Source organism: Ochotona princeps, chromosome X (genome assembly GCF_030435755.1).
Source record: "Ochotona princeps isolate mOchPri1 chromosome X, mOchPri1.hap1, whole genome shotgun sequence".
Lineage (NCBI taxonomy): Eukaryota > Metazoa > Chordata > Mammalia > Lagomorpha > Ochotonidae > Ochotona > Ochotona princeps.
This window is the reverse complement of record NC_080865.1, coordinates 98598181-98670269: the sequence shown is the minus strand read 5'-3', so window position 1 is coordinate 98670269 and position 72089 is coordinate 98598181. Positions and strand designations below refer to the sequence as shown.

General features: G+C 37.1%; 1 non-coding gene across 1 annotated transcript; it reads right to left on the bottom strand.

Moving 5' to 3' along the window:
- Positions 1–45567: 45567 nt before the first annotated feature.
- Positions 45568–45670, bottom strand: LOC118760532 (U6 spliceosomal RNA). Its single transcript, XR_004996839.2, has one exon. It is a non-coding gene; the product is annotated as a U6 spliceosomal RNA (small nuclear RNA).
- Positions 45671–72089: the final 26419 nt, after the last annotated feature.

The window sequence follows — 72089 nt, the reverse complement described above, 5'->3', positions numbered from 1 at the left end:
ATTAAAAAGATCTAGCTGGTTTGGGAAAATAATAAAATTAGAGCTGCAAATTAAGTTTGAGAACTAAATCAATCTTTTGATTTCTGGATTCAAGTTAAAGGGCATGAGGAAAAGCTTTATAATCTTCTCCCCATGGTTGGCTGTTTCTAGTGAGGCATGCTGACTGAAGCATAATGCCACTCTTCCTTTATGAAAATGTCAAATTCTATTCAGCTGGAAATTTTCTTAAGTGCCTGAGAAGGTTTATACTGAACATACCTGACTAACTCTTGGGTTTATACCAATTAAATGACATTTTGGCAGGTTGAATCACACATCCTCTGAAAGAGTAGAAACACAGTTCTCCCTTTATATTTTTTTATATTGTCCCTGGATGACATAGAATAAAAAACATTCCTACCAGCCAAAAGACTACTTGATATTAAGAGCTGGATTAAAATAATATGTTATGGGCAAATGCAGTCAGCACTGAATAAATTAATAAAAATTATAATGCCATAGCATAATGTCTGCCAAAAATGAGAGGTTAAGAACTCAGTCATGCTTGTAGAAGATACAATCCATGGGGATGGCCAACAGTACAGCAGGTGGTTTTTACTTTCTTGCTTTATTTCTAATGAGAACAACAACAAAACTGTTATAAAGAAGAACAAGTAATAACCTTTCTCTGAAATTCAAAACAAATTTCAGGAAATGAATCTCTTCTATTCCAGGTCTGTCTCTTAATCAGATACTGGCACATGAAATAAGAACCAGCATATCGAATATAACCCAAATAAGGAAGGGTGTGAAGAGTTGGTTTCCATCAGTTTTTCAGAAGAGCAATCAAACCTGATAATTTACCTCTTAGAATTTAATCTAAGACCTGATGCTAACTTCAAATCTCTACTAGTTTTATTTAAGATAGTATATACATTGAAATTTGCTGTGGGCCAGAAAACATGTCACACAAATTTAGTTTCACTGAAAGTATAAATAGATTTTTGAGTCTGTGTGCTTATATTTGTATTCTTAGCAATTCATGTATATATCTGTGTGTGTTTCTTGGTTTTGATAGTGTCTTTTTAATTTACTTTAACTTAATTACAGCTTTGACAGTATTTCCAACAATAAATAGAACAAAGGTATTTGTGCTTAAGCCAAAGCAGAACAGAAAAAAATCTGTTTTTTAAAACGCTTCTCAGTATTACTTAATAATGTCTGGTACCTAGAGTAAATTCCTCATAAAACCCTATTCACCACTTAGGACAGATTAAGAAACTTCATTCCTTTTTGTTACCTGACTCTGAGTATTAAATTTAATTCCTTGTACTTACACTTTTGTTTCTGAAAACTTTATTGAGTTATAATTCACAAACCCTAAAGTTCAAACATTTTAGGCCATAAAATTCATTGAGTTTCAGTATATGCATGGAGTAAGGCAACTACCATTAGGTAATTCCAGAATATTTTCATAACTCCAAAATAAATCCCTATTTTATTCTCCACTAGTCTATAATTACTAATTCATTTTCTATTTCAAATCATTTGCCTATTCTAAATCCTGAATAGCATTTAAATTTTGCAATGTGAAGTTCTTTGCATTTGTCTGGCTTATTTCAATGTATTTAAGATATTCTATTCATCTGTACTGTATGGGCTCATACTTGGCATATTTGTGTGGCTAAATAATGTCTCATTAAAGCACAGTCAGCATGTGGCATAGAATGTTAGGCCACTGCCTGCAATCCTTGGCTCAATTTTAGAAGATAATTCATATCCCAGCCACTTCACTTTCAATCCGGCTTCCTGCTGATGGTCTGGGAAAGGCAGCAGAGCGCAGCCCAAGTGTTCGGACACTTTAAACCCATACAGAGATTCAGTTGAAGCTCCTGTCTCCTGGATCACTAGGGGTGTAAACAAGCAAATGGAGGATCCTTGTCTTTCCCTTTCTTTGTAATTCTGACTTTCAAACAACAACAACAAAAATGTTTAAAAGAATATACCATTGTGCAAAATATGTAATGTATTTTAGAAAAGGTTGATGAAAAGTAGGATGCTTTCCTTTTTTGTCTATCATGAATAATAATTCTATGAACATTCACATATATTATTTTCTGTGGACATATACTCAGTTTTTCGAGTATTTACGTAGAAGATTTCTGGGTCATATAGTAACTCCATGGTTAACTTTCTGAGAAAATAACAAGATTCTCAGGGTTCTTCTGTCCAGCAGAGCCCAAGACCACCAAAGTATGAAGTAACAGTGCTCTTCTGCAGCAGAAACACTGGAGATAAACTCGTGGTGAAGAATGATCATTCGTTTGAGAAAAGTCACAAGCTTATAGAGGAGAAGGGAGCAGGCAGAAGGGCGGCCCCAACAGTACAACAACATTGTGACTGGCTAACAGATATGTCTATCTCCCTGGACCTCCCAATGAAGTTAAAGGTCAGAAAGCACAGAAATTGTATCTCAGGGCAGATTCGTTATCTGCTGAAAAGCAGGATGAATGTAACATTTGACCTAGAGTTGCTTACAATTCTTACATTTTTATGACTTTTTGCTACTATTTTCTTCAGCATATCTTTTTTTTTTTTTTAAGTTTTCTCTTATCTCTTTAAAAGGCAGAGTTATAGATAGGGGAAGAGATAGATCTTCCATCCATTGATTGACTCCTCAACTAGCCACAATGGTTGTGACGAGGAGCCTGGAACTCCTTTCAGGCTTCCCACATGGTAAAAGAGCCCAAGGACTTCAAGCATCCTCTGGTGCTTTCCTAGCACAATTAGCAAAGAACTGGATAGGAGGCAGAGCAGCTGGCACTAAAACCAGCACTCATATTGTGATAATGGTGTTTTGGGTGGCAGCTTAATCCATTATATCTCAAATGCTGACTCCCCCCAATATATTCAATAGATGATTGGATAAAAACACTAGTGTGTTAAACTCTGTGGAATACACAGCCATTGAAAAGTAACCCTATTGTGACCTCTACTTTCTGCTGACTCAGAACTTCCAAGCCTGACAGAGGTGAGAGAGCCTTTTGGGGCCACTCCCAGACATGCAACCATGTATTGGAATACAGAAATCCTGACATTTGTTTATCAATTCCCCAGAACATGCTAAAAGATTTTAATTTTCTAATTTTTCTTGACACGTGTCTTTGATTTTCTTGCTTTTTCCAACTAGTATAGCCACTTTAGACATCTGCAATTTGAAGCAATTCTTACTGATTATTTTCAAAAACCTATGAATATTACTGTTTCATTTGAGAAAACTGAAACAAATACTATCTTAAAAATTCAAAAATGGCTATTTTGAAATAACCAACAGGTCAAATTATGATGCTTTTATATATAAATGATTTTGGAGGCACTCTAGCATGATTCCTTCTTTTCCAAAAAAGGTATGCTTCTGATTTTCATAACCCCTAAATCCATGAGGCTGTTGGTTGTTTTAGTACCAGAGATAGGGATAAGAGTATTCAAATAGGAAAAGTAAAATTACCATAAGGTACCATAATATCATCATCATTCAATGGTTTCTCTTAAATACATGATCCTCAGAATATTAAAATATTATGTTTAACTTTCAGAGATCTGAAAATTAGTCATTGTTTTTAGCATATTTCCATTATTCTTCCTGCATTTAAGAGTCAGTTTTCAGAAGTTCTTATTTCACTAGAAATGATTCCTTTGCATATAATCTGAACTTCAAATGTTTCCTCATTCTGCTATTGAGATTTTATATAAATTACAGAATCAGTATCATTATTTTTGTGTTTATTCTAATATAATTTTATTATATTCCATGGAGGAAGAAGACAATCTTTGAAAAGCAAAGAATATTCAAAGAAAGTATTCAAAAACTGTGACCTTCAAAATTGACATACATATCAAATATAATCGTAAGGACAAAGCATCATGACCACCATAAGAATGTCTCCAGTTACTTTCAACATTTTGTATTTATGTCATTGTGGTATCCAACATCATCGATTCCTCCTTCCATCCCATGGTGTTACCTGGGATAGTTGATTTATTTCCGACAAATAAAGTGCAGAAGAAGCAATAGGATGTCATTTCTGAAATTCGGTTGCAAAATTACTGCAATTTATACCTTGAATCTAGTCTTTCACTTTGTCTTGCATCACTTACCATAGTGGAAGCTATCTGCCATGCCATGGGGCAATTCTTTGAGGAGTCCACATGCAATTGACCAAGGCCCTTGAAAAACTATTTAAGTGAGTTTGAAAGTGGATCTTCTCGGGCCCAGCGGCATGGCCTAGTGGCTTAAGTCCTCGCCTTGAAAGCCCTGGGATCCCATATGGGCACCAGTTCTAGTCCCGGCTGCTCCACTTCCCATCCAGCTCCCTGCTTGTGGCCTAGGAAGCAGACAAGGATGGCCCAAAGCTTTGGGACCCTGCACCCGTGTGGGAGACCCGGAAGAGGTTCCTGGTTCCCGGCTTCGGATCGGCACGCACCGGCCGTTGCGGCTCACTTGGGGAGTGAATCATCGGACGGAAGATCTTCCTCTCTGTCTCTCCTTCTCTCTGTATATCTGACTTTGTAATAAACTGAATAAATCTTTAAAAAAAAAAAAAGAAAGTGGATCTTCTCTCCTTCATCAAAAAGCTGGATAGGATCATATTCTAGTACACAGCTTATTTACAACCTCATGAGACTTTATGCCAGAAGCCAAGGGTGTACAACCACTTCCAGATTCCCAATTAGAGGAATATAGGACATACAATTATTCTATTTTAAGCCACTGCATTTTGAATTCATTTAATACATAGAAACAGATAACACCAATGACCTTTGCAATTCACTCTGATTTTCTATAAAAGCAAGTAAATTATTATTCTTAAAAACATTGAATTGAAACTCAGGTAACAATCAAATTTTTTTAAAGATTTATTTTATTGGAAAGGCAGATGTACAGAGAGGAGGAGAGACAGAGAGGAAGATCTTCTGTCCAATGATTCACTCCCCAAGTGACTGCAACGGCCAGTACTGTGCCCATCCAAAGCCAGGAGCCAGAAACATCTTTCTGAGTCTCCCACACGGGTACAGGAACCCAAGACTTTGGGCCATCCTCAACTGCTTTCCCAGGCCACAAGCAGGGAGCTGGATGGGAAGTGGGGCTGCCAGGATTAGAACTGGAGCCCATATGGGATCCTGGCGCGTTCAAGGCGAGGACCTTAACCATTATGCTATCGTGCCGGGCCCCAACAATTAAATCTTTAAAACTCAGTTTCTGGGGTAAGCCTTCAGCACATTGGTTAAGATGATATTTAGGGCACTCATCTATACTGGAGGAACACAGGTTATTCAAATCCCAGCTCTGCTTTCCATAGCAGCGTCCTGCTAATGTACTTACTCCCTGTGAGGCAGTAGATGATGTGTTCAGCACTTGGTTCCTTGGGAGACCCAGATTGAGCTGGGGCTCCTGGCTTCAGGTTGTCCTAACTTTGACTGTTGTTGGCATTTGGGAAGTTAATCAGCAGTTACGAGAACTTACTCTCTTTTTCTCTAGTAAAGAAACCAAATGAGACAAATGAAAAATCAATAAGCAATACATTGCAGCAATTAAGAGCAATAAAGTAAAAGAAGCAACAGTCTTTGTATCCACAGCTCTATCTTAGTGTTCTTTTGGATACAATTTCCATACATTCTGTGAAATAAAATTAAGAAAGGTGTAGCTTTCATGATCAGAGTAGTATTCTACATTAAGAGATTTAAACACCTAATCTTTCTCCATGCATGATTTGAAATCATGGTTAAAAGTAACAATCTCCAAAACACAAAGAACGAGTTCACTAAGAATCAAATCATTCAGCGTTTTGATCTTGAGCTTCCTAGCACCCAGAACTAGGAGAAATAAATGTTGCTTAATCTGCCTGTCTTTTATTTTGTTATAGCAGTTGAAACTGATTAAGGTAGAAACCTTCAGCAAATGGGGATTCATTCTTTATTATAATTCTGAATTTACTTAATCTGTAGCTGTCTCCTGGAATAATCAGTGATTTGTTTCTACATAGGAGAACACAAACTTAATCATATGAAAAAAAAATCTAGGTAAAGGTTCCTTACTGCAAAACTGTCCGCAGACGTTGGGGATATAAAAGCCAAGAAGTGTCAAATGAAAAATAAAATGATAGGCCTGGTGCTCTAGTCTAGTGGCTAAATTCTCACCTTACATGCATCAGGATCTCAGGTGGGTGCCAGTTTTTGTCCCAGATGCTCCACTTCCCATCCAACTCCCTGCTCGTGGCCCAGGAGAGCAGCAGAAGACAGCCCAAAGCCTTGGGACCCTAGACCCACATGGGTCTAGAAGAGGCTCCTGCCCCCTGGCTTTGGATCGGCTCAGCTCCAGCTGCTGGGGCCAGTTGGGGAGTGAACCAGAGAATGGAAGATATTTCTCTCTGTTCTCTCTGTAAATCTGACTTTCCAACAAGTAATAAGTCTTCAAAATACACAAAATGACTACATCCATAACAGAAAAATTTATTTTTGTAAAATTATGCATTTACTGACTCAAAGAGTCAATATCTTTCTGCTGAATAACTTTAAGATTGGAACTATTTTACGTACTACATTTGACCAGCATAGATGTGTTGATACTGGCAAAGGAGATCTATTCTGCACTATATTTCTAAGAAACTCATAAGTATCTTCTTCATTTTCCTGTGAAAATACATTAATAATAACAATTTATAATATTATTTTACTCATAATAATGAACAGATATTAATGCTATATTTAAAAAATAGATATAGAGAATATTCTCAGGTTTATATTTCTATAGTAATAATTTCAGACACTGGAATTCATTGGTTTGTCCTACAAATGCATGTATTATTAATATTGGCTAAAATGAGACATGAAATGATTTTCTCTAATTTACTCTCTAGGATGCTAGAATTAATGGTAAAGGCAAAATATCATTTCAAGCAAAATGTGTTGCACTCTCCAGAGACTATCCATTGGGATACTCATTTTATCACCACTTTTCTAATCATGATTGCTTTTTTTACTTAGTTAAGAATAAACCAGCAAAAATATATATAGTGACCTGTCTAAAGACAAAATGCTGCTTTCTGTTTCCATATTTAATCATCTTGATACTCATTAAAACAAAAAGCACTGACACTCACTAGTGTCAGTAGTTTCCTCTGGAATAATTTTCAGTAGAATCTTCCAAGTATTTCTTCATCAACTTGTAACAACAGAACAAATAGCAGGAAAAGACTGCGCTGCAAAGATCCAAGTAAAGAAGGATGCCAACAGTCTCTTTGCCAGGTGTCTCTCGCATCCATCCTTTCCTTCAACTTCTATAGCTTTATTCACATTTTTCTTTGTTTCTTTCTAGGTCTAACTTTATTTTTAAAGACCTGATTAATAAACCCTGAAGTTCTAGAGACAGTGTTTTATCCACATGGGATGTTTTTCCCATGTAAACCGCTACCTCCTGCTTTCACTTTGGCTCTGGGATCTGGAAGCTGCCAGGAATGAGCAGTTACGTTGTCCGCCAAGAGCTGGGATCTGACATCACGCTTCCCACAGCACTCACTCACTGGAACCTAACTGCTTCCCAAATGGAGTTGTGAAGTCCACAACCACCTGTGTCTCAACCACCTTATCTGTGCCACCAAACAGCAATCAATCCAACGCTACCCTTACTCAGACCTGCCTGTTGTGACTTTCAAGTATTTAGTGGGCAGCAGTGGGTTCTGTCCCATGTGCGTTTCCTCCCAGAATATCGCCCAAATTGAGGCATGTTGGAATAGTCGTGAGCATAGATGTTACTTGATGGAGTAAGCAGAGTGAATGTCTTTGCCTATGATATCGGCATCCTATTGGCATCGCAGTTCATATATCACCTGCTCCACTTCCAATCCAGACACCTGCTAATGGCCTGGGAAAAGCAGCAGACGATGGCCCAAGTGTTTTGGCTCCTGTTGCCCAAGTGAGAAGCCCAAGTGAAGCTCCTGGCTCCTGGCTTTGGCGTGCCATCCTAACCATTTGGACAATTGTCAAGTAAACCAGCAAATAAAAGAACTCTCCCTGTGTGTCTTTCCCATTCTATCTTAAAAAATAAAGAAATGAAAGCAACAACCTTCAAAAAAAAAAAAAAACCCTGAAGTTCTGTATATTGGCAAGATTATGATATTTTCATTATTTCTTTATATTCTAAGTGCATATCATTTCCAGGCAGTAATATTTCTGACTTTAGATATTCTATAAATATAATATGTAAAATCAATGTGGCACCATTATAAATTTGTCCCAAAATATCTGGCTAAATTAACACTATGATTTATGTTATGAAAATTATGAAATGTTGCATAGAAATATTATGCAAAGAATTGTCATTTCTTTTGTAGTCCTCCAGAGAACTATCACAGAGGTTGGAAAATGTTAACAAAGCTTAGGATTATACTTTCTGATATGCAGAAAATTATTACAGTTAGATGCCCTTTAAAAGAATGTGTTGTCCCAGCAGCAGCACTAGTCTAAAATGATGAGAAGGGAAATTTATTACAATACCTGACAAATTTTTATCTTACTTCCATAATCTAGTCTATACAGAGGGTATAAATCAAATAGAAACGGCTCTCAGAGGTGCACAGATCCAATTTCATTTTATAGATCAGTTTTCCTTTTTCACAGGCTGCAAAAAATGGGGAAGTATGTGCTCTCTGTTGGGGACAAAGAGGTCTTATAATATTTTTATTGGCTGTCAAATTCTTATCTCTGTCTGAGACATCCCCATGTTCTAGTAGTTTCCACCGGTTCCACCAAACTACCATCTTTCATTGAAAGGAGTAAACAAATGTGATGACACTACCAGTTCTCAACCTTTCTGGAGAAAAAGAGACAAATGTCACAATCATGAAGGAAGTAGTGTTAATGTGCAAGAGATATTCAGCGTTTCACCACAGCTCTGTGTCAGTTCCCTTACAAGCCATTGACAATTGCATGTTATCATTCTCTGGATGGCAAAAAGAATTCTGAGAAGAAAAAATGTCCATAGAAGATAGTTTTATTAGCCACATATATGTATAAATGTATTTCCCCAACTTAGAGCTATGAAAATATGCATGGTTGAACACAGCGTCAAAACACTCTTTGCTGTTGAGCTATGCTGCTTGATGACAATCCGTAACGTATATTTCCAGTAAGTAATTGAAGTAAAACAGGATCCCTGGGCAGACTCTATTTTTTTGTAGCAATGACAAAGCCAAGTGGGATATTAGAAAGAACTGTTACATGTTCAAATCTAAGTTAGTTGTTAATGTCTACAGCATGGTTAGCAAATCCACCAAATGTCACCTAATTGACATCAAAACATGTACTATAATGTATATATAATGTGTATTTGATGTATAGAAAATGAATTCAAGAATTGAAAAGTAGCAAATCCAAGTAAACATTCCAAGAAAAAAATGGTTATATATTTTTCCAATGAAAGCCAACTAAAGAATGCATTTCTAAAATTTAAAAAGATTTAGTTCTTTATTTACTTGAAAAGTAAAGTGGCAGAGGGAGTGAAGGGATACACAGAGAAATACAGATGTTCCCTCTGCCGGCTTACTCCCTAAATGGTCCCAACTGCCAGGGATGGACTAAGCCAAAGTCAGGATCCAGGAACTTCATCTGGTCTACTATATATGAACTTAAGTACTAGTACCATCATCTGCTGCTTTCTCGGGTGCATTAGCTGAGAGATGGATTGCAAGTGGAGTAACTGGGATTCAATGTGATAGATGATGCTAATACAGCAAATGGTAGCTTAATTAGCAATATCACAAGTCTAGTCCTAATTGCATTGGTTTAATTACCAATTTCAGTGCTTATATGAGTGAATCTTGATTCAGTATATATATTTTAGTATTCTGGGGAGTTTCCAAAAATACTGAAGCTTACGTCTTACCTGAGGCAAGATAAAATCTAACCTGTGTAGAATAAAATTAAGGCTTCTTAAAAAGTTTTATTTATTTTCATTGGAAATGCAGGTTTACAGAGAGACGGCTGAGACAGGAAAAAAAAAAAATTTTGATCCATTGGTTTTCTCACCAAATAGCTGCAAAGACCAGTGTTGAACTGATCCAAAGCCAGGAGCCTTGAGCTTCTTCCTAGTCCCAACGTCTTGAGCCATCCTTCGCTGTTTCCCAGGTCATAAGCTGGAAGTTGGATAGGAAGTGGAACAGCCAGAATATAAACCAGCACCCCATATGGGATGCTGTCATTTGAACAAGAAGGATTAGCCAGTTGAGCCAATTTGATGTCCCTAACCCATGCTTATTTTTGAAAGACTGCCTATTATTATGGTGGACAACTTTAAGGCAATAAAATAATGAAGATGATATACTTACAAATACAATTTTTAAACGTTTTAGCTGACCTTTCATGTATTAATTACTGTGTCGTTTTTTTAAAAAGTGGTGGCGACGTTAACGACAATGATTTTTCATCAGGGTAAAATAAAATATTTCAGAGAGCTTAATGAGTGCAAGATAATCAATTTGTTTATGTCCTTTCTAGAGTTTGGAGGTATGTAAAAAAGATTTCAATAACTACTTTTTATAAAAATTATAACATAGAGAATTAAACAAAGACAAACAAAGCATCTTTTCTGATCTTAGGTCAAGTGGGGTAAGAAAAACACCAGAAGCACTGTGGGCTCTATAGAACCTCCCGTCTCAAAATATTTTATTTATTTATTTGTATGGTCAACACACAAAGAAACAGAGACAAACAGATATCTCTTAAGTACTGCTTCACTGCTCAGATGCTGGAGCGATACGAGGCTAAACCAAGAGACAGTAATGCATTCTGGGTCTACAGGATATGAAGTCACAAGGCAGTTTGACATCCAAGAGGCAATACACCTGCATATGCAATTATGTTTTCAGGATGAAATAATGTTTTTGGTTTTGATGCTGATATTTCCATCTCTCCCTTCCATTTTTCTGTAACAAAGAATCGACTCTTGCAGGAGAGACCCATGTAAACTGCAACTTCCATTTTTAACACATGTTATATAGAGTTCTGCTTAAGCGATCTTATCAGGTGGCTTCAGAATGTTTGTGGAAATAGAATTTAAATGTAAGTACTCTTATTAACCCAGTAGTGGAGAATGACACAACTTTGAAGAGACTTGAATGAGATGTCTTATCTTTGCACATGAGTTTTGTTTTTTTTTTTTTTTATGCTAGGGAAGAGATGCGAATATCAGCATTAAAAATTGGTAGCGTTTTTACTTTGTATCATGCAAGCTTAATGACTGTATAGTTTCCCGTGGTGGCAAAAGAGCCATGTGGCTTTTGGGGCTTCACTTGGAGTATACTTCCCTGTGTTAAAGTGCTCCCACGCACTGACCAATCTCAGATAAACATCCTCATTATTCTCTTATCTGCCACTTTATGCTGTATGGATTGGTGTTGCATGCTGGATGAAGCTACCATCTTTGATGCCGGCATCCCACATAAGCACCATTTCTGTTTTCTGGTTACACTACTTCTGATCTAACCCCTTGCTAATTGCCTAGAATATCACCAAAGATGGCCCCTTTGTTTGGGCACCTGTCACCCATGTGAGGAACTGGGAAGAAACTCCTGACTTTGGCCTGGTCCAGCACTGGCCATTGCTGCTATTTGGGGTTGGAGGAGTTTGGGGAGTGAACTGGAGATTGAAAGATTCTCTTTCCCTTACTCTCTCTCTCTCTGTCTCTCTCTTCTCTCTTTCTTGGTCTCCCGTGCTCTGGCTCTTGTTCTCTTGCTCTTTCAAAATGAGTAAGTAAACAAACAAGGGAGTCCTGCCAAAGACAACACATTTGGAAGAGCTAGCTGTGCTGTGTTATAAATGAAACTGTTGTATCTTCCTCTCCAGTTAAATGATAATGATGCTTTACTGATTTCTGTGTCAAGGAAAGCTTTTGTGAAGCTCTTATGTACATGAAGTGAGGGACAACTATACACAGCATCAATAAACCAAATGATTGATGGTAGAACACACACAGTTGGCTGCATTTATAGGAAGTAATTCAGATAATTGTGATAATTAAATGTGCTATCTAAAATGTACACTAATTTTATAATAATCAAGCCAGACACTGAAGACTGAAAGACTGAAATCACTCCCAATTATCTTTTTTTTTGTAAGAACAACAGCAATGAAATTATGATATAGAATGCCATTTCATGTCCCAGCCTGATAACCTAGTAGTTAAATCCTCATTTTGCATGCATTGAGATCCCATATGGATGCTGGTTTGTATCCTGTCTGCTTCACTTCCCATCTGGCTCCCTGCTTATGGCCAGGGAAAGCAGTAGAGAATAGCCCAAAACCTTGGGACCTGGAAGAAGACCCCAGTTCCTGGCTTCAGACTGGCTCAGCTCTGGAGGTTTTGTCTACTTGGAGAGTGAACCAGCAGATGGGAAATCTTTCGCTGTCTCTCCTCTGTTTAAATCTGCCTTTCCGAAACAAACATACAGATAATAAATAAATAAATAGACTGAAAATCATTTCGTAGTAATGATACCTCAGCTACTGACTACCTACCTAGCAGTAACAACTGTGCTAACAACTCCATGCCACGAACAGGCTCTATATTGATCTGTGAAGGAAACAAGCTCCTGTTAGGGATGAATTTTGTATATAAACCCTTTTTGTAGAACAGGTACAGACTAAAATAACATGTTTGCATTGCTATTAAAACACAACTTCACTTACATAACCACATAAGATACCAATACAAACAAATGCCATCTTCAAAGCAAGATGGCGACAGTATTTCAAGTAATTTGTTGAGTAGAAATAAAAGTATGCTGAAATTTAAAATGAATGAATGAGAGCACATGGGCTTTCAAAACCTCTGCTTTTCTCCTTTGCTAAATGTATCTTTGTATCTTTTCTGTATAAAGTACAAGGGTTAGAGCAGGTGACATATAAGGCAAGGTATATTCTTAAGACAAAGCAATTTAATAAATGGAGTTTGGTCTGAGAAAGTAGTAGGAACTGTAAATATAGGATTGCAGATCCCCCTCTCATATGCAGGCTTCATTTCTTTTGGGTATATTCCTAGGAATAGGATACCTGGGTCACGAAGCAGCACAATCTACAAGAGTAAAGCCATGGAAACAATCCAGATGCACAGCCAAGGAAGAGTGGTTAAAGAAAGTGTAGTACATCTGTTCCATAGAATATTACTCAGCTATTAAGAAGAATGAAATTATCCCATTTGCAACTAGATGGTCCCAACTAGAGACCATTATGCTCAGTGAAACAGTCAAGTCCAAAAGAACAAATACCATATGTTCTCTCTAATATAAGGAAATCATCATGCAAAGTATAACTTCAATAACTCATTTGATACTGTTTTATTTTTTGGCTGCATTCCATGTGTTTTGATACTTCTGATTTCAGTTTCATTTCTTCCAAATATTTTCTTTTCTCATCGCTGGCTCATGGCTTACATGGTGGTATCATTTTGCCCAAGAGACTTATGTGCTTTCTTTTTGTCACCCATACATTGGTTACTCAGTGGTGCGTGTTTTGTTTTTTGCTTGTTTGTTTGTTTTTATGATGCTATAATTTTGCTGTCATTGTTGTTCTGATTCATACAAGTTGTTGACCTTATTTTGTGGCTTCTTGTTTATGGGAATGTATAGTGATGGAGTTATAGAGACTACCATATCCAGATGTGGGGATACAATGCAATATGCATCCCTACTTCCAAATCAAAGTTGGACTGCTAGTGGAACTATTGGAAATGTGTAGACAATGGGATGCTGGACTGTCTGACATCGTCTGTACCAGCAGTGTCGAGGCACACTGAGAGACTAATGGGATTATGATTCCTTACGAAGGACTATGCTATTGTATCAGCATGGAGAAAATCTTTTGGGGGGGTGGGAGTTAGGGGGGAGTAATCCCAGTCTCTATGAAATTGTACCATAAAATTCAAAACTTCAAAATAAAAATTTAACAAATAATAATAATAAAAGTGCAAAAAATAGTAGGAACTGATTTTTGGTCATTCTGGCTATATGAATACTTGAATCTAAAATATATAACTGTTTGGCCATATGAATTTTCACAGAAATACTTTTTTCCTGATACTCAAAGAGGTTCTTATTTCTCAATTCTGAATGTTTATGATCTAAATATCTGGAAAAACCAAAGCAAATATTCATGTCAATTACATGTACAAATCTCATTATAATTGATTCTATAGTTGTACATACAGTTATTCAAGAAAAACTGTCTCATCAAACACACAACATACAAATATAACCCATGTAAAATTCATCTGAATTCACACACATGCACACACACACATATACCATATAAATTCATCTAAATTCTTAAATCATTTTCCAAATTCACACCGTGAAATAAAGCCACCTTAAAATGAGGTCCTTATGACATAAAATTGAAAAAAGCAGCAGCCTTGGGAATGATGGCTTGAGTTCCAGTTTCAGTTCTGCTGGTCTACAGCTTTGTGACCTAGAGCAAATTATTTGGTATCTAATGACTTCAGTTTTCTCCTCAAGACTAATTGCAAGTTTATGGCAAGAAGTTCATGGTCTAGTTTTGCCTTGATGTTACATGACATATGATGGTGTGACATAACTACACAGTAAGGAAAAAAAAAATCTGGTAGCCCAGCACGATCAATGTTATAAAACTCTGCCAACTTTGTCTCAATTCACTCATTTCAAAACATAATTTTTACTATATACTCGAAGTATATCAAATAAACACCATAAGTCAAAATTCAAAAATGATAGTATTTTGTAAACAGACATATTTGTCATATCTGCAGACTACATGCTTTCTAAAATCTCCAAACCCAGCCAATAAATGGAGAAGTTGTTTAATAGGTACCATTACATATTTGGATATAATCAGTGTATCAGACACAATAAAAGCACAACAAAACAACTTATATTTAAGGCTAATATCATTGAAGCAGTCATGAATTGAGGCAATATATGGAAACAAGTTTCATAGGTGTTCAGCCAGCCAACAGGATACAACAGGAAAATGTAAATCTGTTTTTATCACTTAGGAAAAAAAATCAGTGTTCACGAACAAGCCTTTTTGTTTGCAGATAATCATGCAGATTCAGCTCAAGACAAGTCATATGCAATGTGAATTTTACAAGTGGAAATCTACTGATCCTTATTTTCAACAGAAATACTCAAAATCAATGTAGAATATCAGACTTTTCATATACAGCTTTGTCAAAGCAGAAGTGAACTGATTTCTACTTGTACTTAAATATAGACATTTTAATGTAGAAATTTCTGTGTGAAAATCTATGTTTTAGCATTTTAAGAAAGGCATAGCTGTCTTCTTTTCCTTACGCGTGAAGAATTGGCTCTCTGACACTAGTAGGGGAATGTCTCTTTCCATGTGGGCTACCAAGAGTCTTCCTTCACTGTTACAAGGGCTCACCGTATATTTTTTTCAGCAAATTATTGAATGAAGAAATCACTGCCCATAAACTATCTTGATTACTAATCAAAATCTACAATTCTTATGATTGATAGAGTACCAAGGTTTTAATCATACTGTTAAAGCTTCAGAAATAACTTAATGTTCATTGAAAACAATGATATGAACTTGATCATTCTTTTTAGCCCTTGTTTATACTCATGCAGAACTGTGATCTTTCTATTTTTCACTTATTGAATATTAGGGTTAGTGGTGCATTAAGCCTGTGACTATAGAGTGTGAACTGAAATTGCATTTTGCAAAAGTTAAAGAAAAAAGGGAGGAAGATTGTAAGGAAGGTGTTTGAGGGAGGGAAAGAGGCAGCCAAGAAAATTTCATCATTTTCTTCTAATTGTACCTTTGAAATATATGAAACTTGTTCTTCTTATATTAATTTTTAAAGGTTTATTGACTAATTCTCTGAAAAATAGAGAAGAAATGGGTACCAGTGTTTGGCCTGAAATTAACCTACTAGCAAAAACTGAAATTGAGAGATATTGATGCATTTACTCTGACAATATAATGGGATTAGGCAGCCCAAGACTCTGAGATCCTAAGTCAAGATCAGCACCGTTTCTAGGATCCAAGTACGTACCAGATGTTCCACTTTCATTCAAACTTTCTGCTAATCTACCTGGGAAGGCAATGGAAGGTGTCCGTTATCTTGGACAATGCTTGAGGATGCCACACATTTGGGAAACCCAGGATGAAGTTCTTGAGTTCTGCTTTTGGCCTGATGCAGACGGCTTCTGCATTCATTTTGGAATTGAGGTGTGCTCCCTTATGCTAGCTCTAGTTCACTCTCTATAAAAGTCTCCATTGGGCCTAGCTCAGAAGCCTAACAGCTAAAATTCTTGGCTTGCACGTGCCGGGATCCCATATGGGTTCTGATCCTAATCCCAGCAGCCCTGTTTCCATTCCAGCTCCCTGCTTGTGGCCTGGGAAAGTAGTTGAGGACGGCCCAAAGCATTGGGACCCTGTGTCCGCATGGGAGACCCAGAAGAGTTTTCTGGCTCATGACTTCAGATCAGTTCAGCTCCAGACATTGTGGCCACTTGTGGAGTAAATCAACGGACCAAAGATCTTCCTCTCTGTCTCTCCTCCTGACTGTGTATCTGGCTTTGCAATGAAGCTAAATCTTTTCTTTTAAGATCTCCATTATACAATTCCTCTAGATGAATATATGCATGCACATTTTAAGGTCTCCATTATACAGTTCCGCTAGATGAATATAGGCATACACATGCTTACCTATGTATCTATTGATCTTATATTTTGCATAAAGGTTGCCTTATTTCAGAAAGAACATATGAAGTCTGTCCTTTTGGGATTGATTTATTTCACTGAGCATAATGGTTTCCAAATGGGATTTGGTTGTAAATGGTAGAGTTTTTTTTTTTTTTTTTCAATGGCTGAGTAGTATTCTACTGATTTATTTTAATAGTCACAAATACAGATAGAAAGTGCCGAAGCCAGAAGCCAGGAGCTTCAACTGCGTCTTCCAGATGGGTGACAGGAAATGACCCAGACAGATGGGTGACAGGAAGTGACCCAAGTGTCTGGTCATTCCCTCCAGCTTTTCCTACACTGTTAACAAGAAGCTGGACCCGACATGCAGCAGCCATAACACAAACCACAACCCAGATGGGGTATCGGCACTGCCAAACCACAACTGGAGCTCCCTGCAGTTATTTTCTATAAGCCAGAAACAGAATAAACGATGAATTCTTAGGACACTTCAGTCAGTCAAGGAAGCTATTGATTAACTATAGTGGTAGTCACCTGCTAACCAATGGATCCTATATCAAGCATTTTCATGACTCCCAGTTTAATACGTGAAGAGCTTATTCAGATCCATTTTTTTCTTCTCCTTTGCAGCATCAGAATATTCATCTGAGTATCCCAGGTAATCACAAGTACTTCTGCTGCCAGCAGTAAGGAAAGTAATTGAAGATAACACACCTTCATTCATGAACTGGCAAACACTGCTAAAGTTTATTCAAGCATATTTAGAAGTGGACATTTTTCAAGAAACAGCCATTAGGTTCAAACCTAGGAAAAGAATTGTGCTGGGGAAAAACACATACCTGCTGTAGCAGACAAGTTTCCTGAAATAGATTTTATGTTAATAAGATCATATAGTGTTTGTATTTGGGGAGATTCTGTGTCGTTGATTCACCTTCAGATGAGGCCAAGTATAAAGGCTTCCATAGTACTCAGATCCAACTGCATGGTTTGGTTTATTTTGTGAGGTTTTTGCACATGAAATTTTTACATTCCTTATGGCAAGATGTGATTTCATTTATGTCTATGATATGTAATGTTCCTAATGAATATTTTACAACTTGATGCAACAAACAGACACACAAGTAGGAAACAGATCTAATTCCAATAAGGTATTTTGACAAATCTGAAATCCAACAAAGATAATTTTGGTATTTTTGGCATGTGAGAACAAATGTCACAGTTCATATTTGAGTTTTGTGTGCGGATATGTGATAAGCATTATAGTTCTGCAACATAAAATAATTGCTTAGGAAAATTTTGTAATCCAGTTTTACAAGATACCAATATATTCCTTTCAGAAATGAAGCAGTGTGCATGAGAAACCAAAAGAGAAACAGACAGTTTCATGCATCTTGTGCTTGCTTTCAGCATAGTTTAATGTTATCTTTCGAAGAAATAACAGCAATAGTTTTTTAGATGTAGTGAATAATGCCCTTAGAAATTAGAATGCCTTCCCACAAGTATATATCACATAATCTATTCTGTAGGAATTTTTCACAGCAGCTAAATTAAAAATTCTCATTATTACCATTATTACAATGCTTCCTTTGATTAGAGTGATTCAGGTTTTATTTTGTTTTGTTTTTTAGAAAATGCCTTCCTGGTAACTCTAATCCAAATCTTATGCAGATAATTACGTATTCTGATTCATTCACAATTCCTTCTGTAACATTACTCCCACAAAAAGGACAAAAATCTTATACTCGCTTAGCTGTGGTTCTACTAAACTGAAAATAAAGCATCTTTAACTTGGAAATATCTCAATTTTAAATGATAGTACAAGAATTATTACCTCCCTAGCTGGATTGTGTCTAAAATAAGGTCTCCTAGGCAACTGATTTAAGCCTAATAATGTCCAACTCATAAAAACAGGTACCAATTATTGATCTATATTTTTAACCAGAGTAAAAGCCAAATGGAAATGGTAATAACAGCAGCTATGATTACTTAATGTCGAGAAAATTATAGATCTATAGTTAAATGTGATACTAAATCAGCTGCTTTGAGACGTGACCACTTTTAATTTACTTAATCTAGATTGATTTTGTTAAACACAATGAAAGCTTGTCCAAACAGATTTTTCTGTTTACCTCAAATTTAAAGTTTCAGTTTTAAATGACTTTTTGTATTCAGCTTTTATTTTATATTTTACATTTTAATTTTGTAATTGTATAAGATTTTTCTGAAAGCCAAGTGCATTAAAATATATTCTTAGTAATCTAAGTTAAAGGGAAGTTAATTCTTCGCATAAAAGATAACTTAATTTTTGGCAGCTCAAACATATTTATCACTCATTGACTACTAACTACTTAGAGTGCAGAATTTGAGAAAAAAAAGCCCGAAAAATCTCTTCAATAGATGATCATGTATTGAAGTTGAACAACGTTGTGCAAAACACTCTGCTTCATCAAGCATTAAGAGCTTTCTGAAAGCTTCGCCCCCTCCCCCCATGAGAATCAACCTGATTCAATTAGAAGTTAGTCAGTTGGGCCAGGCACAATGACTCAGTAGCTAAATTCTCCCCTTGTAGGTACTGGGATCCCATATGGGTGCAGATTCTATCCTGGCTTTTGCACTTCCCAGCCAGCTCCCTCCCTGCTTGTGGCCAGGGAAAGAAGCAGAGGATAAAGTAAAGCCTTGGGACACTGCACCAACGTGGGAGATCCAGAGGAATTTCCTGCCTCCTGGCTTCGGATCAGTGCCACTCCAGCTGTTGAGGCCACTTTGGGAATGGATCAGTGGACAGAAGATCTTTATCTCTGTCCTTTTCTCTGTAAATCTTCCTTTCCAATAAAAATAAAACTAAATTAAAGAAAAAGAAACTAGTGTGTCAATGTTGGCCTCATCTAAAGTACGTCACAGGAATATGAATTACTCCAAAAACTATGTCAATTTCAACTTTGAGTCTGTGTTACATGAATTCTACTTAGATTTGGAAGATTTTTAACAATCCTAGGACTGACCCTAAATGAGTATGTTTTTAGTCTTTGGTGCATAAAAAGATCAAATTCTGTAACAACCTTGCTGATTGTTTTTATCTATTTTTGCTCCATTCTTAAAATATGGTTTCTACAAACAAGTTAAAGGAAATAATTTGGAGATATATTTTATGAGAATGGCTGAGAGCACAGGCTTTGTAGAGATTCTGAGTTCAAAGTATGATTTTGATTCAGACATTTTTAAAACTGTGAGACTGTAATCCTGAGTCTTTCACTGTTGTGTCAGGTGGATGCTTTAATATCAAAACAATACAGAAGTATTGTACAGTCTCAAGCAGATGGTATTTTGTAATTCTTATTTACTTTTATAGTGTTTATTTTCACCTCCACGCTAACTTAAGAGATATGTGAACTTGAATTACAATTACAGATGAAACTTCTGAAACTCAAAATTTTAAGTAGTCTACATATAAAATCAATAAATGCTACTGGTACTTCAAAATTTTGACCTAAAACTAGTACTTTATGACATAACCATAAATCTGAAGGACTACCTTCCATCTTTAGTAACACCTGTTTTATGAATGTCAGTTGAACATTTATACCTTCCAAGCCTACCAAGAATCATTCATGTTTTACTCTAATCATTTCCAAAATATAGTTGTTTCCTTTCCATTTACCCTGTCTCATTCATTGCAATTAGATTTATTCAGACCTAGTTTGTGATCACGCAAGAAAGAAAAATCTGTCTACAGAATTTAGGCAAATGATAGAATTTTTCTTCTTGAACGCTGAATAATACTTTATTACACACACACACACACACAACATTTTCTTTTACTCATTTGTTGGTGGACGACATGGATTGATCTGGAAGACATAATAATAACTTTAATAAGTCACTCAATTAGGAACAAATGCTATTTGGTTCCTCTTTTATGCATCCAAAGTGGTAAAAAGTATGACAATAAGCTACCAAAAAATTTTTACTAGGATATGAGAGGAGAGGGATATGTGCAGTTGCTTCTTAATGGTATAAATGGTATCAAGTTACATAATGATTAATTGCAGAGATTTGAATATAGTGAGCAACAGGCATTGCTTACTTAAAAGATTAAGATGATAAATACCATGCTAAGTGCTTTTAACATACGTACACACACACGGGAACAGACATGAAGAATTTTTTGAAAAATATTTATTTATTTTTATTGCAATGAGAATTACAGAGAGGAAGAAATACAGAGAGGAAGAGCTTCTGTCTGATGATTCACTCCTCAAGTGATCTCAGTGGCCAGAGCAGAACTGATCCAAAGCTAGGAGCCAGGAGATTCTTCCGGGTCTTCCATGCAGGTACAAGGTCCCAAGGCTTTGGGCCATCCTCAACTGCTTTCCCAGGTCACAAAGGGAACTGGATGGGAGATAGGGCCACCTGGATTAGAACCGGCACCCATATGGGATCCCAGCATGTGCACGGTGAGGACTTTACCCACTAGGCTACCATGTCGGACCCAAGTCTGAGTTCTTAGGCTATAACTCCACCGTGGTCTCCATAACCCTAGCTTACCAGTCTCCACCTCCTGTGATACCATGCTGAGGCTGCATCTTTGTCTGTACAACCTTTCTCCCACTTCCAGTTGGAGTAGGTCCCAGGATTAGGGAAACACCAGGTGTCCTATGTTGTTGGTGGTGCTCATCTTGTTGGAAACTGTTGGCCGTTAGGTCTGAGGGCCACAAAGACCTGTTTTGACCCATAGGACATCAAAGTCGATATTATTTTGCCTGTGGGACCAGTGCAATGCACTGAGCTCAGTGACTTCACTCCCAGCTCAGTGCATGCTCAGCTCACTGTTGTCCCTGCAGTCTTAAAGCCTTTGCCATATCATATAAAATAGTGCCTGATGTGCCACTACTAGAGTTCTTGATCTGCTGGCCATCAGGTCTGAGGGCTACTAGAACCTATCTTGGGTGGAACCTGTAGGATGCCACATTGTTGCAGTTCACTGAGCCAGAAATGAATTCTCTCAGCTAAGAGGATATGCAGTCCAGTCTCGTAGCACTAGTCTCCCTACACAAAACGGTACACAATTCTGCTCTAGGGGGCAGACTGGGCTGTGAAATCCAGCCTGTTCCTGCAATGCAGTCTGTTCCCTCTGCTCCTGGTCAAATCAAACAGACCATCAGGATGGGCAGTTCTTTGTCTGGATTTAACTCCTGAGCTCCCAGTGAACGTCCCTTCCCACCTTGTTGCTGATAGAGTTCCAGCTGCTGGTCCAGTTCAGATCTCTGCTTGCTGAATGCTGCTGGGGTGTGGGTCGCTACAGTACCACACCTTTGCATCTGCTGCTTTCCCGTGTCTGTCAATGTGCAGGTACCCCTCTGCTGTCATTCTGTCCTCTCCTATTTCCTGGAATGTGCCCTCTCTGCTTCACACTGGCTAATGTTTCTCCTAATGTTTAAATGTGCCCTTACCCTATTCTGCCATCTTGATTCTTCTAATAAAAAATAAGTTAAAAGCGAAACTATGGATTTTAATTAAATGATAGCATATTCATTATAAGATAAAACTCAGATATATTTGTAATCTAATATAATATGATCAAGAAGTTCTGATGTTTTGTATAATTTGATAATATATGTGTGAAACTGCTATAACTGTTGCTTTGATTCTGAGCAGGACCTAATGAAGTATAACTATGAACTTCATTGTATAGTTATTAATTTTCAGTACAAAAACATGTCTGAACATGTGTTGTAATTATAAAAGCAAGGAATACAAGTATACTGATGAAATGGTCCTTAAAAACATACTTTTAGATTGAATCTTTCACTTAATAGATGCGAAATACACAATTTTCAAAGATATTTTTCAATTTTATTTTTGAAGTTTTCTTGAACTTGTATTTTTTCCAATATGTGTTTTATAAGATATTTCAATGAAGTGAGATTACAGACAACATTTATTTTCTTTTACCTGATTTGCACTTTTTTCATTATACCAATTATTTTGTATGCAGCCAATTTTACTAGCTTTCCACTAAGATAACAGATAGGATGTATTCCACAATATTATGTGTATTTCTATGGAAGAAAAAGTGTTGCAGAAATAACATTTATTTTAATACTATGTAGAGTATTGTTGAAAATTTGAGTTCTTCTGATCATTGGCTATTTGTGGTGTTTAGTTTCTCCATCTGTAAAATCAGAATATCTGGTGGAACTGTTGTGACGGTTGTATTAAGTAGTGTATTGAAGCACATTACACAGTGCCTCACAAACTGAAAAGTAGTGAACTATTTTAGATATTACTATCAACGATGTCTAACGTCCAATTATACATAATCTATAGGGAATTGAATACAGTGTTGTGAAAGTACAGCATCTCACCAAACACAAATGGCAATATGGCACAGGATTCTCCATCATAATTGCTGATGATATAAATCATGTCTTAAACAATGTTTCTAAAAAATCATTCCCACAGTCAAATAAGTCATCTCCCAACAATTGTTTTTTTAGGGAAGAATTCTCAGAGTATGTGATGTGTGCAATTGAAGTTTGGCATGCGCTTGTACAAATATACATGCTTATATTTAATATTAGTTGGCTTTTTTTGGTTTTACAATAAAAAGTAGTGTTCAATACATTTTTATTTGAAAACAGTAGCTGCAATTTATAATATTGAATCACTTTGTGAAGTCAAACAGCACTGGGCTGTGTTTCGGGAAATAGGTGTTAAAAAGGTCACAGTTTACAGCTAATATTTACCCCTCTGTAATTTTGAATAATAAGTCACTATGAAACTTACCAAAAGTACAAAGCTACATTTTTTATTCTGTTTACCATACTGAATAGCAAAGAACTTGAAGATTAATTGAAATCCATTCTAAAATAAACCTACATTATATACGGTATAATTATAACAGTGCACAACATTTTTTATTTTGGCCGATATCCGGGGAATGCATTGTGTCAATGAATATACATATGTACATTAAACAAAACATGACAGTTTCTCCTGATGCAAGCCTCAATATAATGAGTCCTTAAAGCTACAAAATAATAAAAACTAGAAACAGATTTTACCTTACCTTGAATTATATTCAAAAAGTAATGAAAAGAAGGCATGCCTTTCAAAGAACTGACATTGTAGCCAAACAAGTCAAGCTGCTGCTTGTAGATGGTCGAACAGATTGGAGTGCCTATCCCCTGGCTTCCCATGGCATAAATTTGACTATGGAAATTTGAGAAGTCCATAGTGGATGAAAGATATGTTTTTGTTTCTCTCTTTCTCTCCTTTTTTTTATTCTCTATCTTATTCTGCCTTGAAATAAATTTAAAAAATTAATGAATTGATAAACAAATAAATATATTTATCAAAAAATTAGAAGTTGTGTTTCACCTCCATAGTAATGGAAATAATATTGAATTCTGCTTTAGAAGATCTCAGTTAAATCTTAACCATGAAAAATAAAATCTTAACCACATCCATATTGCTCCATTCTATGGCTTACAATTCTACATCTTCAAACTTTTGATTAGAATATCTTTTCGATCTTTACTGACAATGAATATTCATTACATCTCTTAAAGCCCTTGTAAAACAGTTGGTGTTCCCATGTTCTAAATCCACCAAGGACCTAAATGCACCCAGAAATCAGCAAACTCTTAGAGGAAAACATAGGAAACACTCTACTAGACATAAGAATTGATAATGACTTAGAAAAGTCAATAACAACAACAACAACAAAAACAGACAAAGCCAAAATAAACAAATGGAACTACATTAAAATAAGAAAGTTCTGTATAGCAAGGAAATGATCAACAAAGTGAAGAAGTAACCAACAGTATGGGAGAAAATCTATGCACACTACAAAACAGATTGAGATTGAGACTAATATCCAGGATTTATAAAGAACTTCAGATACTCACCAAGCAAAAAAGCAAAGGAAATGAGCAGGCATTTTTTCAAAAGAATAAATTCAAATATCTAATAAACAAAGTGCTCACGGTCCCTAGCTACTAGGAAAATACTAATAAAAATCACATTGCAGTTCCACCTAACTCCAGTGAGACTGGCCTATAGCCGGACATCTGCTAACATCACCTGCTGACACGGATGTGGGGAGAGAGGTACACTACTCCAGTACTGGAAGGAGTGTAGGCTAGTGCAGTCACTATAAAAGGCAGTATGGAGATTGCTCAGACAACTGAAATTTAATCTATCGTCTGATTCAACCATCGTTCCTGGGAATATATCCAAAGCAAGTGAAAACTGCATGTAAGAACCTAACTTGTAAGCCTGTAATTTTAGCAGCAAAATCCACAACTGTGGATGACATAGAGGAGACAACTCAGATGTCTGTGGAAAGAAGACTGTATAAGGATACTGTGGTAAATCTACCCTATGAACTCGTACTCAGCCATTAAAAAGAATGAAATTCTACCATTTGCAACAAATCGTCTCAACTAGAGTGAAGATATATTGGCAGTAGGTTTCTTTACTCTAAAATAAAAGGAAGATCCTTTAATGAAACAACTGAATATTACTTGACAATATAATGCTTTATTTTCTGCCATTGCCTATACCTACACTACCATGATACACCCTAAACAGCAGATTGTTGAACTTGTGACTACTGCTGAAGGACTATACTATAGTAATAATATTGAGGAAAACAGCAGTACAGAGGGAGAATGGGGAGGGATGAAAAAGTGGTGGGAGGAATCCCTATACCTACAAAACAATATCATGGATAATAATAATAATAATAATAATTAAATAGTTGCTAGTCACATATTCTGTTTTCCAATGATTACAAGGTAAAAATACACCATCTTCATTCTACTTTTAGATCAATACTTCCCTATATGCATGTAAAATATCCTATGAACTAACATGTTAACCATTCCATTATTCCAGGGACCAGGAAGCTATAGTTGATGGGTCAAAATTATTCTGCTTTATTTTTGAAATAGTATTATCACAATACAATGATGTCAAATCACTTACATAGTACATATAACTTATATATGTGTTAGAAGAACTAATATATTTACTTTCTGTCCCTTTACAGAAGTTTGTTGATGTTGAAGTATTTGGCACATTATCGCAAATCGGCTCTGTGATCATCTTAAATGGCATTAGAGTGAATAATTTTTTCCTCATTGCCTTAATCTTGATTACTTCTTCACCAAAGTCCCTATTAAAATACTTTTCGACTCATCCACTCCCAGTATCAACACCTGAAATTGGCTCATTCTCTGATTTTTAACTCACAGGTTTCATTCCATGTTCATAACCACAGTTGCTGCTTATCAAGAGAAACACTCCAGACATGAATTTCTGGAATATTAACACAAAATTAACACCATTCTACACGTGAGAAAACACACAGATTCCCAAAGAGATAAAAAGAGAAATACAGAATCACAATTTCAGGAAATGGTCAGGTTTTATAGATTAAAGAAGAAATGGATCACACTTTCAGAGAAATTTGAGGTAGAAAGATGGAAAACAGAACGAAATATTTCATAATGTTTGAAAATTTCATTGCCAAATCCACTCACGATAAAAAAAAAAAAAAAGTGCTCCAAAAAAGTTGAACTCTGTAAGGATGGAACTGAAGTAGGAAATGTGTAACAACACTGGAAGGCATTTTTTCCAAATGCAAGGATTGTCCCTAATGTCTTTCTTTACAAAAAAAAAAAAAATGTTCAGTAACTCATTAAAATGCACAAATCTACCTTGTAGAGAATATGTTTATAAAAACAACAAAATTCTAGTTTACAATAGTTCTGCTTTTGAAATTATATATTTAAATAAATATATTTTATATTAAAATATGAAATGAAATCTCAGATATGAATATCAAGCTGTAGGGGGTATATTTATATTGGCAACCTAGTTATCAGAAATCAAAGAAAAACAGCAATGATAAAATAGATCAGGATTGGTTGGAGTGAAATACCCTTTGTGACTTCTGTCTTAGCCTCTCTTAACCTGAGCTCTTTCCCCAGAGATTGCCAACAATAAGAGTGTGACATTCTGAATTATTTGCACTCAGATGACTAAGTTTACTCAATTTTCTTAGAAAAGGATTTGTTGATTTGTTTGCAAGTCAGTTACTGTGAGGGATAGACAGAGAGGGAGAGAGAGAGAGAGAGATCTTCCATACACAGGAGCACTCCCCAGATGGCCACCAGAGCTTTGACTGGACAGGCAGAAACCAGAAAACTGGATCTTCTTCCTGATATCCCATGAGCGTCTGTTCTTTTCCCAGGCCATTAGCAGAACGTTGGATGGGAAGTGGATCAGCTGGAGCATGAGCTAGAACCCATATGAGACAATCAGCAGCCTTATCCACTATGCCACGTTGCCTGCTCCTCACTTAACTTCCATATTTCAAAGCATGAGTTAGAATTTTGAAAGTGGAACAGAAGCTGTACGAGCAGCATCCATTATTTCAACAAGCTTTTTAATTTTTTTTTTACCAGCATTCCTTAAGTGTTTTCTATATACCTGTTGCAATGTGCTGGCAGAGAAGGAAATAACAGCCTTTGTGCAAATTACAAATTCTAAGTAGGACTATATAAAACTTTGGGAAAGTGTCAAGTAATCCTAAGTTTTGCTTTCACTTCTATAGCTGCTATAAGAATGATTTACTGTTTAATGTAAACTGAAATGTATTAAAATAAAAGCAAAGGGAATCATAAGAGCATCAGAACATCAAATATCCACCTGCGTGTGGGTAAACATTACCTTTACAGGCCCAGGTTCTTCAACAGTAAAAGGAAAAACAGATATAAAAAGTGTTGCCAAAGGATTAGCCTTACCCAAACTGAAAGTAAAATGTCACAAATTCATATAAAATAATTATTCTGAGCTAATGGTACAATTGAGAATAGTCAGATTATAACTCTGTTAAGAAATGCATCACAGAGAAATTGCTTTTGTGTAGGGAAGAGACCTCTTGCTTTCAATGTAGGATTGAGTAAAGGACAACTGTAAGGGGGTGGGGCCAGGACAGATCTGAAGAACATGTTGCTAACAAGGAAAAGAAAAAAATTCTCAACTCTGAAAGAATTAATCATAATGCATAATTACTCTATGTGTATGTTGTGGAAGAGCATGCTGTCTGCACTAAGTTGAGACAATCAATAACCATTAGTGAATCCTCTAAGAGTTTATCAAGGAATCAGTGTCCGGCGGCATGGCCTAGCGGCTAAAATTCTTGCCTTGAAAGCTCCAGGATCCCATATGGGCGCCGGTTCTAATCCCGGCAGCTCCACTTCCAATCCAGCTCCCTGCTTGTGGCCTGGGAAAGCAGCCGAGGACGGCCCAAAGCTTTGGGACCCTGCACCCGTTTGGGAGGTTCCAGGTTCCGGGCTTCTGATCTGCACAGCACCGGCTGTTGCGCTCACTTGGGGAGTGAAACATCAGACGGAAGATCTTCCTCTCCATCTCTTCTCCTCTCTGTATATCTGACTTTGTAATAAAAATAAATAAATCTTAAAAAAAAAAAGAGTTTATCAAGGGATCAAAGAACAACAGGTTCTTCGGAGATTCAAACGCTATTCTATGACTGACTGATACTTTGCACCTGGAAGTTTCCAAAAAGGAAGCATAAGATTGCCAACTTCATATAGCAACAACTGAGGTCTAAGGCTGAATTCAGTTAATTATGTTTCACTGCTTTTCTTCTTACTAGACTTTCCTTTTTAAGCTTTTATAGAAATATCAATTACATTCACTAGAACACATGAACCCTGAGTAGATATCTTAATGATTTTTCACAAAAACAAATATGATCAAGTAACCCAAAAGCATATTAAAACACAGCATATTGCGGTCTCCCCAGAAGCTTCTTCATTGCCCTTCCAAAGCATCTAATAAGTAACATAATTTAGATGTATAAGGAGTGCCTATGAACTATTTCGGAATTTTGTAAGTACGTTAAGAAGAAGGATCATGGCACCGAAGATATATTGCAGGAACAGATTCAGTTAGCAGCAAGCTTCTTTTTGTTGTTTATCAGGAAGTGCTGAAACACAAGCTATAGGCACTTTTTTTTTTAAGTTAGGTGGAACCAGATATTTATATTGCAGATTCTAAAAAGTGAAGTTCTTCCTTTCTAACACTAGTCAGCATCTTTGAGAGGACTGTGAGAAGCTCAGATGTAATTTTCTATATCTCCTTGTTAGAAGCCAGAAGAAAAAATTCTCCAATACAAAATTATTTTGATATTGCACTACAGACTCAAATTTTCTAAAACTGTCATGAAAATGCCACTACAAGCTGCCTAGTCTAAAGTTCAACATCTTGTCTTTCATTATGCTCTTTCTCTCACTGGGGATGTGAAACGCCTGTCTGCTTTAACCATACATTGCACCCTATAGTTTCATACTGGTGTGCATCATTCTTACACTTATTTATTTTCATTTTTGTAATTAGATCATCTCACCCATGAGTGTAATGAAATTGAAGGCAGACACAAAATGTTATAAATTATGTGCTTCTGCTACTTTGACATCAAGTTTAGAGGTACTGCTTCTCTATTCTCTTCATTCATTGCCACCATAAGTGCACATTTAGTTTGTGTCTCACTAACAAGTATTATTGTTGTCAAACTCACAGTATTTCAATGTGACAAATGCATTTCACACTTTTTTTTCCCGTAAGCCAATCTCCATCTAGTTTACACTCTGCATCCACAATAAATCATGCAAAATAGAAGGGCTTTCATATAAATATCGGTAGGGAAATGTTTCCCTTCCAGACCCAAATAGACATTGTTGTCCCTAGTTTGAACCTTAGAAACTTGTTCTATCGATGACAAAGAATACGGTCTATGAACAAGTAGATGAGAAGACAATTTAATGAGTTTATTTGAAAAAGTGAAGATACAGAAATACTACAATGGGCATCCCAGTGTAAAGGACTGATTACCCAGTCTGCATTCAGACAGGGGTCTTGACAGACGTTGAGTGTGGGTTTCCCATTTCTTCTCCCCTTCTCCTTCTTCTAGGAAAGTCTGGGTGGAGGATTTTTGGATGCGGAGTAAATGACTCCTTCAGCCCAGTGATCCTGACCTTGTAGGAGCAGCTGCACTGCTCCGTCAGTTCAGGAAATTCCTGTTGGTAAGGGGCAGGCAAGGACACATTGCACTAGGGGAGACAAACAGATCGGTCCTGCTTTCAGGATCTGTTTTCTAGTTTCATTGCATATAAATTTATTTTCTTCTCATTCTATTTGGTATCTTTTACATGCATAGGCTAATATTTATGTAGCTGCCTCAATACTTTGACTTTACACACCAAAACTAGGCTTGAGGAAGAATTTCATTCTTATGGAAAACCAGCTGTTTATCTTATTTTAGTGTCAAAAATTCTTCTAATTTTTAGAATAACTAAGAGTAGAAAGCAATGATATAATTTGAAACTCCATACAATGTATGTGACACAACTAAGAGATGTAAGAATATTTTTTTCGAGTTCTCAGGATGTCCCAGATTTTCGAGAGTTTTGTCAAACAGCAAGCTATGTAACTTCTTTTTTTCTTAAGATTTATTTATTTTTATTGGAAAGTCAGATATACAGAAAGGAGGAGGAGAGACAGAGAGGAAGATCTTCCCTCCGATGATGATGATGATTCGCTCCCCAGGCGCCTCAATGGCTGGAGCTGAGCCAATCAGAACCCAGGAGCTTCTTCCGGGTTTCCCACTTGGGTGCAGGGTGCCAAAGCTTTGGGTGGTCCTGGACTGCTTTCCCAGGCCACAGGTAGGGAACTGGATGGGAAGCTGGGCTGCCAGGATTTTAATTTACGCCCATATGGGATCCCGGGCATGTTCAAGGCAAGGACTTTAACCACTATTGTATCGCGCCCGGCCCAAGCTGTGTAACTTCCAAGATTAAACTGTTAATGATTTTTTAGTTGTTTCAACACATTTAAAGTGAGTATTTCAACACCCATTAAAATTACAAGAGATATAGCTATTATTATCGCCCTATTTCCATTCTTCCTAAATGTGGGCGGCATCACCATGTGTCTCAGTCATTTTCTCTATCGCTTTCTCTGCCTCATTAATGTAAAGCCAGTTCAGACTTGTTTACAATTAGAAGATCAATGATCTTACCTCTAAATGTCTTTTACTTTCTCTTTGCTTTAAATTCCAACACTTGAATTTTTGTCATTTTTAATAACAAACACACATAGGATATGTACCTCAGGTGTAGATTTTAATTAACGTTCAGTGCTGGGAGGCAGATGGGTCATAGTTTGTCAATGGTATTTCAGATGCATAGGTCATAGGCATGCCTTTCATAAGTCCATTTCTTAAGCTGACCAGTCAGTGAAAGAGTGATTGATTTACTGACTTCACACAGTATGACAGACATTAAGACCAAATAACCACAGCTGTAGAGAATTTTCTGACCAAGCAGCTGACACTGAAATGTAAAAACATAATTTTTAAATAGATTATAACCAGGTACAGCACAAGCATGAGTTCGGAAGGTGAAAGTCAGCCAAATCATTGAGAGCTTAGAAAAGCATCCCAGGGCAAGGGATGACAACTATTTTAAAATCTAGGAGCGTATCTGCCCCAAAATTCGTGTAAATAAATTCAAGGCCCAAAACAAGAGAAGAAAGAGTGTTTTTGAATCTGTCATGGATTTGCTTTTAGATATCACAGAACAAAGACCTTCAAGTTAAGGAGGAAATGTCCTTAAAGAGTTATGAAAGGTGTTTAATCTTCTAATTAGCATTTCAAAGCATAAAGACAGAATGACACAGATAAGATCTGTGCAAAGGGGGCTTTAAGTACTGCTTAGCTAAGTCTTCCTGTGTTTTTTCACTGCTCAGAGATCCAAAGTCACACTCAACCCCCTTCCTTGTTTCTTCTCAATAGTTTATATTTTACTCATTTGTAATTTTTGTCTGATGTTTTTATCCTTTGTGTAGTCTGCAACAATTTATGTGTATTTTTTAGAAATGTATTGGACTTTTCTGATTGTAAAGCTTTTACTAAAAAAAAAATGAGAGTTTAAATATCATCTTTCCCAAAGACAAAAATTTCCTAAGCAGAAAGTCACCTGTCATGAATGGAGCCACAGCCCCACCATGATCATTGTGGCTAAATGTTGAGATTTCTATTGTAATTAGTTGAAACTGACTTGGTTTGCTTGGTGAGTAGGAATCAAAAGTTATATTTATATATCATTGTGCCCAGATTTTGAGATCCCCAGAAATCACCAGGAGTCTGAAGTCAATGCAAGTGCACGAGGATAGTTTATTCAAGCTTGGCATGTTGGAGCTTAGGTTCTTGGTTGAGAGCAGGCAGCCAGCAGATGGACTGGTCAGCCAGCCGGCCAGGACCAACACCCTTTACTGGAGTGTGGCCCAGAACAGCACATTCATAGGGTTTTTATAGGGACAGTCCACAATAGCTTGGAAAGGGGCAATTCACAGTAGCCTGCAACGTGATAGGAAATACCACACATTCCCTGCCTATCTTGGCTGGACAACCCATGCCTCCAGCAACCCACTTAATTACTTGGAGCCAGCTGTGAGATAACCAGGGTTAGGCAGACCCTGATTTGTAAGAATTGGGGCCCATTGGTGCTAAAGGTCTCATAGGCCATTTGGCCTGCAAGCTCACACAATTTCTTAGTAGCAGTGAGCCATGAGCAAATGGTTGGGATTTTGATACTAAGATTCTTCAAGTTATATACACGTGTTACACAATAGTTAGCTTACTCTGTGATCTATAAACCGTAAACACTTGGCTTACATAACACTATTCACCTAGCTCTCTTTCAAATGGCTTCCTCCATAGGATGCGCTCACGTTTCCCAGAAGCTGGAACTGGAGATGCCACGTAGCCACTCCTGTGACTGAATAAAAGAGGACGATAACTAGAAGTGGTCTTTTTCTTCCTTACTTGGAGTCCAGGACTAAAAAAGGTATCGAAGAGGCCCTCTTTCAACCTACTCTTCCTCAATCTTTTATCTTATTGTGGCCCACTCTACTCCAAAACTATGACCATGTATGTATGTATGGTTTGTATATGTGTGTGTGTGTGTTTCTGTGTGTGTATTCTAATGTTCATTCTCTCCAAAATACCTCATAGCATATTTTTTTTTCTTGTGACAGCATGAGATATATAGTGCTAATATGTGAGATGACAATAGTTGAATGACTTAGGCCTTGTGTAGTAATATTAGATTACATGAAAGGGTCACTGAAACACGAGCACTGTGACACTGTGACAGCTGATTTGATAATCAACATTACTAAGGAACTAATGCTTGGTAAGCATTTGCAATGGGCATGTGACAGATCAATGGAACATGCATGTTTCAGTTAGGATGATGTGGTGCAATAAAACATTTTATCAGGCTTTCCAGAATGGCAAACAATTTAAAATTTATGAATATTGCACTTCTAGAAACTTCCATGCAGTATTTTCAGGTTACAATTGATTATAAGAAACAGAAATGTAGAAATACAAAGAGACAGATTTTATGTAGTAATACCAAAAGAACCAAAGCTGAAACTTTGAATAGTTTTCATTTTTTAAAATGACAAAATGGACTATTATAATCTTACACCTAGTAAAAAGCTTGATGGTGAACACAGAAAAATCAAAAGGTGTTGAGTAAGTGATACATCACAGGATTAGGAGATCCTAATATTACTTGCTGTTCTTATATACTTTGCATGCTGTTTACAATACTAATGTTTTAATTTTATAAAAATGAAAAAATGAAACGAAAGAATGAATATAAGGAAATAAAAATAAATAAATAAAATAAGGAAGAGGAGAAGAGAAGAAGAGAAGAGAGGAGGGTAGGAGAGAATAGGGGATGGGAGGGGAGGGGAGGAGGGGAGAGGAGAAGAGAGGAGGGCATTGTGGCACACATAAATTGCCACTTGTACTGTTCACATACCAACTCTACATAGTTCCAGCTGCTCAGGTTCTATGTAGCCACCTGCTAATACATCCTGGGTGGAAGCAGATAATGGCTCAAGTGCAAGCCGTGTGGGAGACCTGGAGGAAGTTTCTGGCTGCTGACTTCAGCTTGGACAACCTTTGAATATTGTGGATATTTGAGGGAGAATCCAGTGAATGTAAGATACATCTCTCAGAAAGTAGATGGGAATTATTTCTTGTTTAAGTTAAGAAAAAGAGAAAAGAGTAAGGACATAAGAAAGCAACAAGTTCGTCATTTTTTTCTTTCTCTGGTCTCACATAGCATAGCTCCTGTTACTGTTATTTGCAGGGAGATATTTTGATCCGAGGAGTTTGCACTTCAGAAATCACAAATCAAAACTATAGTTTTGATTTGTGATTTCTGAAGTGCAATCCACCATGGTGGGAGGGTTTGGGGAGGGGTGGGGAGAATCCAAGTACCTATGAAACTGTGTCACATAACACAATGTAATTAATGAATTAAAAATAATAAATTAATTAAAAATAAAAAAATAGAAAAAAAACTATAGGCAGATTTCAACCTATTTCCAGCTCTGAGGAAATAATATACTTCAATGCAAGCTGCCAGTTTTTTGGTTTTTTTTTTAATATAGAAGCATAGAGTCGTGAGTAAAATAAAGCAACAAATATCACTGGAAATGCTCTCAGCCATAAAAGCAATGAAAATACTAGTGAAAAAAGAGAAGAATCAACATTTTCAGCTCCTTTATACGTTAACCAAGAACTTACAAAACTACAGGGATGATTTATGAAGGAAATGTGTCCAAATCTAAGTAAGAAGTGTGAGCTTAATGAAATTCTAATATGACCCATTCCCATCCTCTCCTTTTGAACAGTATCAGAGTAACCACGAAAATCCACAACTTGAAAGCATCATGAAAGTCAGCAATATGGATACTGAATGTATGCACACTGAACATGAATATTGCTGAGGGTTGGAAGGCCAGGTTTGGAAACTCTTTAGCAATCCATTCCCAGAAATGTATTATTATTGGAAACCGGTGGCATTTCCCTTGGGTAGTTTGCACCGAGGTTTATTTTGCTTGATTAGACTCATTTAATACATGGAAAATAGTCTTTTCCCTAAAGCCTCTAAGACCATTCATTGCAGGTGACTATCAGGCATTCATTGGATAAGAATTGGGGCAGAAATTAGGCTATCCTTGAAAGTTAAAACGAAAAATAGCTTGGAAACAATACATGTAAAATTTAATAGGTTATAACATACGAGGGGAAATTAAGATGCTAGTTGAAAACTGGGATTAAAAGATAAGTGTGTTGGGATGTTCCAAAATGTTTTTGAAATTCTTGCTGCTATACAAGCAGAGAGGTATATGTAAATGAAATTTGAGAAGAACCAAAACTATCACCTCTGGAACCAAGAAGCCCCTGATCTATGCTGATCCTATGCACCTGCCTCTCATTGAACTAATCCTTTCTCAGAATGTACCTCAATGCAGGCAGGCATTTCGAGACTCAATGAGGGCAAGAATTCAAGCTGAAAGCAGAGTTCGAAACTGCCTAAATGGTGAAGAGTAACTAATTAAGCACGCAGAGCAGCTCAGCAAACACTGGGAGAATTATTGATTGTAGGATTTAAGAAAGTCTGTTTTTATTCAGTAGATGATCATGAGGTAACTGAGCAGTGGGCCCAAGGCACACCTGAAAAACAGTAGATACACAAAACGAGTGCCGCAATATCAGTAAGGAAAGAAACAACAGTAAAATATATATATATATGTATATATATATAATGCAGAGTGTAGATTCTAATTGTCAAGTTTTTCATGTTATTCTAAATATGAAATTTTTAGCAAACATTTCAGACATGAAGAGAAACTTGAAGTATGACACCTATTTAATGAGAGAATCCACATTTACTGAGAAAAAATCAAATATTAGAATGTATACACACCAATTATAAATAAATGCTTTTAATTAGCTATGTTTACAAGTAAATGAAATATATGAAACTTTTTAAAAGGCATGGAAACATGACATGTGAAATAAAATTTTTAAAAATGAGGGCCCTTTGGCACATAAGGTTAAGTAAGCCACCACTTCGAACTCACCATCCCATATGTCAGCTTGAGTGGCTCCATCTTCCAACCCATCTTCACACTTATGCATCTGGGAGCTGGCATATGATTGTTCAAGTGCTTAGGTTACTGCTACTAATTTGGGAGGCATAGGTGGAGGTTGTGGCTCCTGATTTCAACATGAGTTATCCCTGATTGTGGCTAGCTTTGGGGAAATTGGGGAATGTACGAATGGAGCTCCCACAGAGTGGTTCACATCACAGCAGCATTTCTTCCCACTGTGAGTGCACACCAATCTGACTCAACCCAGAGCATGGGCCGCATCCGCACCCTTCTGTGTATTTCCAGTACACTTCTGTCATTTTGGCAACGGTTTTCAAGAGCAGCGATCGTGTGGAACCCTTCCATGTAGTGGCCTCACCACGACAAATGATCACATCTTTAGAAGCTGAGGGAAGACAGGAGCTCACGCTCTCCTGCTTGGTGTATTACATAGATTTCTTTCTTTGTTGCTGAGTTTTGTGAGTTCCTTCATCAGGAAGGAAATAATTTGCAAATATTTTGCGCATTGTGTTAGTTGTTTTTTCGTTGTTGAGAATTTTATTTACTGAACAGGAGCTTCTTTTTTCTTTTTCTTAATTTTTTTTCATTTCTACAAAATAAATTTGTGAAGTTTACAGACTTCCTGTGCACTTGATATTAAGTTTCCCTAATTGGTAGCAATGTATAATAATATGTTTGTCACAAATTATAAATCAAACCCAACTTCCTCTATTATCAACATCACGCATTAGCATACTTCATTGCTGAAGTACACCTAAGCTCCCTGATTTTTAAGGCAGACTCTCTCTTATTCCACCCACCTTCCCCTCTAAGCCTGAGTACCAGAATTTGGTACTCACATTGAGATTATTTTAGCTCCCATACAGAGGAACAACTTGTTATTTGCCTTTCTGTGTTTTTATTTTACTTCACCTAACCTGATGTTCTAGACTTCCATCCATTTTACTGAAAATAACAGGATTACCTATTACCTTTTGAATTATAACAATTCTTGCAAGGATGAGATGAAAGCTTATTGTGGTTTTTGTGTGCATTTCCCTGATTGCTAACAACATTTAGCACTTTCCATATATTTCTTAGACATTTGCATACTTTCTTTTAAGAAAGTTTATTCAGGTCCTTTGCTCATTTTGTAAATGGATTGCATAATTTTGGTTTGCTTTTCATTTTTTTTTTTTTTTCAGTTTCTGAAGACTAAAACCCTCTGCTGTGTATGTAGCTTGCAGGTATCTTCACATTTTGTTGAATGTCTCTTCACTGTATTCATGGTTTCCTTTATTGTGCAGAGGCTTCTGAATTTGACACCAATCATCATTGGAAGAGTTTGACACAGGGGCAGTGTAGACTTCAGAAAGAATGCATTAGGAAATGTTAGACTGATTTAATTGTTCTTCATGATGTTTTGTAGTACAGAGAGGACTCTATGAACTTGTGTTAAATATGATTTTAACATTGGTGAATTTTGATGTACGTACTTTTAAAACAATCAACAAAACATCAAATTGTTTGTAGCTATCTTTCATAATGCTTACCATGTTGCACAATAATCACAATCATTTTCTTGTGTTTTTGAGCACAGTCTTTATCTGATATAGTAACTTTTTCATTCTATAAGTTTTAGAATAATTTTTAATTTCTAGGAAATTTATATCAGAGGTTTAATGTGTTTGAATATGCTACCCACCTTTTTCTCTAAAATTAATGTCCTGCAAAAATGTGTTATCATAAACATAATTAAACCAACACTAATTGTTACTAACAAATGCTCATATGCTATTTCCATTTCCTTGTCTTCTACAGAATTCATTTTTCCAGTGCATTGTTTCCTTGAAGATAATCCACTACTCTCAGTGATCAAATATTTAGACTCTCCTTGATGTATCAGGTTCTGAGTTCATTGGTTTTAATGAACTTGAAAATTTGGGGCAGTACCAATCAGGTTAAGATTTTACCACATTAGACAAACTGACTGTGATTACATGTGGGTTGTGTTTTAGGTTGCAGACCAGAGAGGTGAAACGCTGTTTTCATCACATTATGCTTGTGAAGTTACTCTCAGCATGACCTATCACCAAGATAACATGATTATCTGGTTGAAATTGTGTTTTTGGTGTTCATAGTAAGTCAAATTTTTCCTATGCCATACTGTAATGTTTGGAAGGCAGTGGGAGCTTCATGACAAGATGGCCATCAGATACAGACCCCGAGGATGACTACAGAGATGTCCACCTTATACACAGGAGAGCTCACAGGATGCAGCTGCTCTGCTGCCAGTCAGTGGGTGGAAGCATCTTGTTTCACTTCAGATCCAGAGAAGAGAGGGATACTCAAAGCTATTCGTGGAATCACCAGCAAGTCACAGAAGGAGAAAGACTAGTGGGGAACCCTTCCTCCGACATGAAGGGACCTAAAAATTCCTACCCTGTCTGACAAGACATGGAAAGCCTCAGGAAGGTCAATCAAGCAGATCAACTAAGCGGCTTCATTCATCTTCAGAGAACTCAGGGAGGGAAATAAGATCTTTGGCCTGAGGATGACTTCTTCCAACCAGCAAAGGAACATGGCTTATTCCTTGTTGAGTACATACAAAAATATGTCCTGAGACATCTATGTAGAGGTGGACAGATGTGACTGATATCTCAGTTTTTAAGGAAGTGAGACTTTCTTAAGGATGTGTTTTTAGCTCAGCAGTAGATGGAAGCAATAAAAGCTCCTTGCATTATAGTTGGAGCATGCCCAATGCTGTCATGCCCTCATTGGTCAGCTTAAGTATAGCTGGCAAGGTTTGATGAGGAGTTTCCTAACTTCCATCTTTGGTATTTGAGAATAATGAGGTTCATACTGAGGGATGACTCCCATGTTAATAGTGGATATGGTGCGTACTGAGTCAGGGCTGACATAGCTGAGGAAGTTTTGCTTTGTTTCTGGCAGTTCTGCAATCACCAAGCAGAAACCAGTATGTATCCTGGATTCCATGCTGGAGTTCTGAGGCAATACTGGCTTCATTTCAGTGGACCAAAATAAGGAAGTGGAGGAGTGCTTTTCTGAGTCAGGTGTCAAGTGTGGCTTATGAAAAAGGGTAACTACATCTCTCGCTGGAGAATGTATCCCAGGCCAACCCTCTTATGGCAGACAGTGTAACAGAGAAGGCAGTGTTTTCTACCCTCCGTGAGGGAAAATGAAGACTGAAACCTCACACCCACCTCAACCTGACTGAGAGGAGCCCTCAACCTGGCCAGTTATCAAGCTGAAGAGAACATTTCTAATCCCAGAGAAATTGAGTGCAACTTGACTGTCCAGGAAGCAAGCCCTGAGTAGTGTCAGTGTAAACTTGAACCTGAAGGCGGTGAGGCTTCCTTTACCTTTCTTGCTTCAGGAATGTAAAGTGAGAAATCTGAGCTGCTGTCAGGTTGCAAGGTGAGGATATAACGGAGAACAAGAGACAGCTCCTCAACACAGATAAAAGCCACCTTACAAATAACTATTCTTGTGTGCCCTCTGAGAGGCTCATGCAGGGGTGTCAGGAGACGCCATCTCTTCCATCCCTTAACTTTCTTCTCTGGCGTCACAAACGTGACCACACAGAGTGCAGCCCTATCTCCCAGTAAGAGCACTTGAGATCTTGGGTCATAGGAATTAAAAGTGGCATCTCATGACTCTCCATGAACATTGAGAAAGGGGACAAGCTTTGGTCTGAGGTGGTGATTTGTTAAGTAGATGAAGCCATGTCAGGTCAGAGTAAGGATAAAGGGGGAAAGCTAGCAACTTGGGTTATGGTAGACTTCAGGAATTAGATGTTGAATGAAGTGAATTTAGGCCATGCCAACTGTGCGGTCAAGACAGCTGCCTGGGGTTGGGGAACTGTTCAGTGGGTGTCAAGATCAGGGCAGTGGGGGTGGGGGGTTCAGTTTCCAGGAGAGGATCATCAGCTGAAGCTTCAGCCAGGCTAGAGCAATCAAGTGTTGTGCACAGAGAGGCCTGACTGCTACACGGTGACATCTCCATTCCTGCAAACATAGTTAGCAGCTGCATTCACGCAAAGCGTAATCCCACCAGGTAACACTTTACTATGAGGAAGCATTTATCTATAAATCAAAGTTTCACTCTTCATTACCTCACATCCTCTCTCTCTCTTTCTCTCTCTCACATTATAGATACATTGTGTTACTCTGAGTTTTCTCTCTCACATTTATTTGCTTTTCCATGTCTTAGTGTCTTAAGGTTCAGAAATTGTCACTCTTTGTCCAAGATTGAGCTTATACGCACTAACACTTAGACAGTCCTTTGATCTGATGTGCCTGTTGTAGACATTTAGAGACTCTGCAGTCAGACTGTCAAGCAGTAAAGGGTCTTCAACCAATGTTAGCCACATATACCTGGAACCCATGACTTCATGTTGCTTACCATATGAAACTTGTGGGCAGTGATTATTTGTATTTAGGTAGTGGGACCTCTGAGTCCAACCAAAGTCTTCATTAGAAATAAAATCCATGAACTTGAAGCAGACAGGACCAGCTGATTAAGATGAGGATTGGAAGCCCCACTTAGCACCCTAGATTCTTCACATCCTTTGAGAAATGGGTGCTAACATCCAGGCACACAATTTAGGTTCCTCCTGAACACAGTGGCAATAGGTTGATTTTTTATATACGCAGGCACCTCTATACCCTGTGATATTCACCACATTGGATTTCAATTTTGCTGTCTGGCTTATTTGTACTGCCAAGAGTCTGATTGTGTGTCTGTCACTGTTTTGCTTCCTAAAACTTTTTGAATAATATTATTCCTTTCCTTCCATGTACAGTTTCCTACTTCTAGCTGTATCACACACCATTTCTTCTCTGTAATATTTGTTCTGGTCTTAATCAAACAAACTCATATCTGATCTTTCAGCTTTCTGATATTTTTCAACAAACAATTTTGTTTACTTTGATAGTCACTGGTTTTCCAATTTCAATTTCATTGACTTCTTTTGTTAGCTATATTAACACCATTCTCCTTACCATGGGTTCAATTTAATTTCCTTTTTATAGTTAGATAACTTAGATTATTGATTATACTCCTTCCTGTCTTACCGACACAGCATTTAATGACATGCGTTGCCTTATAAGTGCAATTTTAGCTAAATCTCACAAAATCTAATGTGTTGCATTGTAATTTTCTTTCAAATGACTATATTCTATTATATTTCTCAATTTATGTGAGATATTGGTTAATAAAATATGCGGCTAATTTCCCTACTGTATGAAGATTTTAAATAAACCTATTTTTGTTTTCCTTCTTTAATTCATTATAGAAAACATACTTTATATAATTTCAATTTTTAAAAATGATGTACATTTATATTATATTATATTATATTATATATAGTCCACCTTCTTAAGTGTGCCACTCATACATAGACATAGTGTATATTTTATTTCTGGAATGTTTTTTGTAAATTTCATTGAGTTAATTTGGTTGACAGAATTTTTGAGATTCTTCCACATACTTCCAAATTTTTAATATGTTGTTCATCATTCACAATGTAATGTTAATAACTTCAAGAAAAATTGTAACTTTGCTTGCTTCTCTTTTATCATTCTTTTGGACTTTATCCCATGAGTTCAGTCACCTGTGCTTAACCACAGTCTAAAAATGTTAATGAAACATTCCAGAGGTAAATAATTTATAAGTTTTGGACAATGCAGTCTCAACTACATGGTGAAATCTTGTTCTTCCCAGTTCTGTTCAGCCCCAAACATGAATCATCGCTTTGTCCAATATATCCATATATATTACCCACTTGTTGATCATTTAGTAGCTACCTCATTTATCAAATATCCTGTCATGATATTACAAGTGTTTGTGTCCAGGTAAACATCACTTAACTTAATAAAGGCACCAAAAGCACAACAGTGTTGATGGTGGACGTTTGGATATGACAAGCAAGCCATGAGTTTCTTCCTTTAATTGAAATGGCAAAGTGGGAACTTCAAAAGGAAAGAAAAATAATCCCACATGGTGAGATTGTTAATATCTACAATAGGAATGAAGCTTGAGATTGTGAAGAACAGAAGAAAATCACACTAGTTTTGCTGTTTCGCTTCAAAACACAGAAGTTATAGTAACAGTGTGTGATGAGTGTTTAGTGCAAGTGGAAGAGACTTTAAGGTCTAAGACATGGACAAATGGAATGTGTTCTAATTGATGTCAATGCTTTTGGGAACATTACACAAAAACTTCAGCATGGAGTCCCCTGAAATGAATAACTACCTCAAGAAAGAAATGGTTATGTAAAAATTGGAATAGGTTTGAATTGAAAGCCATAAGAATTACTGCGGAGGCTGATTCTACTCCTGAAGATGCTGCTGGTACTTTTATCTAAAAAAAAGTTTTGCAAATTGTGTTTATGCAATTCTTGAATTCATGGATTTTTATTACAGTGATGCTATAATTGCTTTATCTGCCTAATTTATACATTTTCTTATAGCTATGCACATCTATGAAAATGCACAGTATTGTTAGGGTTCCATTCCAAGTGCAGTTCCAGTAATTCGCTTGGGGTCTTGAAATAGTCTTGTGGATCAGACAGCAGTATCATACCTTGAATTTAATTCTTGCCTTGGTTTTCCTGCTGTCATTTTTTAAGTACATAGAGTTTTAATTTTGAAATACTTTTAAATTTACCAAAAAGTCGTATCGTATTGCAGTACGTTCCATGTACCTATCCCAAATATGTCATATTACTAACATTTTATTTTTATGGTGTATTTATCATAATTAATAAATCCACATTAATACATTACTATTAATGAAAGTCACTCTGCCCTTCAAGAAGATGAGAACAAGAAAAATGTTTCAGAATACCAGTAACCTACTTCAAAGTCCATACTAGAAGGGTTACATGTTTAACCCAGTGAGATTTATACCAGTCACATAACGTTGGAATATCTTAATTTCAATTGTATAATGATATTAATAGATGTAGAAACAACATTTGGTAAAGTCCGACATTCATTTATGATCAAAAGTTCTTAATATACTAACCGCAGGGGGAAGTTCCCCAGCACAACAAAGGATGTTTACGAAATTCCACAGCTCATGCCATGCTTAATAATGAGCATCTAGGTGCTTTTCTGTAAGATTGGGACTAAAAGAACTATGAACACTTTCATAAATTCCTTATAATATGACTCTACATTTTCTAGCCCGGGTGATTATATACTGATGACTTAAATCATTCCAATAATAAACAAGAAATGAAATTATTTGCATTCACAGATGACTGTGCTGAGCCCCTTACAATACCTTCCAAACAATGGAATGATTAAAAGCTGCTTCCATGAAATATCCTTTTTGCTCAGTCAACTGTAATTAGAATTGATTATATTATATTATATTACATTCTATTCTATTCTATTCTATTACATTATATTATACCATTGACTTTGTTACAATTCTAAAACCATAATACTGCCAGCTGGATGCTTAAACCCAGTCTAAGAAAAATGAATCGGTAGACTGACTGGAACTAGGAAAACATCTCAAAATATCTATGTGGGCACCGTAACAGTAAATGTGATAATTTTACCTGGTAGTGCTAATCATGGGGAGTTCAGAAGTAAAATCTATCTATCTATCTCTCTATCTATCTATCTATCTATCTATGTGTGTGTGCGTAATGTAAAATTTATTTGTGACTTGAGTATACTTACTAGTGTGTCCTACTTACATGTCAGATAATTTCTCTGAGACAAGATAAGCTTGTTGTTTTGTTCATGTGATTTTTACACATGAATTCTGATTTTTGTTTCTGAGAATGCAGTTTTACTGATGACTTTCTTTAGAAGCTCCTGTGATAAAAAAAAAAAACACATTTCTAATTTACAGGAGTGAACTGTGACTTCTGTTCATAAATTTGTCTTCTGTGACAATTTTTCAGTAATATTTGGTAGAATAGTAGTCACCATTGCTTCATGAAGAAGGACCCAATACTATTAACATCCGTTAGAGAATGATTTTCATGTACTAGTTATGATATCTGCATGAATTTTCCTGTGCCATATAATTTTGACTACCATTTCTTTTTGCCTTAGTCTTCCTGAATATTGTTCTTCAAGACATGTGAAATTCAAATCATCCAATGTGATGAAAAAAATAGTAAATCAAGTTATGTGGCCATTAGGCATATCTTAGTAGAACAAGACTTTTGCAATTCATCATCTGCGAGCTCCATGCGTACCAGTTGATCACTGTAGCAATACTGCCAGTTTGAACCTTAGATAATAATCATCTCCACATCCAGTCGATCACTGGTAGGGTGTTTTGCCAGCTGGTCCACATCAATGCACACACACACACACACAGCTTATGATCTGTGACTCTGGTCCATTCTCATCTCAGTGAAATCACAACTTTTTGTACATTGATTACACTGTTTGAAGCTGCATTTCATATGAAAAAAATTTCTTCACACTTTGTGGAAATCAGTCTTTCCTTTGACAGGAATGACTAGCATCTTGTAAACCTAACTATTAAAGGAATTATAGTTTGTTTCTTTATGACTGTGGCTGAACTAATATAAATAGATGGCTTGCCAGAATCCTAATATCTAGACCCTTATTCCTTGTGACTAATACTCATGTGCATGCTATAATCATAATATTATAAACAGATGTTGAGAAGGAGACTATTACGTTCTCTTGCTGTGAAGATTGTTCTTTATCAACATATCTAATATAAGGCCATGTCAAAACAAGATGAGAGTTGTTATTCTCTATATCTATAAATACTGCTTCTTTTGGTAAGAATAGAAAATCATTATCTAGGAAAGTTTTGAAAATGTGAATTCACAATGCTGTAATACTTTTATACACATGTACATGCACTTTTTATTTTCAAAGGGCAATATTTTTGCAGCAAATTTTGTTTACATTGTGAATTTAATTGTTCGATTTGTTACATTGCAGATACACACACACACACACACACACATCCTAAAAATTGCAGTGACATTTTCTTTTCTGCATCTGAACCAAACATGAAGTTTCTTGTTGCCTAAAAGGGTCAATATCACCTCATTCTAGTAGCATGTCAAATAAACCTCTAGCGAATGTCGTTGACCCTTTATCTTTATCCCTTTGACTTACATTGGGATCTCTTTCAGACATTTCTGGTAAATGGAAATGGCTTCTGCTTCCCAAATTGACAGCATCTTTTGCCTGCCCAGCCAGGGGAAAATTTCAAATGTTAGGTTATTAACATCTCAAGAGCCATCTTGAACAAATCAGGCAAAGAGGATCTTTATATAAATGTTACAACTACTCCATCCTTGGTAAAACAATTATTTGACACAATCTGCACAATCTCTTAAAGAATCCTTGACAAGAGTGCTAATTGCTCACAGTGGTGGCCCCTCATCATTGCACCTTTTACTAATCCTTCTTCCTTCCCTCTCCTACTTCCCCACTGCCTTCGGTTGGCTGCCCAAATAAAAGTAACTTTGTAAGATTATTTGACCAACTTGTTCCCACTACACCAAAATATCTTGCAGAAGACAACTTCATCATGAGATAAAAAGAATTATTTTGACTCACAGCTTTGAGTTCCATACTGTAGTAGTAGATGGGCCTCATGATGATGCTGGAGGATGACACTGACAGGCTCTGCAGATGAAGGATCATGTGATGAGCTGGAAGTAGATAGCAACTGGGCTCAACTCACATTTGCAATTTCATCCATCTCATGAGAATTGTCTTTTAAGGGCATGGCCTCTAAGACAAAATGACCTCCACGAATTTGCGTGTCATCCTTGCGCTGGGGCCATGTTAAACTTCTCTGTATTGCTCCAATTTTAATATATGTGCTGCCAAAGCTATAAGCTGCTAAATATAAAAACGAAAATAGACACGAGGTAGCTGAATAGCACTCTATAACCATTTTAAGGTTTATAGCAGCCGGTTGTGTATAAACTAAAATCAAGATGTCAAGGAAGTAGTAACAGGATGTGGTTAAGAACTTGCATTTTCTAACATATTGGTCAATCAATACCGTGTCAATTAACTTCATGATGTTACAAATTGTTGTTGAAGCTGTGTAATGGCTTTTCATTGGAGGGGATGATACTCTGCCAGCTCTACTTTCAGACCAAGGATGGTCTCCCAATGAAACTGTTCAATTTATCTGAACAATAAGATGCTGGACTCTCTGTATGGTCCATGCCCGCAATGAAGGAATCATGACTGGATATGAACTGTACCTACTGCACCAATATGGAGGAATTCAATATGGGGGGAGGGCATGGGGAGGCGTTGGGAGAATCCCAGAGCCTATGAAACTGTGTCATAAAATGAAAAAAATAATTTAAAAAAATCTGCAAAAAAAGACACAATGACCTCCAACTAAGCCCATCCACACAAGAAGCAACTTTTGATTATATTTTCTCCCCTTATTATCATTTATTTATAGCTTTTGTATTTAATCTTCGTCTTGAGGTAGGTGCAAAATCCTATTCAAATCACAACATTCTGGCCTCCATCAAGTATTGTTCCCATCAACTTTTACAAATAACACATGAAAGAAAAATATCTAGCCAAATTTGAAACTAAATTTCTAAAGTCAAGCATTTACATGTCATTGCATTCACCAAGTCTAGCTAAGCAACTCTGCCTTCATTTTAATAAACTGTTTGAACACAGATATTTGCTTACCTCTTTTTTCAAATTTAATCTATTATTTTTTACTTGTCTATCAACTCTATGCAGACAATTCCAAAATTCATATATTGACAATTCTGTCATGATTTCTCTTGATTTTTCCATTACTCATTTCTCTGTATTTTAATTTTAAAGGTAGAGAGACAAAGCAGAGATATTCCACTTCTTAGTTCCCTATCAACTGTTTGCAATATCAGGAGTGGACCAGACTGAAATTAGCGGCCCAGGAAACAATCCAGCTCATCTGTCTGAGAGGCAGAGATTCAACTACTTTTTCTCCTCTTTTCCTCCTCCTCTTCCTCTCTTCCTCCTTCCCTCCTCTTACTCCTCCTCCCTCCTCCTCCTCTTCCTCCTCCTCCTCCTGCTGCTGCTGCTTCTTCCTCTTCCTCCTCCTCCTCGTCTTCTTCTTCTCCTTCTTCAAGGACTGATTAATGCATTTGAAAGAGTTTCAGATACATAGGTACTGTGCATGTACTGACTAAGTCCACAGATGTTTGAAATGACCAGTGGTCAGTGGCCAAATTCATCAGGCAGTAGCTTCATCTGGGTTTCCCATGTGGATGGCAGGAACTCAGGTCATCTACCACTACTTTTCTCAGGCCATCATAAGGGAACTGAATTAGAAGTGATGCTGCCAGAACATGCATTAGCACCCATATGGGATGCCTGTGTTGCAGGTGGCAGCTTAATCATGCCCACCCAAGGGTTAGGGTATTTTAACCACTGTAACAAATGCCCACCCTGAGTTATGTTTCTGAACATGTAAATCAAGTTTTTCTGTCAACTGGAGATCCTTCTTAACTCCCCTCCTGGTACCCTACCCTCCAATCTTAATAATCTATTTTATCTAGTTATCCTGTCCAATCAACTGTGATGATAGCTTCATAACTGGTTCATTCACTTATTCCCAGCCTCAAGTCGTTCTTATTCACCAGTGCAGATTAATATTCCTGAAACTCTGCCCACTTGATACAAAAGGATTTACAAACTTCTTAACAAAGAATTTGGATTCTCCATGGACTGCATTGACCCTGCTTTTGTTCCTATTATTTTCCCAACAGAACTTGTTTTTCCAGAGACCTAGATACACTCACATCTAGTGCTTTCCATCTTTAATACTTTGTTTTTAACTCTATGATCTGATAATTCTATTCAAATATTAATCTTTTTCTAACAAATACTTCTAACATACTATTTCCTAGAACTACTTCATTTTATAGGTAGGAACAATGTATATTACCCTAATGTAGCTCCCTTCTATATATTTGAAATAATACCAAGATTTCTTACAATATCTAATGCATTTTTTAAAAAGTTACGTTATAAAAATAATGTGCAAATTCAATATAGATGCAATTAAAAAATTGCTTCTCCAAGATTGCTTGAATCCGTGAATGAGTAGGTCACACATAATGAAAGTCAACTATAGCTAGGCATAGTTTAATGAAATATCAATTTGCTATTTTTTAATTGAGGTAAATGTGGCAGCACCATGGTGTAGTAAGCTAATCCTGCATGTGTGGTGCTGGCATTCATTATGGACAGTGGCTCAAGTCCTGGATGCTCTACTCACAACCAAGATCCCTAGTAATGGCTTGTGAAACCAGTGCAAGAAGACTCAACTTCCTGGCCCCTGCAACCATGTAGGAGATCCAGAAGAAGGTCCCAGTTCACAGCCTTGGACCAGCCTAGCTCTGGCTGTTGCAACCATTTGGGAAGTGAAACAATAGATGGAATAACTGTCTTTTCTTTCTCTCTCTCCCTCTCTCCCCCTGTCTTTGTCATTTGCTATCCCCTACTTTCAAATAAAATTTAAAAATCATTTAAAAAAAAACCGAGATAGGTGCTTGATGCAGTGGTTCAGATACGATGTGGGATTCCTGTATTCCATGCAGAGTGCCTGGATCTCAGTTGCAGCTCCGTTTCTGATTCCAGCATCTTGCTGTTGTACATTCTGTGGAGGATAAGGTGGTGGCTGAAGTAGCTTCATCCCCGCTAAATGTAAGAGATACCCAACTGTGTCCTTGGGTCCTCGCTTCTTCCTTGCCCAGTCTAATATGCTATAAGCATTTGGGGAATGGACCAGCATGCAAAAAAAGTGTCAGTTTCTCTTTCTCTCTCAGATAAAATTTTTAAAATTATTAAAAAGTAAAGCATTTGCCACTCATGTACTCCCTTTTTCAGTATAAAACTACTGGCATCCTGCAGCAGATCTAACACCATGCTTTATCTTGTTGGTAGCAATCATCTAAGATCCTAATTCTGAATGGTAACAAAGGTAACATTCATTGAACTTCTACTACATTACACTCAGGGAAATTATGTACCTTGATAAGGTCATATGGGCAGATACTGGAAGAACAGATATTGGAAGTTTGGATGCCAGATGAAGAAATTCATACTTCTAACACTGCTCTATGCAGTTTCTAAAGTACATTTCAGGGCATTAACATCATTATTGGGGAACCAGAGAATGCTACTTAGTGGTTATAATGCGTAAAACCTATCGCATGGATAGAAGGGCTAAGATGCTGAGAAAACCGCTTTGGTTTGTGTAAAACCATCTGAAGTGTGAGCGTACCAAAGCAGAGTGTAGCTAATCATGTAAATCCCACATACTTGTTATCTAGGATTTGCCTTAAGCAAAGGGACGAGAAGCAAACTACTCGGAACATGCAGCTTTGCATTCTGTTTCTGACAATGTTACCGAATGACATAAGTTCTCCCCTTCCCTTGGCTTGAGAGCGCTGAAATTTCGGTACTCTTAAAACCTATAGTGGGATTTTATGAAATGTTATTATCCAAGAACCATCTCCCATAGATGCTGATTCAATTTGTGCTGAAATAAAGCACAGTTTTGATTTTTTAAAATAAACTTTTCCCAAAGGATTCTACTCTTAAGAAGTGCAGCACACTGCCCTATCATATCAATCTCAAAAAAAGAAGGATGTGCATATTTAGTACCACTAAAGAATGCATATATTTGCATTCTTTACATCAACAATAATTTATATTGATCTTAAGGTTAGGAAAAATGAGAATTATGAAGCTTCTATAACTTTCATTGACAAGAACCAGGAAGCTTTTTGAAACTTTCTGTAACAACAACAAACACCACAACAACAATCCTCAAAGTGAATCAATTATGATATATTCAGTACAGTGACAACTTTTCTTTGATTATGAAATGCAGAGGTTCTAGCAGCATCTAGAGAAGTTTATTCTAATTATTGAAAGGTAGGACTAATAAATCCTAATGAACTTGAATGGAGTTTATCGTCTTTGGTTTGAATTCATCTAGCAGTTCTCATATAACTGACACTATCTCTAAAGAGAAATATTTCTTTGGATTTTTGTAGCATTTCCTATGATATGTTCAATTTGGGGAAATGATTGAGTCTTGCACTATTATAATCTGCATAGAGCAGTTGTTAAGTAATTATATGTTTACTGGTAATTGTTTACCTTCAAAAGCAACAATAGAGAATACTGGCAGGTAATGCTTCTATGGGGTTAGGAGAAATATTTTTTTATGTACTGATAGTTTATATTAAAATATTTCATGTATTGCAAAAAATCCTTTATATATTCTATCTCAATAGGCTTTCATTTCAGAAATATTCCAATGACTAGGTATCTATGTGTATTTTCACTTTTTTTTAGAGAGGGATCACTCAGTGTAATAAACTTGTTTGTCATTCCATTAAAATTAATGTAGTACATATATAATCAGTTCGAATGTCGCATTTACATACTGATTGAAAGGAACGTTACTGCCTATAGTTGATGAAAGACTACTGTTAACATTTTTAGGATGCAGCTAATGTTCATAGAAATATCAACACATTTATAATCACGAACACAGATTTTCAGAAACTGTAGTGAAGGAACTCCATCCTGAATGAAGTAAGACTTATCCTACAAAACACTTTTAGTAGCTTCCATCTTACACTGTTTCTGTATGCTGAACATGTTTTATAGTACATAGGTAATTGGTGTGATTATTTTTTCACACTATTAAGCCTACTCACCTGCACATTAAGAGTAGATGCATGGGGAACCAGAGGAAGCAGCTACGTTTGTAATAGTGCGGTTGTTTGAGATTTCATGGGTGCCTGGCTTATATATTTGGGATAATCTAAATTAAAATCTTTGAAAGACAACAAAAATAAATATGAACATTAACTATCCAGACATGCTAATCAAATTCCATGACTTATTACTTGCAACTATGCAAATCTCAGGACATTTTAGATAGATTCAAACAACATGATACATGAAAAATATTTTTAAAATGTGCCTCCAATATGGTAAGTACTATTGAAGTATAATATTTTATAATAATCATACAGTAATACATTCCATTGTCTTTTCTTCCTTACCACTGCCTTCCAACTCATTATCAAATCCTTGAAAAGTGATTTTCAAACTTTGAGTGGTGACTAACTAGTGGTTTGAAAGGGTAATTTTAGAGTTTGATTTGTACTGCTCTGTAAATATAATAGAAAATGACAAATTACATACTATATGGGGCAATTATGTATGTATTTTGTTGCTTTATTTTCATGTATGGAATATAAATATTGACAGAAAAAGTGACAGAGAAAAAGAGAGAGAGATCTTCTATTCACTGCTTTCTGTTTATGTGTGCTAGTTTATAATGTGAAATGGATTTTATGTAGCACAGAAATTTACTCTCTTCCATTAAATAAAAAGGAAAAAAGAAAGACTTCATGAAATCTACAATCATTTATTAAATTCCTATATACTTAAAGTGTAGGCCACTCTAACTCATTAAAAAAATTATTCCAGGGTCCATATCACAGAAATCCCATAAAAGGAGTGCTTTGAACCTGTGTTGCTCTGTTTCAAATCCATCTCCCTGCTAATACGCCTGAGAAAGCAACTGAAGATGGCCTGCATGCTTGAGTCCCCAATAGGTATGAGGAAGACCCAGGCTGAGGTCCTGATTCCTGGCTTTGACCTATAGCCCCAGCCCGTTACAATTCTTTGGGACTTGCTGTAACAGAAAGAAGGTGTCCCTCCCCATATAAATGACTCTGGAATAAATAGATTAAATCATTTAAGAAACAAATAAATTATTCTAAACCTCTTTTCTTTGTGAAAGAATGCAGTAGAAAAAGTAGACCCCCAAAAGCTTTGTGATTTATATACCTTAGAAAACATGAGGGTATATAGTTAGGGCAGGCTGATGTCATTTTCTATTTTTTTAAATTTTATTTTTGATGATTTTTACATAGTTGATAAGGGTGTGAAGGGTCAAGGGCTAGCAGAAAGTGGGTGAGACCATTCTTTCCACATTCTCTTTTTCCCTTCCTGTATGCGGGGGAATGGAGGTGATAAGGGGAGAAGCCACATTGTACCTCCCAACTGCCTGCATACCCTGAGATGAGAGACAGCCACCAGATGCCATCCTAGAGTCCCTGATGTGGGACATTCTTCAAGGGTCCTAGGAGCTCAAGTGGTTTCTGATAGTTCGACAGTTTTGAATTTCTGTCAATCTTACCACTCCAACCATGATGAAATCTCCAGAATCCACTGGCTGACATAGTCAAACTTAGAGTCTCCATTTGCCCAGGTATTCACAGCCAATGCTTGCCTTGGTTAGTTGAATGATTTGTTCTGTCCTCCATCCTCTGTTATGGTACCAGATATCCTCTGCAGATTCCAATGTACTGCCAATATCTTCCATGTGCATCTGAATATGCTGGCCATTGCTCTATCTAAGCCAGTGAAGAAGTTCAGCACTGACACATGCATACCATGCTCAGACTATGAAACCTGCAATTCTCTCCACGGTTGGAGTTCTGAGTCCAGTGGTTCAGTTGGAGGAATCATCAAAGAAACCTCACCTGTGGTGATCATGGACAAGATTCTTGTGTGTGCTTGTCAATACATAGTCGAGTACAGTCTGTAGCCCAAATTAGCTTATACATTCATTGGTAGTTGCAATTGCTGGGTCAGTTCTGTCTCCAGCTCTGCCTTCTACACAAATCAGTGAATGTTGCAAAACAGCCTGATCCTGCCCACCACACACTTGGGCTTCACACAAACCAGTGGAAGCTGCAATATAGTTGCAGTGACTCCCAATAATCCCCAGCAGACCCACACCCTGCCCTAGTTCTCGTGCTTGCCAGTATGTACAGCAGACTGGTCCAGTCTGTCCCATATTGCATTTGTCTCTTCTACATGTCAATGGGCAGTGAAGCCTAGTTTAATTCAACTGACCCCACTATCCAGCCCACAAACCTGCCTGTGGGTGCCAATGTCTGTCTAGCCATGCCTGCCCCAGTCCTAGTCCTCATGCTCACCAGTACCAGACGGAGAAGCAACCCAAGAGGGAGTTGCCAAAAATTTCCCTAATAGGTCCACTCTCACTCCTGTATCTTGCACTCTCCAAGTGGTTCTGCAGTTTAGCTTGACCGAATTTCCTCCTGTCAGCATCTGTCAGCTGATTCTGCAGCAAAGCCCAACCAACACACACCCACTCTGGCTTATGCATGTACCAGTAGGTACAGTCAGTGCAGCCTGGCTTTCCCATGATCCAGCTCACATGCCGGTCAACAGGTGTTCCATCCCTGATCAGACTGGTCTACACTGATCCCAGGTCTCATGCTCACCAGTGGAAGTTGAGAGTTGTGGACCAGCAGGGGAGCCCCCTGCAGCCCTCACCCCCCCACACACATACCAGGTTCATCCCCTTTCCCCCAGGTCTCACATGTATAGATTTGGTGCTATCAGGTTTGAGTGTGTGTGTGTACATATATATTGGATTTGTCAGGTATATATATCACCAGGTCAGTCTGGTGGGGGCTACAGTCTAGCCCATCCCAGCCATCCACCAGTCCGAGTCCTAATGTGAACTGACTGGTATTATGACCTGATCCAGCATGACCCACACACCATTCTGGTTCTCAGATTTGCCAGTGGGAGCTGACGTCATTTTCATACACATTTGACATTCGCTGCACTAGATTTAACTACTTAAGGTCCTATGTATTATTTCTTGATATTTTTCATAATCCCCAGCATACAGGAGATATAAAATGCGTATATGTAATGAATACTCTGATTAACATTGACCTGTTCTTAAAGAATACAATAATATCTTCAAAAGACATAGGCATTAAAAAATCTTATTTAACAGTGTGGCTTACAAACAACTCATTGAAGTAAAAGGGTTGTTGAATTTGGCTGCCAGTGGAAAATATCTGGAGGAAAAAAATATCCTGGTTCTTTGTAAGGATGGTGTTTGTTATGATGGCTGTTAGCAGTTCTCCTTTGCCAGACAGTCAGCAGATATGACACTGCAAAAATCAGCAATTTGTCTGCTATCTTGGCAGGATGCAAACACATGTGGTTTTTTCTTTGTATAAGAGATAAATGCACAAGCAGTACTTAATATTTACAGAAGAAGTCAGAAAATAGGCTTTTAAGTAAAGTAACTTACTGAAGTGAAGTGTGCATAATTTCAATGAACTCCTTAAAATCCCGCTCTACTCAATAGAAATCTCCTCAACATTGCATCATTGTTTGAATGTAGATGAACTCACAGTCACAAGAAGTATGCAATATTATTGACTTACATTTTGCTTGATTAATGCAGGACCTCTGTTCCAAACATTTTTAAAATAAATTTTCGATTTTCCCAGAAAGCTGCCTTACATATTATTCTCTCAAGGGCTTCCCATCAAGATGCTCTGATTGATAGCAGATAGTCAAGAAGGAGTACTTCACCCTGGCCTCTGCCACCTGTGCCTCCACAAGAATGGGGTTATTTCTGTCTAGGATAATTCCTCTGGTGTTTCCAAAATAACAAACTGTCTACTGTTCAAACATTGCTCAATTTCTGCAATTTTTACTGCACTGAAACTATGTGCAAGAAATGCAGTAGGTATCTCTCATCCCAAATAGGATCACAGTATGAAATTAGAAGTTTCATTCAAGGTTGCTCGGAGGCTTATGCACCTGAATCTTTTGAAAAAAATACCTTCTTGGGCTGTTTGAATCTCCCATCCTTATGTGTGTGGCAGGAATCTTGGGGACTGTGAAGTCACTCTTTTTCCTTGAGGAACATTGAAACTGCACATAAGCATTAAAGCCTTGAAAATGCTATGTAATATTTGACATCTTAACTGAAAAAATCATAAATTATCATAAAGACTATTGGAAAATCAAACTTATCATCTACAAAACATAACCTTAGAATAATATGCATTCTGGGGAAAGAATATCTCATCTGTGCAACTAAGAGCTAGTTTTCTTCCTCTAGACAAAGAAGATAAAGTAGTGGTAAGCTGGTGCTGTTCATCTGAAATTGAACTGCAATAACATAATATGAAGTGCTTAACAACATGCATGACACATAGTGTTTGCACAACAAGTGTTACCTGCTAGTACAGGTAAGTTTTAATCATTTTGAAATAACAGTCATTATTGTAATTTCACAAAAATTCTTGATTATAGACCATGAGTGTAGAATTGTCAATCATAAATTTGTAGTTAATGACTTATTTTTATTGAAATAATTTAAAATGCACTACGACAATGACAAATTTAATTCAAAGGGCAGGTGACATATTTTGTTTGACGTAAGGTGGATACTCCAAAATGAGAGCACAGAAAGTATGTGGATGTGACAGCCAAGAGAATTTGTTGCTCAGCTTTGGATCCAGATCATCCTTGCTAAGCAATGAGGAAAATGTTGCATTTTTAAATGGAAAAATCTAACAATTATCTTTAAGTATTTCAAATTTCAAAGTTTAGGTTTCCAGAAATCTTTTAAAATGGCTGATAATGCACCTAGCTAGGTATTTTCTATAAAAGTTTTGAGATGTGAAAAGAACGTTTTCTAATTAAATGCTGATCAGATTATAAAAGAGAACAAATGGTATAGAGAAAATAAGAGAAAATGAAAAAAATTGAGAGCTACTTGGAAAAACCACCTATATGTTTACAATTTTTTTTGCAAGGTATGCCCTTACCAACAGTGAATGAGAAGTCAGTCATCATCTTCGGAGTACTTTCTCACTTACAGCCATTGGATGGTGGCCACATTTCTTGAAAGTGAGAATAATGTAATATTGAAGTCAAACACTCTTGATCACTTCTAAAGAAGTGGGTTATTTGAGATGCACATGAAGCTCATAGCCTCATAGGATCTCATTATCACCTCAATTTTGCAGGTAATTGAATTTGGGATATTGGTGCAAGTCAAGCAGTGATGGAGCTGCTATGTAAATGCAGGTCTGTTGACCAAATATTCATTGTCTTTTCCTTTAAAATGTCTATTTAAAAACCTTTAAAAGATAACTTGCCAGTTTGGATGATGATACTAAATCTATTCTATTTTTAATACAATACAGCATTAATGAAATCACTGAATCAATTCTCTGCTTTCAAGCAGGAAAAATTAAAAATCATTCACACATACAAATTCTTAATGATTGTAAAGATCAATAGGAAAGAATTTCATCATAGTAACATTTAACAAGAATTTCTTGGAAAACAATAGTACTATTGTAAGTTTTTAGGAAATTAAAACAATATCATTGAAACTCCATCTCGTGCCACCGAGAAATGCAAAGAGAACTCTAATTTAAAAAAATTGATGCTAAATATAAAGACTTTTGAGAGGGCAGAAAACCAGTAAAGTTTTCATAATTCTATTTTTTGAGATTAGCAGATATCAGAAGTTGTGTAGCCTTTCCAAAAAAAAAAAAGCATACCTTTTCCAAATCTACAAGTAATAAAATTAATTCTTCACTTCACAATACAGAATATGAATATTGACTTTCTTAAAGGCAGTGGTCAGAGCCCATTTACCAAATATGTCTCACTACCTATTTTTGTTTTGCCAGGAAGCAATTAATGGTTCTACATTTTATGTGGTTGAAGTAATCAAAAGAAAATTAGTTTTGACAAACAAAATTTATAGACATTTTAGTAATCATTGTCCACAAATACAGTTTTGCTGGAATACAGCCAAATCGTTTTGTTATGTGTTGTTTCATACAATAGCAGAATTATCAGAGCATCAGAGACCTTATGACTGAAAATATTTACTGTATAAGCACTTTACATAAACATCTGCCAATCTAAGCATAGAGAAAAGCAAAGACAGACAGATTCTCTATCAGCTATCTTCTTTAACCAAATGAAAGAAAGTACGAAACATTTGTATTCTGGATATTGCCAAACATGTGTAAGACCTCGTTCGGCCTTAAATGTAAACCCTGCAAAGAGTTACTACAATGAGTATATATATATATACTCACATATATATATATATATAATGAGTTTATATATATAAATTCATTTTTCATAATTTCATTTTAATGAAATTTTAGAAAAACCAAAAGTAATCTTTAATCAGAGAAAGCATAACAGTAATTCCCTGAGGCTAATGGGTAGCATTTGTAGAGATGAGGATAATTGGAAAGAAAATTTTATAGTTTACATAAAGTATTTACACTCATAATTGAGGTAGTACACCAAGATTATATAATTTTTTATTTCATATTATGACACAGTTTCATAGGCTCTGGGATTCCTCCAACACCTCCCCTTGCCCTCCCCCCATATTGAATTCCTCCATATTGGTGCAGTAGGTACAGTTCATATCCAGTCCTGGTTCCTTCATTGAGGGCATGGACCATACAGAGAGTCCAACGTCCTATTGTCCAGATAAATTCAACAGTTTCATTGGGAGACCATCCCTGGTCTGAAAGCAGAGCTGGCAGAGTATCATCTCCTCCAATGAAAAGCCACTACACAGCTTCAACAACAATTTGTAACATCATGAAGTTAATTGACACGGTATTGATTGGCCAATATGTTAGAAAATGCAAGTTCTTTTTTTTTAAGATTTATTTATTTTTATTGGAAAGCCAGATATACAGAGAGGAGGAGACACAGAGAGGAAAATCTTCTATGAGCTGATTCACTCCCCAAGTGGTCGCATCGGCTGGAGCTCAGCCAATCCAAAGCCAGGAGACAGGAGCTCTTCTGGGTCTCCCACACAGGTGCAGGGTCCCAAAGCTTTGGGCCATCCTCGACTGCTTTCCCAGGCTACAAGCAGGGAGCTGGATGGGAAGCAGGGCTGCTAGGATTAGAACCGGAGCCCATATGAGATCCCGGCGTGTGCAAGGCGAGGATTTTAACCACTATGCTATCGTGCCAGGCCAGAAAATGCAAGTTCTTAACCACATCCTTTAACTACTTCATTGACATGTCAATTTTAGTTTATACACAAACGGCTGCTATACACCTTAAAATGGTTATAGAGTACTATTCAGCTGTCTTGTGTCTATTTTCATTTTCATATTTAGCAGCTTATAGTATTCAAGTGTGATTTTTACTGAACTTCTCGAATTTTAGGCTAGTCCAAAGAGGCTTGTAACTCAAGCATGCCATATGTTAACAATTAAGGGGCAGAACACTTTTAGGGAGTGGTGTGCAGAGAAATCTTCAGTGCCTTAGTGAGGAGTAACTAATCTTTGTGTCCTACCTAGGAAGGTATATGGGAGTCCAAGCTGACTTTTTCCTGTGTGTTCTAAGCTTTCCTTATTGGTCTCTGTCTAGCTAATCTAACTGGGGGCAGGGGGAGCTCTGGAGTGACCCTGATGTTCATTACAAGAGAGAGTGTGGAGCCAAAGTTGGAACTAAGTAAGGACCAGAGAAAGCTCCTCTCCCGAGTCCTGAAGAAAGTTTACTGTTCTTCTGTTTCTGAGGATCGCTCAGGGCTCCTGGCAGTTGTTCTGATGACATTAGATCCTGTGAGGAAGGATCTGGGCTTTTTCCATCCCACGTGGGAGATACGATAGGAAATGATTGACCTCAGAGTTCTCAGCCTCCGAAGGCACTCCAATTCCTTGTGATCTCCTTGGCAGTTGGGATACAATCCTTGGTGCCCATACCAATGGTCCTTAGTGAGGTACCTGGAGTCTCTGGGGTTCGATACAAGCCTCCTCCTGTCTTCCTGTTCCACTCTGGGATGCCCCCCGCTATTCTGTGCATATGACCTCCTGCTAAGAGGCTGTCAGGATCACTCTTGGATACCACTGTATGTCTTTATAGTTTTTACTAATGTCTAATGCTGATTCAATTCAGCTGTCTGTAAGTTACCTGTTACAATCTTGATAGGTTATACTTTACATCTTCCTCACACACTCTAAGAAGCTGGAAGATTTCTCTGCTCTCCCAACCCAGCATCACTACAATGGGTTTCTAAGATCATGTAACTGGGGGTTAGCAATGAAGGTTTCAAATCCAAACAGGCTAGCTCAAGAAAATATGATCTGATCTGATCTGCTCTGATAAAGGAGTGTATTCTAAAGACTATAGTCTTCGATTGAGTGCTCGTTCCACATCCCAGGGTACTGATGCTATTGGGCTGCTGGGAGTGGCCCTCTCCCCTTCTTTTCCCAACTTTTCCCAGATACAGGAAGAAAAAAAACGGAAACACTTGTTTCATCCACTTTGCCCATTCCTGGAAGCTTCCCACCGTAATTGGTGTTTCATGTGGGCATGCATCCTTCTCAGTTGTGTGGGCATCATCAAAAATAAAATAAATTTCTTGATTAAAATAATAAAGCAAAAAAGGTAGTTATTATGAAATGGATGCTCAAACCCGAAGGGTACACATAGTACAGGGATTTCCAAACTGTACCACATACCATTGTAGATTCCCTGTAGCCTTGACATCAATTAAAATTTCATGGATACTTTTTACTTAGTGGAATTATAACATATGATTTCACAAGTCTGTAGAATCAGAACATCTCCATTGCTGTTGATACAGCCTATGGTCCATAAACAGCAGGAATGTCAACATACAAAATCAAATAAGAGAAATAAATGCTGACCTGCATTTTTTAGTGTCAGAGGGCTATACAGAGTTTATTGTGGAGAAGAAAATAATACCAGTACAAAATAATTTTTCTCTTGAGAGTTAAAAACTTTGAGGATGCAAGAATATGTTGGGCCATTACATCTGGGCATTCAGATTCAGTTGCTTAACTGTCTATTTCAATTGTTTCCTCTGTAACTTAATGCTTCATACAGTTAAATACTGTATTGAGTCATATCTGACAAGCATCAGCAAGAAATGATGAAATAAACTTATTCATCTAAACTATGGGAGAGAGAGAGAGATCAATTTTCATAAAATTGGGTTGTTTTGTTTGCATTTCCTTTGTCATACCTTATGGTCTACTTTATTCCTTTTTTTTTTCCTCTTATTAAGATGCTTTAATGGTAAGTCTGGAGGCCGCAGCAGATTCTTCAGTTTATATAGCACAATATAGATGGCTCTTCAATAATTTACACTGTAATGTTTATAATAAGTTTATACTATTAAAATTTAATGAAGAATATATAATATCCTAACAGTAAGTCTGGTTATGTAGAATTAACCACCAAGGAATGGGACTGTCAAATTTTGTGTTAAATGCATTGATTAAAGTAACATTCTGGGCAATTTTGGTTGTTTTTTTTCTAAAGAATAGGATTACATGTTGCAAAGAAATTTAGATCGTTTTTGCATTGTAACAAGCTGCCACCTAATAAGTGGATATTTTAAGTTATAATAAAATGGGTAGGTCAAAGAAAATTTATGGAAGATCTCTATGCCTTCCAACTCTGCTTAAAATAGCTCTCAAAGCATTCCAATAGCATTTTTAAAAGTTCCTGATAGCCAGTGAGATATCTCTATGGACTGAAAAACAAAAAAAAAAAAGATATTCTTACTTAGCTGAGAAGGTATATTTTGATATCCATTAGATTGACACTGAGTTAAAGCAAAACATTGCAACACTACAGTTAGCTTACCAGTCAGAATTGTGCCTTGTTGTAGCAATCTCATTAGTTTTAACAGATGTGACCAAACTGTATCCAAATCATAAATATTTTCAAGTTTGTGGGACACATAATGTGTGTCTCAACTATTCAACTCAGCATACGCAATACAAAAACAGACATTGCTTCGTTCTTATTACATTTTTACAAACAGCAGTGAACCAGATCAGGCAAACAGGCTACAGTTTGTGGACACAGGATGTAAAACACAACTGTTTATGCGTATATGATCAGTAGCATTTATTGCAAGTCAACAGAGACTTTACTCTGTGTCATCCTTATTGAGGTCCAAGGGAGTGGAGGAGCATGAATCAGCATATTCACCAAGGCTGACACATTACCCCCAAGAATCATATGACTAAGCCTGATTTCAAAGGGTATAGTTGAATGCAATATCACCGCTTGGCTAGAAGGTGAAGAGCTACAAGTAAGCAATCAACAATTCTTAATATTATAAAAAAAAATTACGTGGGGAAATGTGGACTGTCACCCATTACTAGGAAAAACATAACTTGGAAAAACAATTTCAGAAGTACTTTAGCACATCTGGAGAAATTAAATGTATTCTAATGAACACTTGGGTCTTTCGGAATACCTTAGAGAATTTATCACAAAAGTACTCTAAACATATCTACAGGGATGTTCTGTCCACTGTAGTTCATATTTTTTTAAAGAATGAATATGCAAGATCTAACAATAATGGAAGAAATAAATTATGCTATCATAGCAGATCAAAGCAGTATAATTAAATGACATAGCATCCAATGAAAATGTAGTATTGTATCTGTGTGGATATATCTAAATATATGAAATTGGGGTAGAAAATACAAGCTACAAAGAAGTACATGTAGCTTGGTTCCATTTAAATTATTTAAAAGTTAAATTTGTGGAGACAGAATATAAAAGGTTTTGCACATATTCATTTTCAGATAATGCTTGTCCCAAGCCTGTAAGTTGATATACCCATAATGTTTTGTTTTATTTAAAGTGTGTATGTGTGTTTCTGGAAACCGTTACTGTGCACTAAATACAAAATCACAGATATAATGGGTTTCTGCTATATTTGGCTTCATATTTTAAAAATTCATTTATGTTTATTAGAAATTCAGATTTACAGAGAGAAAGAAACACAGAGAGAAAGATCTTCCATCCACTGTTTCACTCCCCAAGTGGTCGCTATGGCTGGAGCTGAGCCGATCCAAACAGGGGATCCAGGAACTTCTTCCAGGTCTCTCACGTGGATGCAGGGTCCCATGGCTTTGGGCCATCCTCAACTGCTTTCCCAGGCCACAGCCAGGAAGCTGCAAGGGAAACAGGACTGCCAGGATTAGAACCAGTGACTAGATGGGATCCAGGCAGTGCATGCAAGGCAAGGACTTTATACACTAGGCTACCATGCCGGGCCCAGTCTATTTGTCTTCTTATTTGTATGTCAAGGTTGCACTATCAAACCGACTGAGCTTCAACACAAACTTAAAGTAGTGTTAGGTTTCTTCACAGTATGCTCACTCCTTTCGTCCTTCAACTTTGAAAATTTCATTTTGAGAGGACAAGAACATGAATGAGGGAACAGGATGTACAATTATCCTACCTACCTCTTACTCCCCAGAATTCCCCATGAGAGTGAAGCCTAGAGCCAGCCAGGCAATCTACATCACCCATGTTGAAGTGGCAGTAATCAATGTACCCATCCCTTTCCCAATGTCCACAGTAGCAGGAAGCTGGAATCATGAGGAAAGGCAGGAGTTGAACCCAAGTCCTCTGATGTGAGATATGAACATCTAACACATCTGAGCTACTAGTCCAAATGTTTCTCCCCAAAATCACTTTCATTCCTCTTTTCCATACTGCATTATTTAAAGCGAGTTATTGTGGTTGCCCTATAGTTAAGGAGTGGTGCATTATACTCCTCCTTTTTGAGTGTGTTTTATATGAACTATTTAAAATTCTACAAAAAGTTGTCTTTTCTCCTCCATATCTTTATTAGATCATTTCCATCAGTATTAATTAACTCAGTTATTTAATACAGACTTTGAATAACACCCACTACTACTTTACTACTCCCCTCCAGTTCTTTCATTTGTGCCCACTGGGGCCTCTTTAAATTAACTCATTATCTTTTTTTACATATTTCTGTACTTTTTTCTTTGGCTGGGATGTTGATTGACATAGCATTACCATCCAGGTCTACAGAATGTCACATGATTCGTTTATATGTTTCATGATGAACTCGTAAAAGCATTGATTGTCCAAGGATTTATGGCACTTTACCTTGGAGAAGAGTACTATACTATCTTTTTTGGAAAGGTGACACATTGGTGTTGTACTTTACTGATGTAACATAATTGATACTTTGATGAATTTAAATGATCAATGTGTCACACACTATCCTGCTTGATAATAATTGTGTATATTCTATGTAGATGATCATGAAGCTCGTTTGACATAAAAACAGCAAGAAAAAATTCTCCTGTATGTTCTAGAGACCTTCACGCTTCCTAGCTTTTCATTTTAAGCCAGTAGTGCTGAATATTTCACATTTACAGGGAAACCAAAGATAATTAAACTTTGAGATAAAACATGATAGGAAAGGGAAATAACCTTACGAACAGACTATTTGATGAAAAAATTGACCCCAAAATAGCAATTGTATAGTTGGCTAGTTGTATGTTGTGTGTAATTAAGGTGATGAAATAACTCTTTTAGATCTTGTAGTATTGTGCAAATAATTGAAAGACAAGACTGATCATTTGAGCAATAAGTTGTTCCATATGACATTTACAGTGCAATTACAATGTTCACTGCTGTACTTTAAAAAAGTTGTATAAATCTTAAAGGGTGTTAGTATATACTATAGATAAGTATTGTTGTTAGTCACTGCTTTATGATCTTTTCAGCAATATAAAGGCATATATTAGGTTATGAAGCAGACAAAAAGAAGATAACATGAAACTTCAGGGATAATTTTTTTGCTTGATCCCCCCATGCTATACACATGATAAAATTTTCCATTCAGCAATCTTATGAAGCAATATTTTATCAACAAGTGAAGGTTAAATATTCTCTATTTCGTATAATTGAAATAAAATTAGCCAAATGACCTTCTCACAATTATATGAAATAATTGTATTTTAGCTGTAATCTCAAAATACTTAGCCAACAGAAAAGCAAATATTCTACTTTATCAGATGTTGAACTAGTCCTCCAATATTGTTTATTTTCTATCGTTTCTTTCAGCCTTTGTCATTTTTCATTAGCACAGTTGCAAAGAAATTTGGAATGATTTTTTTGTCTTACATTTGCTTTGTTTTCCAATATGGAAAACCAATGGACCTTCTGTCTTAAACTTAATCGTATCATCTGAAGCATTTCCTAAAACAAATATGCCTACCCTGGAGCAAAAGAAATACCAATGATGAGTAGTGCCTTCTGCAAAATCACCATGCATGCAAGTCTGCCAATCATTTTCAGGGAGTGAGAGCTGGAATAACACTTGGTTTTCAAGAATGGCTCTATATAAAAGCAATAACATTGGAGTCACATTGAAATACAATGGCCATTAGTTTTTTTTTTTTTTGAAATTTCAGTGTTTGCTTCATTTTACATTTTTTGTTTATTAATTATTTTACATTATGTGACAGTTTCATAGGCTCTGGGAATCCCCCCACCCCTCTCCACTCCCCCCCCCCCCCCGGTGAAATCCTCCACCTTGATGCAGTATTACAGTTCAAATTCAATCAACATTCTTTCCTTGCAAACGTATACCAAGCATAGAGTCCAGCTACTTATTGTCCAGATGGGTTGAACAGTTTCTTGGGGAGACTATTTCTGGTCTGAAGTTAGAGCTGGCAGAATATAATCCCAATCAATTAAGAGTCCCAACATAACATCAACAACAATTTACAACATTATGGGATTGACATGGTTTTGAGTAACCAGTATGTAAAAAAAAAAAAATGCAAGTTCTTAACCACATCCTATGATTAGCTCATTGACATTTCAATTTTAGTTTATATACAGAACCAGCTGCTATACATCTTAAAATGGCTATAGGGTACTATTCAGCTGTCTCGTGTCTATTTTCATTTTAGTATTTAGCCGTTTGTTGTGTTGAAGTATAATTTTGCTGAACTTGGCAGATTTTAGAATAATCTAGACTGGCTTATGACTCTAACAAGACATTTGTCGACAATTAAGGTGCAGAACTTTTTTTTTGGAGGGGTGTGCAGAGAAATCTTCAATACCATGGTGAGGAGTGACTAATCTTTGTGTCCCACCCAGCGAGGCATGAGCCAATCCATGCCAGCTCTTTTCTGTCAGATTCCAAGCCCTACTTTTTGTTGTTTGTCTATTTATTTTAGGTTTTTTTAGTTTGTATGATTGTTTGTTTGCTATGAGGGGTTTCTGGAGCGATCCCGATGGTCATTGCGAGGGAGGGTTGGGGTCCAGAGCCAGAGCCAGGCTAGGACCAGAGAAAGCTCTCCTCCCTGGTCCCGAAGGACGTTTATTGTTCCGTTTCTGTGGACCGCTCAGGGTTTCTGGTTGTCGTTCCGATGACGTTGGTTTCTGCACGGTAGTGTTTGGACTTCTTCCATCCCCTGCGGAAGCTCCGGTTGGGGGTGGGTGACCTCAGAGTACTCAGCCTCTGAGGGCATCCAATTCCCTGTGGCCTCCTTGGCAGTTGGGATATAGTCCTTGTTGCTCGTATTAATAGTTTGTGTTGAAGATCTGGGAGTCTTCGTGGTTGGGATCCAAGCTTCCTCCTTTCCACCTGCTCCACTCTGGAGTGCCCCCCTGCTCCACGCACATGACCTCCTGTTAAGAGAATGGCCAATTGTTTATACTTCAAGCTAGCAATTAGAGCCGTATGTCAATGTAACATGACACTAGAAAAGATCTTGTTAGCTAAGCACATGCAGGATGTCAAAAGGTTCGAATTTCAGCATAAGATAGGGAGGTGGGCTTCACAAATTCAGAAGCCTATTTCAGGTCTCAGGTCTGAGTTTTTGCTTTTAGAATGCTAATATGTTCTTGAAATTTGAATTCTGCCTAAGGAAATGACCTCTTGTAACACACAAATTTTAAATTATATTGTTTACAATGATTTCAAGGGCCTTGCTATGTTACGAATAACTTGCAAAAGTTATTCATGTGACTTCTTTTTACATAACATACATATATAATGGTACCTCAAAAACGTTTGTGGGAAAACAATATTTAACAATAAAATTGTCTTGGTGGAAGCATTTTGATCTATAAGAACATAAACAATCACCAAGAAGTTTGTGAAAACCATATGGTATGAAAAAGTTATGCATGTATTGCAAATGTTACCACCAAAATAAACTTATCATTCAAACATTTTTATGAGAGATTGCATATCTATGTAAATGTATGCATATCATTATGTGCATTATGTTTGATATAAAGGAGCAAAATACACATAATATATAATTTTTGCATTTTGTTGACCAAAATGAATGAAACACAAAAGATACTATATCCACTTATTTTGGACTTAATCATCTTAACAAATTATTAACCCGTAGAAAAGTTCAGTTGAATGAGTTCCCATTGAACACATAATGTGTTTGAGTTTTTCTTGAATTTTATTGCGGTCACATACAGTATGAATTCCAACTTTCAAATTCTGCCATTTATTTAACATTGAATACATGTGATCAGGAAAAGACCACACATAAGAGCAAAAGTTGTAGGTGGGCCAGGCAGGAGGAGCCTAGCTTAGCTCCCCAGACGAGGCCACTGTACCTGATATTTATGGCTTTGTGTGTTCGTGTGTGTGTGTGTGAGAGAGAGCAACCAATCCATCATTTCACATCATTTTGGTCTCAAACATGTCAAGATCTCCAATCTCAGGGACCAGAACCAATGGGTATGTGGTCTGGTCTCCACACACACGTTGATGGTTAGAGCACCTACATCACCAGCCTTCATGCATAGAAGCCAGCAACATTTCAGACTAATGATGAAGAAACATGGGACATAGCTATCAGTACTGAATGGAAGTTCTTATGGCTTGTGAAAGGGATTTATTAGATAAGATAGCAGGAGACTTCCCAACCCAGAATAGGCAAGCCCTGTGCCCCAGAACAGCAGGAAGTAACTACAGATTATGTGATGACTCTGCATCCTTCAGCAACCTTTAGATTAAGAGTCAGAAATCTCTTAGGGGAGAATGAGGTGAGGTAGGTAGGTATCTAGTTTAGCGGGGAGAAACCACACTCAACTTTCTCTTTGTAAATCCCATCTGCCTATCTATCAAACAGGGCAATGGAGTCTTGGAAAATTTGTATTTGAAGATGTTGGCAATGGAGAGTCACTGAAATGCTTTGAAAGGCAAAAGCATAAGTGTAATTCAGTTTCTGACATTTCGTTATCCAGTCTGGATGCAAATCTCAAATCTTCCAGTAGCTTTGTTGCACTACACATTGTCTATTTCCTTTGCATCTCATGTTTACCCCTTTAACAGCGAGATAATAGCTATTACTTCATTCGACCATATGCAGGGATGACTGAAATGCTGTATGTGTCTATCTACATCATGCTGCTTAACATGAAATAAATGGGATTACATATGTGTGTGAGCATGTGTGTGTGCGCACACATATGTTTGAAAGACAGAGTGGCAGAGACATTGGAGAGAGAGAGAGAGAGAGAGAGAGAGATCTTTCATCTCCTGGATCACGCCTTCACTTATGCAACAGCTGTGGCTGAACCCAGGAGTCATGAACTCCATCTGGGTTTGCCATACAGGTGACAAGCACTCAAGTAATTGGGCCAGGTACATTAGCGGGAATCTGGATCAGAATTGGAGCAGCCAGAACTTGAACTGATACTCTGATGTGCAATGTTAGCACTAAGTTTAGCCCACTGGACCACAACAGTAGAATTTTATGTAATTGTGAATGGCCTGAGCCTAACATTTAGAAGAACCTGTGTAATCAGTAGATGCAAAAATACTTTCAGAATTAGCGCATAAATCAAATTTTGAGGGCCCGGCGGCATGGCCTACCTGCTAAAGTCCTCGCCTTGCACATGCCGGGATCCCGTATGGGCGCCGGTTCGTATCCCAGCAGCTCCATTTCCCATCCACCTCCCTGTTTGAGGCCTAGGAAAGCAGTTGAGGATGGCCCAATGCTTTGGGATCCTGCACCCGTGTGGGAGACCTGGAGGAAGTTCCTGGCTGCTGGCTCCAGATCGGCACAGCACTGGCCATTGCGCTCACTTGGGGAATGAATCATCAGATGGAAGATCTTCCTCTCTCTCTCTCTCTCTCTCTCTCTCTCTCCTCCTCTCTATATATCTGAATTTGTAAAAATAAATAAATAAATAAATCTTTAAAAAATCAATTTTTAAAAAATATGTAGAGTGAAATCATGTAAATATGAAATAAATTAGGCCTCTTGATTCTCAAAAACTATGGTCAATACACATTAGCAGAAAAATGGAGGAAAAGTTTGATTTTCAGTGCAGTTTGTAGATTAGTTTTGGATTTAAATATTCTTATACAACTGTGTGGATTATTACATTGTAAACTGCATACTGTTTTTTTCCTTCTCTTTTCTTTCTTCCTTTATTTATTTATTTATTTATTTATTTTGAGTAAAAAGTTTCCACTGATAACGTCATAAACATTTTTGGGAGCTATGGATTACGAAAGTGTTATATCGCTTTTCACCAAGAAGGTGCCACAGGTGAAGGAGGCTCCTGCCCCTCCCAAAGTCGAAGCTGAAGCAAAGGTCCTGAAGGCCGGAGGCGGTGCTGAGAGATATCCACGACCACAAGATCAGCACCTCAGCCACCTACCAGCGGCCCAAGATGCAGCACCTGTGCCAGCAGCCCAAATACCCTCGGAAGAGCGCCTCCTGGAGAAACAAGCTTGACCACTACGCAGCCATCCAGTTTCCCCATCACAGAGTCCGTTATCAGGAAGATGGCAGACAACAACACACTCATGTTCATTGTGAATGTCAAGGTCAACAAGCACCAGCTCAAACAAGTCATAAAGAAGCACTAGGACACAGATGTGGCCAAAGTCATCACCCTGATCAGGCCTGATGGAGAAGAGAAGGTGGACATGCAGCCTCACTGTCCATACTTCCCTTTTTATTCTTCTTTTCTAGGCAAAACCTTTAAACTACACTCCCTTCTCTTTCTATTTTTTTAAGTTTAGATATACAGGCACTGTCATACATGCACAAGCAGGCATGCCAAAAAGCACACACACATCCCTAAGAATCCTTTCGGGGGGGGGGGTAGGGTTGCGACATAGCGTGCCAAGCTACCACCTACAGTGCCAGCATTGTATGTAAGACTCAGTTAAAGCTCTGGCTGCTTCATTTCTGATTTCAGGTTGCTAATAATACAGTTAAGGAAGCACCAAAATGGTTCAGTTCTTGAGTCTTGGTCTCCATGTATAAGATGCACATATAGCTGTTGGCTCCTAGTTTTGGCATGTTCTGGCCCTGATGATTGGAGCCTTTTGTTTTATTTTATTTTATTTTATTTTATTTTATTTTATTTTTTTTAATTATTTATTATTTAACTTCAGTAATTACATTGTATTATGTGACACAGTTACATAGATACTTGGGTTCTCCCCACCCCTCCCCAAACCCTCCCACCATGGTGGATTCCTCCACCTTGTTGCATAACCACAGCTCAAGTTCAGTTGAGATTTCCCCATTGCAAGCGTATACCAAACATAGAGTCCAGCATCTTATTGTCCCGTCAAGTTCAACGGCTTCTTAGGTATACCCTCTCTGGTCTGATGACAGAGCCAGCAGAGTATCATCCCAGTCAATTGAAAGCTCCAACATACCATCAGCAAAAATTTACATCATTATGGAATTAATTGACATAGTAATGAGTAACCAATATGTTAAAAGTAAATGCGGGTTCCCTTTAAAGATTTTTTTTACTATTATTGGAAAGCCAGATATACAGAGAGGAGGAGAGACAGAGAGGAAGATCTTCCATCCGATGTTTCACTCCCCAAGTGAGCCGCAACGGGCCGATGCGTGCCGATCCAATGCCAGGAATCAGGAACCTCTTCCGGGTCTCCCACGAGGGTGCAGTGTCCCAATGCATTGGGCCGTCCTTGACTGCTTTCCCAGGCCACAAGCAGGGAGCTGGCTGGGAAGTGGAGCTGCCAGGATTAGAACCGGCACCCATATGGGATCCCGGGGTGTTCAAGGCGAGGACTTTAGCCGCTAGGCCACGCCGCCGGACCCAAGCCTTTTGTTTTATTTATTTTTTTTTTTTGAGTGAAGCAATGGATGGAAGATTAATTCTCCCTCTCTATCTCTCTCGTCACCACATATCTGAAATTCTGCCTTTCAGGTAAATAAATAAATGTTCAAAATTTTGTTCTTGCTCTTTCATAGTTTCCATAGTACTCTGTTCAAGTTTGTGAATGAGTTTTACAATATCTTTCTAGTTTATTCAAGGGCAGCAATAATAAATTATTGTATTTTCTTTAAAACATTTTGAAGTTTTTTTTCTTCTATTTTTTGAGGGATTTTGCTGATTTCCTTATTTGAAAATAATTAGTTACACCTGCATTGGGGACTGTGTAGACATGAACAAGCTTTTTAAAAGGTATATCTTGTTCTAGAGGGACTTTGCAGAAATCGTGCTGTTTGTTTAGAGGGACCCCCAAGAGACAGTGTGTGGAGCTATGCAGGGAATGAGGGTGGTGAAGTAGAAGTCTAATCCCTTTGCATTCAGGCTTTAGGATAGCTATATGCTTCCACATCTCTTCCTTATCTCACCTTCAGCTCTACCTTGTGTCTGCAAAGAGCTCTCGTGATTCTACAGGGCAAATTGATTCCCTTCTTGTCCGTGCTTTGGTCTGCAGACATTTCAATTTCAGCTTGCTAGTCTGTGCTGAAACACAACTCTGTTATCCATCTTCGAAAAGTGTGGTGACATCTTTATCGGTTGTCTTTTGTACCACTCTCTTTGTCTTTGTGGTTTATACCATGCTTGCTTCTGTGTACTATAATTTCAATAAAATTTCAAAGTGTGAAAGTGATTCTATTCTCCGTAACTGAAGGTCATTGAATAAATATTCAGTGATTGAGTGAAGAACAAGTCAACAAATGGTGGACTAATGAAGCAGTATGAGGATAAGCAGCTGTTTACTGTGTTTTAAGTTTCTACTCTTTTATTAGTGCTGTCTGGGAAATATCTATGTAATTATATAATGGTAAACTCAACCATAATATCAGTTTTAGACACACACATTCTCCCATATCCTAGATTAGTGAGAACGTCTGGTTGCCTGATATGATGGGTTGTGATTGGCTGTGTTTGAACATTGGACTGTTCAGTGCGCTAGTATTACATATTCATTGAAAATCAACTTAAAGGATGAATTTTAAAACCTACTAAATGGAACAAAGAAAAATATTGTTTATCCCATTTTATGGATGAGGAAGTAGAATCCCAGAGTAACAGAATACTGTGTAATGTGTTCTGACTCTCAGGTCATTTATTCCCCTCTCAGTACATACTGAGAACACTCATGAAACCATGTATGCTTGCAATAACTTCATTTGCATGATGGTTAGGATTCTCCAAATGAAATAAGTAATAAGTCAGTGGAAAAATTACAGGCAATTTTATTTCTTAAAAAAAACACTACTTTTTTTTACTCTTATCTAACATGAATTGACTGGCAATCATAATTATTTATTAAAATATTAATCTATTTGCAATTAAACCATGTCACATTGTTTCACCTATTCCTATCACAATTTGTGTTTAAAATACAGCTATTTCCAAAGAAAGGTATCGATGCTGGACACCCATTGCAACATTATTCAGTGATTAAAAGGTGGTGCATATTTAGGTAAAATCATACAATATTTAGTTTTTCTGATAAGAGCTATTTGGATTAAATTAATTAATAATGGTCCATTTAAATACCTTTCATAATTTTCTTATGATTATTAAAATCATCTAGACACTATTCTTTCCATAGTCTCATATCAGAATTTTTGGCACTAAGAAGATTATGTGCCATGTTCTGGATATTAGACTGTATTTCATTTACATAATGAATTAAATGAGCTGAGCCTCCCAATGTTAATAACCACAGTTATACCTTTATTTTGCTACTCAGAAGTTTTTAGGTGAGTATGAATTAGAAAGAGAAGGCAAAGAATATGACCATGGAATCAAAATATGTTCTTTAGAATCAGAAAATATTTTTTTTCAGTTATTAAAATATGCACACCTGCTGATAGAGCAACGTCAAAGTTTGGTTTAAATGCAGTGATGGAATGAAATCAATATCAACGTTGTTTAATAAGTTTATTGATTTATAAAGTAAATAACTTACTGTTTGCATCTTACTCCAGTAGTTGGCTTATTTTATTGATTATTTCATTTTATACAAATTGTTTGAGCACTTAGTATGTAATGGGCATTAAGGATATGGTATGGAATAAAATAGACAAGATTTCTGGCCTCATGGGTGCATCTGAATAATAGGTATGCTGGGATAGTAACCTAGCAGCTGAAGTCCTCCCCTTCCATGTTATGATCCCATATGGGCTCCAGTTCATGTCTCAGCTGCTCCACTCCTCTTCCAGTTCCCTGCTGGTGGCCTGGGAAAACAGTGGATGATGGCCCAGAGCCTTGAGACCCTGGACCAAAGTGGAAGATCTGGAAGAA